At 41.8% G+C, this 72089-nt stretch overlaps 2 protein-coding genes across 6 annotated transcripts; one reads left to right on the top strand and one right to left on the bottom strand.

Moving 5' to 3' along the window:
* Positions 1-231: 231 nt before the first annotated feature.
* Positions 232-21168, top strand: LOC139407657 (BTB (POZ) domain containing 10a). Of its 4 annotated transcripts, none has more exons than XM_071151499.1 (9): positions 232-508; positions 1892-2028; positions 11780-11988; positions 12434-12743; positions 12842-12944; positions 17451-17571; positions 19474-19671; positions 20030-20140; positions 20500-21168. In XM_071151499.1, the coding sequence occupies exons 2-9, from the start codon at positions 1898-1900 to the stop codon at positions 20817-20819; spliced, it is 1503 nt and encodes a 500-aa protein (XP_071007600.1). In that variant the 5' UTR covers positions 232-508; positions 1892-1897; the 3' UTR covers positions 20820-21168. The 4 variants fall into 4 exon arrangements, with proteins under 4 accessions (XP_071007600.1, XP_071007609.1, XP_071007617.1 ...); XM_071151508.1 differs by having other exon boundaries at positions 291-462; XM_071151516.1 differs by lacking the exon at positions 1892-2028 and having other exon boundaries at positions 292-462.
* On the bottom strand, positions 21138-50813 carry LOC139407642 (basic helix-loop-helix ARNT like 1a). 2 transcript variants are annotated; one of them, XM_071151490.1, is made up of 18 exons: positions 50690-50813; positions 31781-31833; positions 31517-31664; positions 31228-31248; positions 30757-30795; positions 30312-30469; positions 30139-30218; positions 29954-30046; positions 29727-29844; positions 29333-29482; positions 24508-24754; positions 24136-24242; positions 23869-24019; positions 23592-23680; positions 23050-23158; positions 22678-22765; positions 22406-22499; positions 21138-22276 (listed from the first exon to the last, which is right to left on the bottom strand). In XM_071151490.1, exons 2-18 carry the CDS (start codon positions 31791-31793, stop codon positions 22122-22124), a joined length of 1860 nt encoding a protein of 619 aa, XP_071007591.1. In that variant the 5' UTR covers positions 31794-31833; positions 50690-50813; the 3' UTR covers positions 21138-22121. The 2 variants fall into 2 exon arrangements, with proteins under 2 accessions (XP_071007591.1, XP_071007584.1); XM_071151483.1 differs by lacking the exon at positions 50690-50813 and having other exon boundaries at positions 21144-22276; positions 31781-31952.
* Between the last annotated feature and the right edge of the window lie 21276 nt (positions 50814-72089).

Consider the following 72089-nt stretch of genomic DNA (forward strand, 5'->3'; position numbering starts at 1 on the left):
GTGATTGGTTGCTGATGTTAGCGCAATAACTGGTAGCGCCTCAGGGTTGTTCACAGGGGTCAATGTACACGGCAGCTGCATATTCACTCATCATAATTAGTAGCCTATATGAACATAAACATTGATATATAACCGTTATATACACATATAACAATGAATATAAATATTTAATTTCCTAACTGTTTGGGGGCCTGATGGGGTTTTTAGACTGCAGATTGCGCAGCGCGCAGCAATTCCGACCCTCGTGAACAAGCCGAGGTTATATAGTCTCGCGATCTATCACCTTAGTTGCTCAACAGTCAAAACAAGGGATTACACTTAGGCCTGTTTTAGTGGCTGTCCGGGGAACATGGCTGTCACTATTACTGTAATCAGTCGGTCACCAATCTAGCAAAAATATTTATTAGGAATTTGTTTACTTTCGCTTTCGGATAAAACTCAGACAACAATGAATCCCAAGAGGTAAGGAGCGCCATGCTATAGTTAGCGGGCTACTTCAGGCAGCGAGGTAACGAGATGTAACTAACGTGGGCGTAATTTTATCCTGCCAACTAACGTTAACGCTAGCTACAAGTTTACTGGTTAAAACTGTTTGATATCGAGCCAGCAGTTTGTTTGTCTAAACTGTCTTCATTGCTTACTAGCATGAGTCATAACCTAGCGGTCAAACATGGAAATTGTTCCAATAGTTTTTTTTCCATTCATTTGGGGATTTTAGAACCACTTCAAACAAGGTATGTTTGTTTTTCATGTAACGTTAGCTATAGTAGGCTTTCCTTGGCGTGACGTTTTGATAACCGTATAACACTCTCTCAGACAAGGTGACTTATATTCAGCTTTATTTTCTCTCAGATTCGGAAATTCTAATTAGCATCAAAGTAGACATACAAGACTATAGCCCTTGATCATGACTCGTAGTTCCATACACATGAGTCATTGGTTGAAGGCGTCTTGTAGGGGGGTTGGTTCGTTAAGCGCCACGACGCCCGGTCTGTACATTAACACGCAGCGCTTTCGGTGCTGTTTTGGAAGCATAAAGACCTCGGTGAGAAAAATATATATTTGTTTAAGTTTAAATTGATACGTACTTTTTTTTATAGGGTTAGTGTTCCCAAACGGCCATATTTCTATGTTACATCGCTTGTTTACGGAAATCAGTCAGAAGGACCGAGGGTGTACTAACGTGACCTGTGTTAATTAGCTGTCTTCTTACACCTATGTATAAACAGAAAACAGACGCCACAAACTTGTTGTCACTGAAAAATACTGCCGGCTGTAAATGTGTTAAAACATCGTACAGTAAGTGTATTTTGCATTTGTGAAATTATTTTGATGTGTTATGAAAGAGTGATCAATGTTTCCAGGACCGTACCGCGAGTCAATCTATTCACGTTTAGATGGAGTATTTATTTGGCTGTTCTTGCTTCCAGAACCAATTCGCCATTTAAATAGAACATGTAACTTGGACGAAGGAGTAACATTATTTTCCTTTAGTCGAATATTGGGCTAGCAAGACTACAAATCCCTGCAAGCTCCTGCACTTAATAGCTGACACATCTAAGAGGTTCAGTCTAGCTAGCTAGCTAGCCAGCCATGTCACATCAATGTTTTCAGTTAACCATTTGGTAAATAACTTAGCAACCTCTACTCAAGTTATTCTACGTCTAGCTAGCTAGCTAACAAACAATGTGCCCATCTAGCTAGCTTGGTGGTGGTACTACCACAAGCGTGTTATTTTTAGTCAAGTCTAACTTGGCTAGATAGAGAGTAAGTTTGTTACGTTTGCCAATAAAGGTTTTGGATGTCATCTAGCGTTCCATTATAAATGATGTTTAAATTTCTTCAACTAATGTGAAGAGAACAACAAACGTTTATGTTTTCTTATTAACAGGACGTCATGAGTGCTGATGGTGGCATATTCCCTATTGACACCTCTAACTACTTACCTGTGATGGCTGAATGTCCACATTTAGATGACAACTCAAGCGACACCGAGAACTGGGAAAGTAATCTTCACAGACACTCAAGGTAATAAACAGCTCTCATTAGGGAAGAGTACTGTATTGCTACTTACAAAAATAATTGTAGAACAAGGACATCACTTTAGAAAGACTTCTGAATGTGCTTGATTGTTATTGACTGTTCAGCATTCAAGACAACTGTCCAGTACTATTTTATATACAGTGCCTTCAGAAAGTATTCACACCCCTTGACTTTTTCCACATTTCGTTGTTACAGCCTGAATTTAAAATTGATTACACTTTTACAAATGTATTAAAAATGAAAAACTGAAATGTCTTGAGTCAATAAGTATTCAACCTTTTTGTTATAAGCCTAAATAAGTTCAGGATTAAATATGTGAGTACTGAGTCACATAAGTTGCAAGGACTCACTCTGTGTGCAATAATAGTGTTTCAATTTAATTTATTTTTTATTTACAATGTTGGCAGGACGAAAACAAATTCTTGTTTAAATGACGGCTTACCAGGGAACAGTGGGTCAACTGCCTTGTTCAGGGGCAGAACGACAGATTTTACATTGTCAGCTCAGGGATTCAATACAGCAACCTTTGGCCCAACGCTCTGACCACTGCCTCCCCCGCCACCCCAGTTTAACATAATTTGTGGATGAAAACCTAATTGCTGTACCACACATTCAATTTTCTGTAAGGTCCCTCAGTTGAGCAGTGCATTTCAAACAGATTCAACCACAAAGACCAGGGAGGTTCTCCAATGCCTCAGTAAAAATACCCAATGCCTGGGTAAAAATATTTTAAAAAAGCAGACATTGAATATCCCTTTGCACATGGTGATGTTATTAATTCCACTTTGAATGGTGCATCAATAAACCCAGTCACTACAAAGATACAGGCATCCTTCCTAACTGTTTCCGGAGAGGAAGGAAACCACTCAGGCCAATAGTGACTTTGAAACAGACTTTAACGGCTGTGATAGGGGAGAACTGAGGATGGCTCAGTTACTCCACAATACTAACTTAACTGACAGAGTGAAAAGGAAGCCTGTACAGAATACAAATATTCCAAAACATGCATCCTGTTTGCAACAATGCACTAAAGTAATACTGCAAAGAATGTGACGAAGCAATTCACTTTTTGTCCTGAATACATAGTGATTGGGGCAAATACAACACATTACTGAGTACCACTCTCTATATTTAAGTATAGTGGTGACTGCATCAGGTTATGAGTACGCTTGTAATTAAGGGCTGTGGAGTTTTTCAGGATAAAAAATAAACCCACTGGAGCTAAGCACAGGCGACTCTTGCTTGACGCCCAAAACACATTGAAACGGCTGTGCATACGTTATTGCAGTCCTACTAAGACTAATATTGCGTTCTAGAGAGGACTGGCATGAAGCATTGTATTTGCTTATCAACTTAGCCTATAAAAGGCTTATTTTGTTTGAATGTAGATGTGTAGGAACTAGAATATTTCTGCCGTGCGCCGCTTTGACAGATCCCATGTGGCGCACTCTATGCTGAAAAGTCTATTATTTTCTGTGTTATATAGCCCTATTGGATGAAACTATTATTACTAGAGATGTTGGTTAAGTAATTATCCAAGCATGTGCATTATTCCAGATGCCGATTCGCACAGTTTCCAAACTGCCCCCTGGTCATTTTAAATTTTTATGCTGGAAACCTGGATGTTTTTATTCGATGTGCTGGTATTTGGCTGCCAAATGTATAGGTGTTCCCATAATATTTTAAAATTGAGGAAGTGTCATTATTTCAGTCATCAATGGAAGATGTCCTTCCTAACAAAAATGCCCCCCCCCCTTCTGATTTGTGGTGCTGAACACTAGCTGCGCTTGATGCTTTTATGGCCCAGAAAGTAAACTTGCCATTTACAAAACATTTTTAGCGGGGATGCCCTGCTTTAAGATCTATTGCCTAGGACATCAACAGCAAGCTGTGGTTTTATTTTAAATAATCTAGGTACAATGGGACTATTTTTTTTGTTGCACATTTAGGCCTAATTAAACTGACTAATTTGGTAATAATCAACTTCAATTCACTGGCACTATGTAAAATAGCTTAGCCATACTCAGTGATAGCCTAATATATACTTTTAGTGAACTTACTAGGCATTGCAAGACAAGATATTGTGATATAGATGACCAAGATATAGCCTATGTGCACGGTTCCGACTACATGCCGGCACCTCCTTTTACTAGCTTGCCTGCTCTTTCTTTTCTCAAAGAAAGGTGTGTTCAGTCTTTGGCCTTTTGCGTGTAGAATAGCTCAGCCTCCTCATTGATAGCCTCTACTTTTAGTGAATTCACGAGCCATTGCAAGTCCCGAGATGCAGCACTGCTTACAGTTCCTATGCCTGGCTGTACCCCCTCCTACCTCCCTTCCTCACTAGCTTGCTCTTTCTTCTAAATGCCTACAGCTTTTGATTTACCGATGCACGGTTCCGACTGTCTGCCTGGTGGCTACAACTACAGTTGAAGTCGGAAGTTTACGTACACCTAGGTTGGAGCCATTAACTCGTCTTTCAACTACTCCACAAATTTCTTGTCCTAACCGACTTGCCAAAACAATAGTTTGTTAACATCTACTTTGTGCATGACACAAGTAATTCTTCCAACAATTGTTTACAGACAGATTATTTCACTCATAATTCACTGTATCACAATTCCAGTGGGTCAGAGGTTTACAAACACTAAATTGACTGCCTTTAAATGGCTTGGGAAATTCCAGAAAAAGTTGTCATGGCTTTAGAAGCTTCTGATAGGCTAATTGACATCATTTGAGTCAATTGAAGGTGTACCTGTGGATGTATTTCAAGACCTACCTTCAAACTCCGTGCCTCTTTGCTTGACATCATGGAAAAATCAGCCAAGACCTGAAGGTACCACGTTCATCTGTACAAACAGTAGTACGCAAGTATGAACACAATGGGATCACGCAGCCGTCATACCGCTCAGGAAGGAGACGCGTTCTGTTTCCTAGAGTTGAACGTACTTTGGTGCAAAAAGTGAAAATCAATCCCAGAACAACAGCAAAGGACCTTGTGAAGATGCTGGAGGAAACCGGTACAAACGTATCTATATCCACAGTAAAACGAGTCCTAAATTGACATAATCTGAAAGGTCGCTCAGCAAGGAAGAAGCCACTGCCCCAAAACCGCCATTAAAAAAAGCCAGACTACAGTTTGCAACTGCACATGGGGACAAATATAATTTTTGGAGAAACGTCCTTTGGTCTGATGATAGGAAAATGGAACTGTTTGGCCATAATGACCATCGTTATATTTGGAGGAAAATGGGGGAGACTTGCAATCCGAAGAACACCATCCCAACCGTGAAGCACGGGGGTGGCAGCATGTGTGGAGGTGCTTTGCTGCAGGAGGGACTGGTGCGCTTTACAAAATAGATGGCATCATGAGGGTGAAAAATTATGTGGATATATTAAAGCAACATCTCAAGACATCATTCAGGAAGTTAAAGCTTGGTTGCAAATGGGTCTTCCAAATGGACAATGACCCCAAGTATACTTCCAAAGTTGTTGCAAAATGGCTTAAGGACAACAAAGTCAAGGTATTGGAGTGGCCATCACAAAGCCCTGACCTCAATCCCATAGAAAAGTTTTGGGCAGAACTGGAAAAGCGTGTGTGAGCAAGGAGGCCCTCGAACCTGACTCAGGTACACCAGCTCTGTCAGGAGGAATGGGCCAAAATTCACCCAACTTATTGTGGGAATCTTGTGGAAGGCTACCCAAAACATTTTTACCCAATTTAAACAATGTAAAAGCAATGCTACCAAATACTAATTGAGTGTATGTAAACTTCTGACCCACTTGGAATGTGATGAAAGAAATTTAAAGCTGAAATAAATCTCTATTCTGACATTTCACATTCTTAAAATAGTGGTGATTCTAACTGACGTAAGACAGGGAATTTTACTAGGATTAAATGTCAGGAATTGTAAAACTGAGTTTAAATGTATTTGGCTAAGGTGTATGTAAACTTCCGACTTCATCTATATTCCTGGCTGTGCCACCCCCTTCCTCCCTGCCTCGCTAGCTTTCTCTTTCTTTGCTGTGAAATATGTAAGAATTTGTTTTTGGAATTAGCCTATGTCAACTACTCTACTCCTCCTTTGCAAAAATACGTAATCTAAGGATTTGAGTCGATTGTTTCAGGTGATAATAAAACATGTTTTGATTGGTTAGTTGTTTCTCCAACTTTCTAGCAAGTCAAGCTAGCTTGTACTGCAGCTAGCTAGCTAAATGCTAGGCTAGGTTGAAGATACCATTGTAGCTAGCAACCGCCACCTAAAATTATGATAAAGAGAACTTCATTACCATCATACTTGAAACGGAAGGCCACACTCATATAATTGGCTTAGCAGCCGATGTGTATTATTTAACACTACTATTAAAATAGTTCTCACTTATAGGAATGGGTAATTGTTTACAAGTTGCTAGCTATCCCATAAAGCCATTACTGAAAACCAAATATATTTAATCCAGTTTGAAATAAGTCAAATGTGTTTTGTTTCAGGAATTTACTTGCAATCTGGAAATATTACAATTATCTATGAATGTGTTAATTTCTGGATTGTTAGAGCCCATGTTTCTCAAGTATATGCGTATCGAATCGTCTTGAAAGGGAAAGATGCACAGTAGGGGATTTTAAAATGCGTCATTCTGTTACCAAGTCGGTAACAGAATGAATGCAACTGAATTGGCTAAAATGGGAATTAATAGTAGTCACAAAGCACAGCTCAAGGTGTCCTATCATAGCTGACACCCCATTCTTTCTTCATCTTTGAATGTTAATTTGGAGTAGCTATTTAAGAGTTTTTGGAAAACGTGGTCACAAACTGAGGAAGATTTTACCGTCATTCTGTTACCAAAATGTACATCTACACTGTTCTTTGAGTAAATGGGTAGTTGACGTGCCACAGCTTTTTCACTCCAATGTGTCAAACACTCTTTTTAATTTGTGAAAACTTTTATTGTATGGTTAAGAAGATACTGCTCTGTTTGGATCATCTGTAGACTCATACAATGAATAAACATTTTATACATAATTTTTATGCTAACACTAACTAAGCGTTAGTGTTAGAGATTAGTGTTAAAGTTACATTTAGGAGTTAGGTTTAAGGGTTAGCTAAAAAAAAAAGGTTCATGTTAGGGGAAGGGTTAGCAGAAATGCATAGTAGCTAAAAAGTAGTAAGTATTCGAACTCGCAGCTAGAAGTTTGCGTTATACGCCCACCTGACCAACCACCCTACTTTCATTTTTTCCTTAAGTAACCACCTGTCTTACGTAACCATACCAAACGTAACATATCATACTAATTTGGGTATCCTGGATTTTCTTTTACTATGTTGTGTCTAGTCTAGTAGACCAGGATCACAACAGACAACGTGTCAAATGAGGGCTTTTTAGGGTGTGGCTATTCTGGTCCATCAGATAGCCTATGTCTTTTTGACACGCTCAGATGCATATTGTGGACTGTTAATCATGTCATATACTTCCTTAAAGTGGTCGTTCAGGCTTTTGGCAAGGAAGCCCTTTGTCTACCTCCCCAGAGTCAGATTAACTTGTGGATACTATTTTTGTCTATGCGTCCAGTATGAAGGAAGTTAGTGGTTTTCCATAGAAGATGACAAGTGGAGATTACATTTTGAAAGCCATTCATTTTCAATGGAGGGAAGCAAAGTGGTCGGGGGACCATTGGGTGACGTGAAGAAGCTAAACTTATACCACAATTCTATTGACCAATCGAAACTCACTATATTTTCTATCCCCTACTGGATTGGCCGTTACCTCTCACTATTTAGCCTGCTTGCTAGCACCCACATGGGGGCGACGCTAGCATGGCTATCCGAATTATCATGTTCAAAGGAAACCCACAGTTGGAGGTAGTTTTGCGAGCCAATACTAATTAACGTTAGCCACCTAGATAGAATTCGTAACATGTTTTTTGCAAATTCTAAACATATCATACAAATTGTGATTTGTAACATCATATGAAATGGGTGATGGATATCCACAAATTAATACATACCATATGAAATGTGACGCATACTATACTGGGGCATAGGTCCACCCACTGGGGAGCCAGGCCCAGCCAATCAATGTTTTCCCCCACAAAAGGTATTTATTACAGACAGAAATACTCAGTTTCATCAGCTGTCCGGGGGGCTGGTCTCTGACAATCGCACAGGTGAAGAAGCCAGATGTGGCGGTCCGGGGCTGGCGTGGTTACACGTGGTCTGCAGTTGAGGCCGGTTGGATGTACTGACAAATTCTCTAAAAGATGTTGGAGGCAGCTTCTGGTAGAGAAATTAACATTGAATTATCTGGCAACAGCTCTGGTGGACATTGCTGCAGTCTGCTGCAATTCCCTCAACTTGAGACATCTATGGCATTATGTGACAAAACTACACATTTTTAGGGTCCTTTTTTTCACCAGGACAAGGTGCACCTGTGTAATGATCATGCTGTTTAATTAGTCTTAATATGCCACATCTGTCAGTTGGGTGGATTATTTTGGCAAAGGAGAAATGGTCACTAACAGGGATGTAAACACATTTGTAGAATACATTTGTGAGAAGTTTAGTGCATATGGAACATTTCTGGGATTTTTAAAATTTCCACTCATGAAATATGGGACCAACACTTGTGTTTTTTTAAATATTTTTGTTCAGAATAAATTGAGTTTCCTGTATTTACGCACCAAATCATACAAAATTCTCTGAGACCAGGTTGCTGTAGTTGTAATCCTACCTCTGGATGGACTTCTCACTCCTGTGATTCTCAACCAAAGCCCTTATCTGGGGAATCAATCATTTATATGAATCTCTAGCTCAAATTAAAATTGTATTAATATCAACAAACAACACATTTTTAGCACATATTGGCATTGTAATCTACAGCCAAGTAAAACCGAAGTCAATAGGTGCTGTCATGTTCATCATTCGCAAATCAGCTATTTTATTTAATCAGCCAAGCAAATCTGCTGAAGACAATCGTGTCGAGTCGGAAAAGGCTATATAAGGACACGCCTGACGCCCAACCCGATATTTCATTTTAGAATTAATCACAATGAGGTTAAGGTAAGGGTCCGTTTTAGGTTTTTGCTAGTGGGTTTAAGCGTCAACTGTGTCCTTATAGTCTTCCCCTGTCGAGTCAGGCGATATCAGGACAGTAGACTGGGAGGTCGCACTACGTCAGAAGGGCTGCTCTGTGAGTCTGATTCAGTGTCGTGGAAAAAAGCGCACAGCCATTCATTTCTACGGGTCTCCCTGTCTGAACTGAATGACTGGTCCTCGCTCTTTTTCTTATTTTTTGTTCCAATTGGGGCGATCGAGGCTTTCGAAAGATAATTTTACAGCTAGCAAGTCGAACAGTCTACGAAATAATGCTGAAGTTCGAAAGTAATGCCCAAGGATGCTAAACCGGCTGGCAAGGCTGCATTGTTCGGAGGAGCCCAAGTCCTTTGTGCTTTCATTCCTCAGCTCATCCCGTGCTGCTTTGTCTTTAATTTGCCGTGCGATACAAACGGGTAGGTAGGTATGCGAAGCATCCTATCCATTGCATTTATTATAGCATATGTTGATTACCTATGGTTTTGTAAATATTTATTTAAACGGTCGGCTTTTTGTGGCTTTCCCACGCATTCTTATGAATGGCAAGAGGAAAATAACCAAGACTACGGGTCTTGTTAAAATGAAGTGTGTCCTTTCATTGGGTTTGCAGATCAGAACGCATAATAGGGTTTACCTTTTGTGGAGGGTTAAACTCCCGACACTAGCGTGCATTCTCTCTGTTTTAATATCATAGGGAAAGTGTCAGAAGTGCTCTAAATTATTGATGGGACCCTTTTCTTTAAGGAACGGGACTCAATGCTGCAGACGCTTATTTATAACACCTATGCTTTGCCTCCATTCTCACAGTCATAGTAATAGTCTTAAAATGACTAAACTTAACATTAAACATCGCAATTTGCATTTGATCATTTCGTGGAAATCAATGCCTTTTCCAAGAGGTTATGTGAGGTAATAGCGGCAGCCATTGAGTTGATATGTGGATGGATATAGCTTTGCATTTCTGGCTGCATGAAAGATGAGATGAGCTCTATCGCTTTCGCTGACCCTTTGTTTGTTAATCCTGCCAGATTTGCCTTATTCATGCACTGGGGGAAGATTTGTTATATACATTTAAAATAAAAATCTGGTCACAACTTTTCCCGTTTTCTACTTTATATTCAGAAATGCAGTTATGCTAAAGGAACCAAAATATTGTAGAATAGAAAGAGGGATTGATACTGCTGTTTCCACACCTGAATTTCTGCTGAGTGCAATGGGGGCATCACTCCATAACTAGTGCTGATTCTACATTCAAGCTCTTAATCACATTCCCCAACCTGATGAGAATCATTACTCTATTGAAGGGTTTCTCTTTTTGAGATTTCATATGAGCCTGTAGAGCAATTGTTTGCTCCATGTCAAGAACTGTCTTTCGATAAAACATATTGAAAAAGGCTCTTATGAAGTCCACAAGTCATGTGAGGACACACATTTAGTCCTACATTTAGTCCTGTCATTGTTTTTATTTACATGGCTGAAGGTCTCATAGCAGTACAGAATTCAATGCAGGTGCAGTAACGAGGACAAGCTGCACAAAGATCAGAGGACCCACATACTGTAGGGCAGGCCTGGCGGTCCCTGGCCTGCATACAATATGATTAGATCTTCCTGTTTCTGGACCAGTCATTAGCATCCATTCAGTTGCTGTCGAAATGTAGACAATTATTTGTTTCAATAAGCGTAAACACTATGAACAAGATATTTCATATTACAATCTGCCCAATCTTTAAACATCCTTTACATTTATATTTATTTATTTACGACATGTCTGCTGAAATGAAGTTGTCCACATGTAGTGAAATGACTTACATTTTTCCTACTCAGTCAGTGAGCCATCTCTCTCACTCTCTGGGACTTCATCAGTGGAGGTGGCGCCTCAGTTAGACATTGTTAACGGTTGACTGGGTTGAATATTTCTATCGGGAGCTAGGTGGATGGATGGATGTCGTCCATTTGAGGGGCTATAAAGGCAGCTTCTCTAGAGCTCTCCCGTCTTTGAGTTCCTCATTTGTGCTGCTCTCTCCAGTCCATTCACTTTAGCCTCATCATATTTGATCATCACTTCCCTCGGGAGGGACGCGCTCTTTATTAGGGAGACCTGCTGCATGGCACGTTGGTCAGACTAGACAGACCAGACAGTGTGAGAGAGCTTTCAGAGGTGAAGTGGCTGCCGCAGATAACATAACAGCTCTCGTGGATGCATTCTGCTTCTCTGCCTGTCTCAATGGGATGACTAGTTTCTCCAGTTTCCCTACAGATGGGCTCTTTTGCGATGGATAATAGTGCTATTATCCTGTGGAAGTATTTAAAAAAAAAAAAAAAAATGATTTCAAGGTGTGTTTGTAACTTCATGCTCCAGTGTAATTTCATATTTTACCAATGCCACTACAAGAGGAGTAATAGTCCTATTTATGTGTTCTTTCACTCCCTAATGGGTTTCTCAACGTATAGGGCTGCAAGCAGTAGTGTTGTATTGGCCATCTTTCTACAGCAGTCGGCGCTGCTATTTTTTTCTCTCAGAGGGTTCATATGAGTTTACTGCAGGCTTTTACCCACTTCTCTGCAGAGAAGCATACAAAATACTCCCTTTCCCCCTCTGTGCTCGTGTGTGTCTGACTGTGGGTGTGTGTGGTGTGGTGTGCTCCTCTCAGTGCCCAGCCCCGCGTCCCAGTCCCTCAACTAGAGGCCGACCTGGTCAACATGAACCTGCATGGCGCCAGTGGAGGCCTCGAACGCTGCAGGGACAGTGATCGCCGGAGGTCTAGCGACCGCTCCCGCGACTCCTCCCACGAGAGGGGCGAGGGTCAGCTGACCCCTTGCATCAGGAACGTCACCTCGCCCACTCGACAGCACAACAGCGGTGAGTACTCCATTACTGCTTTGAGACCACACAGGGTGCTTGATGCAACTCTGGCATAACAAGGCTTTCTCATGCCTCCGGTACAGCTGTGAGATTGAGTCCCTTTCTAACTACATAAAAGCAGTGACTGAATCAGAGCTCTCAGAAATGTGGTTTCATCGTGTTGAAATCGCCTTAAAGCCTCACCCGGAGGCGGAGCCAGGTAGTCATACTACTCCCACTCAGTCTGTACCTACTCAGGGAATTAAGCCAATAACTAAACTGAATGTTTAAATTGCTACAGTAAGAGTTGAATAGTACAGTCTTGAAAGGAAAGCATTTTGACTCTTGCGAAAGCTTTCAATTACTTGACCAGCATTAACAATGTCCCTTTTCATCCAGTGTGATGACACAGCAGTGTTGGTACCTTTTTAATTACGGTACTCTGCCTGTCTGTGTCTCCCAGATCGTGAGCGGTGCGAGGGTGGTTCTTCCTCCAGGTCGTCGAGTCCTCGGCCCCCCAGGGCCTTAATCTCCGTGGGGCCCAGCTGCATCGCAGCGAGCAGGAGCAGCCTTTTCAGTACTGAGACCCACTGTAAGAGTCTGGGCCATGGACACGTGCACGGTCCCTGTGACCACCTCTACGTCTATGAGAACGCAAAGGAGGGGACGCGCACATTACGGACCGCCGAGAGGGTCACTCTGATAGTGGACAACACCCGCTTCCTGGTGGACCCAGCCATCTTCACCGCCCAGCCTAACACCATGCTGGGAAGGTATAAAGCATACTATTGTATCACCACAAATTAAAGTGACATCTAAAAGGGATATTTAAACAAATTAATTTCAATCCAAATGTTTTCTTCTCTCATAGAATGTTTGGATCCGGGAGAGAATACAATTTCACTAGGCCCAATGACAAAGGAGAGTTTGAGGTGGCAGATGGAATCAGCTCAACGGTTTTTAGAGCCATCCTGGTAAGACACTCACTGGCTTTATAATAAGATCTCATTCACGTTTGATAATGTCATTGTTTTTCACCTAATGTACCCAGAGACCGGTTGGTATTGACGAAGTGAAGGATTACGCTGTTGCGTCATTAATCTTCATGACTGGAATGGGGAAGGCATCCTCTCAGATTTTATATCCATCCCCTATTTATTTTATTAGGAAGAAGAATAGGCATTCAGGTCAGAACACCATCTTTCTAAAACAAAGACCTTGATTATTGGACCAAATTAAAGGGATACTTTGGGATTTTGACGATGATGCCCTTTATCTACTTCCCCATAGTCAGTTGAACTCGTGGATACCATATTTATGTCTGTGTCCAGTATGAAGGATGTTAAGAGGTACACTACATGACCAAACGTATGTGGACACCTGCTTTTTGAACATTTCAAAATCATGGGTATTACTATGGGGTTGGTCCCTCCTTTGCTGCTATAATAGCCTCCACTCTTCTGGGAAGGCTTTCCATTAGATGTTGGAACATTGCTGCGGGGACTTGCTTCCAATCAGCCACAAGAGTATTAGTGATGTTGAGTGATTAGGCCTGGTTTGCAGTCACTATTCCAATTAATCCCAAAGGTGTTCGATGGGGTTGAGGTCAGGGCTCTGTGCAGGCTAGTCAAGTTCTTCCACACTGATCTCGACAAGCCATTTCTCTATGGACCTCGCTTTGTGCACGGGACATTGTCATGCTGAAACAGGAAAGGGCCTTCCTCAAACCGTTGCCACAAAGTTGGAAGCACAGAATCGTCTAGAATGTACTTGTATGCTATAGCGTTAAGATTTCCCTTCACTGCAACTAAGGGGCCTAGCCCGAACCATACAAAATAGTCCCAGATTATTATTCTTTCTCCACCGAACTTTACAGTTGGCACTATGCATTGGGGCAGGTAGTGTTCTCCTGCCATCTGCCAAACCCAGATTTGGGGTAAGTCAATGCAGCTGGTGGCTACACCAGATTCTAAGTACTGCAGTGCATCTCCTCATGGACTGCACCAGATTTGCCAGTTCTTGCTGTGAGATGTTACCCCACTCTTCCACCAAGGCACCTGCAAGTTCCTGGACATTTCTGGTGGATGGAATGTCAGTGTTGTCAATGTCAGTGCCCTAGCCCTCACCCTCCGATCCAACAGATCCCAGACGTGCTCACTGGGATTGAGATCCGGTCTCCTCACTGGCCATGGCAGAACACTGACATTCCTGTCTTGCAGGAAATCACAAACAGAACGAGCAGTGGCTGGTGGCATTGTCATGCTGGAGGGTCATGTCCGGATGAGCCTGCAGGAAGGGAAGAGTGGTTGTCTTCCCTGTAATGCACAGCGTTGAGATTGCCTGCAATGACAACGGGCTCAGTCCGATGATGCTGTGACACACCGCCCCAGACCATAACGGACCCTCCACCTCAATCGATCCCGCTCCAGAGTACAGGCCTCGGTGTAACGCTCATTCCTTCTATGATAAACGCGAATCCGACCGTCAACCCTGGTGAGACAAAACCACGACTCGTCTGTGAAGAGCACTTTTTAATATATATATATATATCTAAAAATCTAATCTATATCTAAAAATCAAAAAAAAAAATCAGAATGGCACAAATTCCCCGATATCAGGGTACTCATGTCAACATGTTTGCTTTCAGAGCATATTTATATATATATATATATACTGCTCAAAAAAATAAAGGGAACACTAAAATAACATCCTAGATCTGAATGAATGAAATATTCTTATTAAATACTTTTTTCTTTACATAGTTGAATGTGCTGACAACAAAATCACACAAAAATGATCAATGGAAATCAAATATATCAACCCATGGAGGTCTGGATTTGGAGTCACACTCAAAATTAAAGTGGAAAACAACACTACAGGCTGATCCAACTTTGATGTAATGTCCTTAAAATAAGTCAAAATGAGGCTCAGTAGTGTGTGGCCTCCACATGCCTGTATGACCTCCCTACAACGCCTGGGCATGCTCCTGATGAGGTGGCGGATGGTCTCCTGAGGGATCTCCTCCCAGACCTGGACTAAAGCATCCGCCAACTCCTGGACAGTCTGTGGTGCAACGTGGCGTTGGTGGATGGAGCGAGACATGATCTCCCAGATGTGCTCAATTGGATTCGGGTCTGGGGAACGGGCGGGCCAGTCCATAGCATCAATGCCTTCCTCTTGCAGGAACTGCTGACACACTCCAGCCACATGAGGTCTAGCATTGTCTTGCATTAGGAGGACCCCAGGGCCAACCGCACCAGCATATGGTCTCACAAGGGGTCTGAGGATCTCATCTCGGTACCTAATGGCAGTCAGGCTACCTCTGGCGAGCACATGGAGGGCTGTGCGGCCCCCCCAAAGAAATGCCACCCCACACCATGACTGACCCACCGCCAAACCGGTCCTGCTGGAGGATGTTGCAGGCAGCACAACATACCTCCAAGGCGCCTCCAGACTGTTACGTCGGTCACATGTGCTCAGTGTGAACCTGCTTTCATCTGTGAAGAGCACAGGGCGCTAGTGGCGAATTTGCCAATCTTGGTGTTCTCTGGCAAATGCCAAACGTCCTGCACGGTGTTGGGCTGTAAGCACAACCCACACCTGTGGACGTCGGGCCCTCATACCACCCTCATGGAGTCTGTTTCTGACTGTTTGAGCAGACACATGCACATTTGTGGCCTGCTGGAGGTCATTTTGCAGGGCTCTGGCAGTGCTCCTCCTTGCACAAAGGCGGAGGTAGCGGTCCTGCTGCTGGGTTGTTGCCCTCCACGTCTTCTGATGTACTGGCCTGTCTCCTGGTAGCGCCTCCATGCTCTGGACACTACGCTGACAGACACAGCAAACCTTCTTGCCACAGCTCGCATTGATGTGCCATCCTGGATGAGCTGCACTACCTGAGCCACTTGTGTGGGTTGTAGACTCCGTCTCATGCTACCACTAGAGTGAAAGCACCGCCAGCATTCAAAAGTGACCAAAACATCAGCCAGGAAGCATAGGAACTGAGAAGTGGTCTGTGGTCACCACCTGCAGAACCACTCCTTTATTGGGGGTGTCTTGCTAATTGCCTATAATTTCCACCTGTTGTCTATTCCATTTGCACAACAACATGTGGAAATTATTGTCAATCAGTGTTGCTTCCTAAATTGACAGTTTGATTTCACAGAAGTGTGATTGACTTGGAATTACATTGTTTAAGTGTTCCCTTTATTTTTCTGAGCAGTGTATATATGTATGTAGTTTCGTGAGCCAATACTAACTAGTGTTAGCGCAATGACTGGAAGTCATGCTAGCAGATACAATAGACTTTCAGTCATTGCGCTAATGCTAGATAACTATTCCGCTGGTGATAGTTATCAATTTCCTTCAAACTGCACGCAGAGACATACACATTTTATCCATGAGTTCATCTGACTCTGGGGAAGTAGATAAAGGGCCTCATTGCCAAAATCCTGAAGTATCTCTTTAATGTATTTATTAAATTGTTGTGGAGGTATGGCCACAGATTTTGGAGTGGCCATATGTATAGGGGTCAATACATTGTTTTCTGTTAGCACATTATTGTGGCATCATTTTCTTATTATTCAAACACTTGTATTGCGTTTGTATGCAATTACTGTCAAGTGATACGTTGACAAGTAAGCTCGTTTACAAACATCTCCGCGGTTATCCATCCGACATTGTGCATTTTTGGGGAAGTGTGGAAATGCTGGGCAGATAATCTGTGCAGTGTTACGTAAAGCAGATTTTCAGGGATCAGAGCTACTAATACTGTACAACATGCTAGTGCTTTCATTTTTGTGTTCGTTTGCCCCGGTATTCCACTTAAGTCTCCAGAGACACAGGGCAGGAGAACAACCAGGTAATTGCATCTGTTTTTTGCGTGTATCATAAGGTTTCTGGGCTTTATTACAGTATCAGGGGCAGCTCTCTGTGTGCCTCCGCGGTAGTACTGTGTTCTAGTGTGCCAGAGTAGCAATTTCACATCTGTATGCTTCTTTGTATGGGGGAGAGAAATACTAATGTAGATAGATAGTCAGGACTCGGGTTTGCTGCAAGCACTTCTGTGTTTGATTTCAATGCTTACCTTGGATTTTCAGTATTGAATGTCTCCTAGTACAGATCCGTTCTGTGATTGTGAAGAGCTCTTCTAGCAAAGGCGACCCGACCATAATAGCAGGGAAAGAAAAAAAACATGGCTGGCAGCATTAGCATTTAGGGCACAGAGCAAGCTAACAGCCGTTTACGACGCTGTCTTGTGAATAGCTGCGCGTCGCTGCTGCTGCCTCGATACCTTATATTTTCATAATTATACTTGAACTCTGTCAATATTTCACTGGCTGTAAATAGCTCTGTGGGGGTGGGGAGGGAGAGTGACGTCGCTGACATTTGCTGTTGTCGGAAGGCTCTGTTCTGTGTGTGCGCAGACCAGCCTCAGTAATGGCTGCCTGTTTTGTTTTTCCTGTGTGACTTTTAAATGGCAGGATTACTACAAATCTGGGATAATCTGCTGTCCTGATGGGATCCCCATTCCTGAGCTGAGAGAAGCATGTGACTACCTCTGCATCTCCTTTGACTACAGCACCATCAAGTGTAGAGACCTCAGTGAGTGTGTATATATTGTATGATGCCCTCTTTCCCCCTCATTGTTGTAAATTGATAATGGGTTATTACATTTTAGGCAGAATAGTCCTGTGTAATATTTCATGCCATATCATTCTGTATTAGCTGCAATATTTAGCCTGTGTTCAGTGTCGTGAGGTTGTTATGATGCACAGCTCTGAAACCAGGTCAATATTAGCCTACAGATTTGATGCAACTCAGATGATCGCAGGTTTCCACAATGTGGGTCACTGACTGCTGTAGCCATTGATTGACATTGTTTGACATGTGGATGAGTGCCTAGTTTTGTTGACTTGCTGCGAGTGAGCCAGTGTGTGTGTGAACATGTACAGTGCAATCGGAACGTATTCAGAGCACTTCCCTTTTAAAAAAAATGTTTTACCTTACAGCCGCATTCCAAAATGGATTAATAGAATTTATCAATCTACACACAATACCGCATAATGACAAAAGTAAAACGGTTATTCGATTTTTTGTAAATTTATTACAAATATTTTTAATTGATTTACATAAGTATTCAGACCCTTTGCTATGAGAATCAAAATTGAGCTCAGGTGCATCCAGTTTCATTGATCATCCTTGCTGTTTCTACAACTTGATTGGAGTCCACCTGTAGTAAATTCAATTGATTGGACATAATTTGGAATGGCACACAACTGTCTATATTAAGGTCCCACAGTTGACAGTGCATGTCAGAGCAAAAACCAAGCCATGAGGTCGAAGGAATTGTCCGTAGAGCTCCGAGACAGGATTGATCTGGGAAAGGGTACCAAAACATTTATGCCGCATTGAAAGTACTCAAGGACACAGTGCCCTCCATTCATAAATGGAAGAAGTTTGGAACCACCAAGACTCTCCCTACCACTGGCCGCCCAGCCAAACTAGCAATCCGGGGAGAAGGGCATTGCTCAGGGAGGTGACCAAGAACCCAATGGTCACTTTGACAGAGCTCCTGTGTGGAGATGGGAGAACCTTCCAGAAGGACAACCATGTCTGCAGTATTCCACTGATCAGGCCTTTCTGGTAGAGTGGCCAGAAGGAAGCCACTCATCAGTAAAAGGCACATGATAGCCCGCTTGGAGTTTGCAAAGGCACCTAAAGGACTCAGACCATGAGAAACAAGATTCTCTGGTCTGACAAAAGCAAGGTTGAACTCTTTGGCCTCTTGTGCCAAATGTCACATCTGGAGGAAACCTGGCACCATCTCTACAGTGAAGCGTGGTGGCAGCATCATGCTGTGGGGATGTTTTTCAGTAGCAGGGACTGAGTGACTAGTCAAGATTGAGGGAAAAGATGAACAGAGCAAAGTAGATCCTTGACAAAAACCTGCTCCAGAGCACTCGGGACCTCAGATTGGGGCGAAGGTTCACCTTCCAACAGGACAACGATCCTAAGCACACAGCCAAGCAACGCAGGAGTGGCTTCGGGACAACATCTCTGGAGAGACCTGAAAGTAGCTGTGCAGCGACGCTCCCCATCCAACCTGACAGAGCTTGATAGGCTCTGCAGAGAAGAATGGGAGAAACTCCCCAAATACAGGAGTGCCAAGTTTGTAGTCATACCCAAGAAGACTCAAGGTAGTAATCACTGCCAAAGGTGCTGCAACAAAGTACTGAGTAAAGGGTCTGAATACTTCAATTTTTTAGCAAATGTATTAAATAAACGGTTTGCTTTTTTCAGTATGGGGTTGTGTGTGTAGATGGATGAGGGACATATTTGAAATAAAGCTTTTACGTAACAATGTGGAAAAGGTAAAGGGGTCTGAATACTTTCTGAGCACACTTTACATTTCAGCGCGAGAACTAGAGTGCGATCACATCACACGTCCTGTGATGCACTTTTCATGACCTTGTCCCACTGACACCACCCACTCCTTTCTTCTAGGTGCACTCATGCACGAGCTGTCCAACGATGGGGCGAGGCGTCAGTTTGAGTTCTACTTGGAGGAGATGGTGGTGCCGCTGATGGTCGCCAGCGCCCAGAACGGGGAGAGGGAGTGTCACGTGGTGGTCCTGACTGACGACGACGTGGTGGACTGGGACGAGGAGTACCCTCCGCAGATGGGAGAGGAGTATTCACAGAGTGAGTTAGGTCATTCGCCTCACTGGCTCTGTTGATATAGTATATGTGGAATACTGTACAAGCAAGCCATTTCAAATCATCCATAAGTAGTTTATATCCTTGTGTAAAGAATTGCCCTTGGCTGTTATGATGTGTATCCCTAATGTTAAAGGCCCAGTGCGTCAGTTCTGGACAAGTTACTTACTGTAGTGGTTTTTCCTTAAAATTGTAAAAAAGAATTTCATCAGCTGTTGTATGATACAAACCCTGGAAATTAAGAATGAGTGCACTAGGCCTTTAAATCCAACACCTAATAGTTATGTATTACTGAATGCCTGTGCAGTTTCTTGTAATATGTATGACTTATTTTTATTTACAGTTATATACAGCACAAAACTGTACAGATTCTTCAAGTACATAGAGAATCGAGACGTTGCCAAATCAGTATTAAAAGACAGAGGACTTAAGAAAATCAGACTTGGAATTGAAGGTATGCTGGATCATCACTAAATTTCCTTCCACAAAATGTTAATCAAGAAGTTTGCTTTCATGTCTTTACAATTTGATAACACTAAGTTCTTAAACCTGCATAGTAATCCTGTAATTAGCAGAATCACTCATTACTATTATGCAATCCTTATCTTATTGCTACATTACAGCATGTGTCAATGTTACTAGAAGAGTAGTAACTTATTATACAGGTATAAGAGCAACTCAATATCACCTAAAGGGTTACCTCAATTTGGTAAAAAAAAAATTGACTACAGTTGATGTATAAATATAATACATGTATTTTGACGAAGTGTTTGAACAGAAAACATACGTCACTGTCTCTTTTTACCCTCCCAGGTTACCCCACCTACAAGGAGAAGGTGAAGAAGCGTCCCGGCGGCCGGCCAGAGGTCATCTACAACTATGTGCAGCGGCCCTTCATCCGCATGTCTTGGGAGAAGGAGGAGGGCAAGAGCCGCCATGTTGACTTCCAGTGTGTGAAGAGCAAGTCCATCACAAACCTAGCAGCAGCCGCTGCAGACATTCCCCAGGACCAGCTGGTCAACATGCACCCTGGCCCTCAGGTGGACGAACTGGACATCCAGCCTCAGCCAAGCTACCACTACGAGCCAGACCCAGACGCCCCCTCAGAGCACTGTAGTGACGAGCGAGTTTGACAGCAGAAACCAAATTGCCTTTGCAACTCTTGTGCAGCCTTAAGGCAAAAAAACAACTGGTATACATTGTCAACAGCCTGGGAAGGAGTAGCAAAGCACACAGTAAACAATTGCCTCCTCGTACTGTTAACTGACCAAAGGAGATTTTTTTTAAAAATCACAAACTTGTCTGTGGGTGTGGTGGTGCTGCTGTGTACAGTTACAGTAGTTCCTAAAGGGTTTGGTTTTATCCACTTCTGCTTGCTCTGCCTGTTGGTGCGAGTGAGACTGTTACTACAGTAGTCTACCACCAGAGCACCTGGGGAGCCTCACTGATGCTTTGGCCTCAATAAAGATTTTTATTTAATAATGACCACTTGATTTGAGTGTTTGCTTGTGCTGGAAAGGACCTAAGCTTACATGTTGTTCATTAGCTACTACTCAGTCAATGGTGCATAAAGAGCCAATATGGTATCTGTTTCAGTTGGAGAGCAAGCCTAACATATTAGCAGCTGATGGCTGACAAGGTGCAAAGTGAGGCAACCGCTTACTGTGTCTGAAGGGACCAGTACTGCATGAGCATTAAGCTGAACAAACTTCTCCAAAAAGGCTCAGTGGAATTCCATAATTTAGCAATGAGGCCCGGGTATATGGCCAATATACCACAGCTATGGGCAACTCCGATTTCCTGGATACGAACCTCCGGTCTCTTAACTGGTTATACCTGTTGTATATTACCTCCAATCCTTGTGCTGATGTCAGCTTAGTTGGGTGTCTCCTGTTCTCTAGCTGACATTTTCTGCCACTGGATGGCAACATGAAAAATATCCCAGCACTGCACCAATAGGGTCAATGGAGCAAATGTGACGAATTGCTTCCATTATATGCAATAACATTTTAAATGGATACTACGGATACTACTTATTAATTAACACGCATCTGTTAAGATAACTTCCAATTTAAAAAATATTTTACTGCTGATACCATGTATTTGTCAATGGGGATATCCAACCATTGTAGTGTAAAAGTATCAAAACACTAAAGACATGTTTTCAATATAGAAATCCCTGGTAGGATAATGCAGGAAAATATACAATGAAAATGCTAACTGAATCATCCTGTGGGGAATGTCAATGGAAGAGTGCCAATCAGCAGGCAAGGGAGGGCCTGTATGCAGACACAGGGGTCCTGTCCCGCTCTTGGCTCCAATGAGTCCTACAGTAGCTGTAGTTCGCTAGCATGGTTCCTGTTATGACTGCATGGTCAATTCAGGGTTCTCTGGGCCTTGGGCCAAGGATTCCAACAGCCCTGCTGGGGCTGTCCTCACAAGGGCCAGGGTAAGTCACTGAAGTCTACAGGGCCACCGAGGCCTGCATCAGCCTCCAGGAGACTCATGATCACAGCCATGGCTGCCTCGTCATTACTGGGGCTGCTGGAGCCTGGTTCGTCCATGTCAATGCTGAGGTGCGAGTTGTCACCTGGAGGGGTGTTGAAGGAAAATGCTGTAGTCAGTCACACTGGTTTTTGATACGGTTTTGGTTGAAATTGGCAGGATACCGTGTTTGAAATTCTTAGAACATGTTGCCTTTGTGTGCACAGCTACTTACTCATAATAGACTGGTTGGAGTATGGGTATCCAATGGTGTCGGGTCCTCCTGGTAGCGTCCCTGCCGACGGAAGGTCTGGCGTTCCATTTTGAATCTGCCAGAACAAATAGGTCAGTGGTGGTCTACATAGATCAGCTTTCAACCACAGGCCTAAGTAAGCAACAGACAATACTGGATTCAAGCACAAGAGCCAACCAATTACAAATAAAAAAAATCCATCTGTCATCTTTCAACCATCCCAATGTTCTTTATCGTGTGGCTCCCTCACTCACTCTCTTGCCCCCTGGAGAGCAGTCTGGAGGAGGGGTGCTGATGTTCAGGGGGCTGGAGCCACAGCTGGAGGGGGTCGAGCCTCGGGTCCTGGCAGAGAGAAGAACAGACAGCGCCATGAGAGACTGAACAATTCAGCTGATTCAGCTCCAGGTAATTCATCATAGCACAACTGAGACTCATTTGCAAAGCCTGTCACTTTTTTGATAAAGGGTGCATAAATATCAGAGCAGGGAATTCACCCACGAAGGGATGTGTACAGAAAAGTAAATCGCCAAACAAGCCAGGCTTCATGGTCTGGGTGTTATTCTTTTGGTTCTACAGCTATTAACAACCTGTCATCCATTTTCTGCCTCACTCTCTCCATCTCTCACCTCTGACTCTCCATCACCTCCTCTGCGATCATGCGACCGATCTTACCGGCACCTGCACGTGTTCCCCCGGGGATGCCTGGCACCGTCTGAAGGGCCCGTCTCCCTCCACCTGCAATCATACATATCAATCACACTGACTGCTCCTAGACTGACAGATCATTGCATTTTCACATTTGATCCAACTCTCCTATAATCTTGTTACGAGATCTCAGGTATTTCGTACAAATAGATACAGTACATTTAATCAAAAAGTTATTCATTATATTTGGGGCGGCAGGTTAGCCTAGTGGTCTAGTAACTGAAAGGTTACAAGTTCGAATCCCCCAGCTGACAAGGTACAAATCTGTCATTCTGCCCATTATTGAAAATAAGAAATTGTTCTTAACTGACTTGCCTAGTTAAATAAAGGTAAAATAAATAAAATGCATCTTTGCGTCCAGAGAGAATCAGCTGACAAATCTCAGATCTTGTTCCAAAGCCCTAAAGGAAGCCTCTCTGATATGTAGAAAAGCATGCCTTCTTTCACATCACTCAAATGTCACCTTCTGATGTCAGCACACCGTCTATAGATGCAGTGGGAGACACGGCAGACTGAGGATAGCTGGAGTCTGCACCATCCAGCATACTGCACCTAAAGATGGAGTCACACAGCAACATCAGGACCAGTTTCAAGTACAAAAACAGCACAACCACCGAATAAGTACTGCCAGTTAGCTCTAAAACGATCAATGGAGCCCCATTGATACATGAACAGTTAAGAGTATTTTTTCCAATGTAATCTTCGTCATAAATAGGGCGGTAGAGAGAAGGGTGACTTACGAGACCACTGTGTTTGTGGAGACGATGTACTCCACCTCTTTGGTCCAAGGATTCATGAAACTGAACCAGCGACTTCGCAGAGTGATGAAGGAGCCATCTTTAATCTTGAACTTATAACAGTTTGTGTTGATCTTTTCTCTCATCTGAAGCACTGTTAAAAACACAAGATGCCCAGGATGTAAGATCACAGAACAAAATGTGGTGACTAAATATTGTAAGATATAAATCACAAATTAATGTTGTCACGTCAGACAGTTGATCCAATACCTTGTCTGTGGCATTTTGCCAGGTGGCCAATATCATCCTGATGGAAATACTCGTAGAAAGAGGTGCCAAGAAGCTCCTGGGGTAAGTATGCAAGAATGGCTGTGGCCCTGAATAGAGAGGAAAGAGTTTCTTATCCGTGCTGTTCTTTGTTTTTGAGAAGAACTTTAAAATGGCACCGGAGCGTTTCCTATGAACATTAATCAGTTCACGGACATTTTTATGATAGTTTAAATTACCGCCATGAGTAATAATGGCCTGTGAGGTGTCAAGCTGTGAGCAGGAGATTAATTCATAAAATATACAGAGGCTGAACCTGCCTTGATAAACCAACAATGTCATAGTAAAATGAAGTTATAAGCTCCATCATCGTACCTCTGGTCAACAAAGACAAACTTCCCATCGATGGCGTGGCGGGAGACGTAGTCGGTGGGTTTGACACGGATGTCCTCGTGGGAGGACTGGGGGACGATGTGGGGATGCAGCCGGCCGATGGCCACTAGGCAGCTGAGGTTACAGCCCTCATTGTCGGGCTCGTTGTCATCGTCCAGGCCCATCTGGGTGGGCGGCCAGCTCTTCAGGTAGCCAGTACTGTGGATCGTGCAGAAGCTCTTGCGGTCGGCTGTAGGTAGAAAATTGTAAATATATTTCCTCCCATACAATGGTTCTGTTTACAGGTGGTCCATGACTTTAAGTCTAAATGACTGATTTAATGAGAACCACAAGCTAACCAAACAAGTAAAACCAGCCATCTGAAATCAGTGGTCAATCAAGGGGAGAACGTTTTCCTAGATAAAATATTCAACGAGGGCTTCGCTGGACATTTGCATGCTGTTTTGCATAACCTGCACAGCTTTGCTTACTAAATGGTTTTTAAATCGCAGCACATTTTAAAAGATTGAACAGGGGCTTCGTATACTTTTAATCCAGTAGTTCTGAAAGTACCACTCGAGTACTAAAAAGGTGCAGAAAACTGTGCACAATTCTGTACAACGTCATCACGTCATGTGGTCTTTAGTGTTTTGATGCTTTTACACTACATAATGGTTTTCCTAGTTGGATATCCCCATTGACAACTGTATCAAATAGTATGTAATGAATACATGGTAGGAGTGTATTGTATAAGCAGTAAAATATTTTCAAAATCAAAGTATTTGTTTTGGATAGTATCTATTCTCCAAGACTTTGAGCTTAACAGATGCAGTGTGTTAAATGGTGCTAATACATTTCCGACTCCCAGGGTGCAATGCTTCGCCCAGGGCTACTGGCTGGCTACTGCTAGAAAGCCCAGACAAACGCAAAGTAGTCTAAATATATTGTGGTCATAGCGAAGTTATGAATGCATTTCACATTACTTTTGGGTTGTTATCGTATTATATTGCTAACATGAACGCCATGCTGAATATACGTCCATGTCATTGTCACTAAATAATTCCAATTTAGTTGCTAGAAGATTAACGTAGCTTTAAAAAAAAAAAAAAAAAACATTGGGAACTAAACCGCCCTTGCACTGCACTGCTTTGTAACACATTTTACCTAGTGGTTTCGGTGGGCTGGTCCTAATCATCTGCTCTGTAAGCAAAACATTCCCATAGTTCGCTTCTGGAGCCAGTTTTGTCAACAAGCTGTGGGCGTGAAGGTATGATGTTTTCGTTAGAAAACCATTTTGCTTGCTTCTCAAAAGTGTCTCGCACTCAGTGTTGCCATCTAATTTTCAAGGTAAGTTGCTAGAGGCAGGTTGATTTGTTGCTAAAAGTTGCTAAATGACGTTGTGATGTCATTGCGTCATTACGTAGAATACACAATGAAGTTACTCAAATTGACTGGCCCTCTCAGCGAAAAATATGATTTGACATTTGTTCGGGTACAGACAGTCTTATGTACTTCTGGCTGTACAGTGTTGATTGATGTAAGTTCTGTTCAAGATCAAACATTCGTGACTAACTATATTCATTGGGTTTGGCTCGTCGGGTTTGGCTCGTTAAACCCGTACTACTGCTGCTGCAGTCAGCCAACAATGATTTGCAATTTTCTGAAATTGTTCCTGGCCTGCTACTGCCTGTGCACGAACTGAGCGCCTGCTGCTGACATCACTCACAATGCACTTTTGCAGCCAGGCACGTGTGTGACAGAGAAAATTGTTTTGGGGGTAATTTAGAGGGAAAATGCGTGCATTTTAGCATTTGAGGCACTTTTCAAAAGTTGCTAAAAGTAGGTACATTTGTTGCTAGGTGCTGTTTGAAAAAAAGTTGCTAGGGTAGTCTGAAAAGTTGGTAAATTGGCATCACTGCTCGCGCTGTGTCAGCTGCATGCATAAGTAGCCTGGCTAGCTTACAAACAGTGGTGGAAAAAGTATCCAATTGTTATACTTGAGTAAAGATACCTTAATAGAAAATGACTCAAGTAAACATGAAAGTCACCCAGTATAAATAATTTCAAATTGCTTATATTAATTCATTTTAAATACATTTACGGGAAGCCAGGGGCATGCTCCAACACTTAGACAGAATTTAGAAACTAAACATGTGTTTAGTGATTCCGCCAGAGTGGAGGCAATAGGGATGACCAGGGATGTTCTCTTGATAAGTGTGAATTAGACTAGACTATTTTACTGTCCTGCTAAGCATTCAAAATGTAACAAGTACTTCTGGGTGTGAGGGAAAATGTATGGAGTAAAAAGTATATAATTTTCTTTAGGAATGTTGTGAAGTAAAAATTGTAAAAAATACAAATAGTAAAGTAAAGTACAGATACCCCCCAAAAGTACTTACAGTGCCTTGCGAAAGTATTCGGCCCCCTTGAACTTTGCGACTTTTTGCCACATTTCAGGCTTCAAACATAAAGATATAAAACTGTATTTTTTTGTGAAGAATCAACAACAAGTGGGACACAATCATGAAGTGGAACGACATTTATTGGATATTTCAAACTTTTTTAACAAATCAAAAACTGAAAAATTGGGCGTGCAAAATTATTCAGCCCCTTTACTTTCAGTGCCGCAAACTCTCTCCAGAAGTTCAGTGAGGATCTCTGAATGATCCAATGTTGACCTAAATGACTAATGATGATAAATACAATCCACCTGTGTGTAATCAAGTCTCCGTATAAATGCACCTGCACTGTGATAGTCTTTGAGGTCCGTTAAAAGCGCAGAGAGCATCATGAAGAACAAGGAACACACCAGGCAGGTCCGAGATACTGTTGTGAAGAAGTTTAAAGCCGGATTTGGATACAAAAAGATTTCCCAAGCTTTAAACATCCCAAGGAGCACTGTGCAAGCGATAATATTGAAATGGAAGGAGTATCAGACCACTGCAAATCTACCAAGACCTGGCCGTCCCTCTAAACTTTCAGCTCATACAAGGAGAAGACTGATCAGAGATGCAGCCAAGAGGCCCATGATCACTCTGGATGAACTGCAGAGATCTACAGCTGAGGTGGGAGACTCTGTCCATAGGACAACAATCAGTCGTATATTGCACATCTGGCCTTTATGGAAGAGTGGCAAGAAGAAAGCCATTTCTTAAAGATATCCATAAAAAGTGTCGTTTAAAGTTTGCCACAAGCCACCTGGGAGACACACCAAACATGTGGAAGAAGGTGCTCTGGTCAGATGAAACCAAAATTGAACTTTTTGGCAACAATGCAAAACGTTATGTTTGGCGTAAAAGCAACACAGCTCATCACCCTGAACACACCATACCCACTGTCAAACATGGTGGTGGCAGCATCATGGTTTGGGCCTGCTTTTCTTCAGCAGGGACAGGGAAGATGGTTAAAATTGATGGGAAGATGGATGGAGCCAAATACAGGACCATTCTGGAAGAAAACCTGATGGAGTCTGCAAAAGACCTGAGACTGGGACGGAGATTTGTCTTCCAACAAGACAATGATCCAAAACATAAAGCAAAATCTACAATGGAATGGTTCATAAATAAACATATCCAAGTGTTAGAATGGCCAAGTCAAAGTCCAGACCTGAATCCAATCGAGAATCTGTGGAAAGAACTGAAAACTGCTGTTCAAATGCTCTCCATCCAACCTCACTGAGCTCGAGCTGTTTTGCAAGGAGGAATGGGAAAAAATGTCAGTCTCTCAATGTGCAAAACTGATAGACATACCCCAAGCGACTTACAGCTGTAATCACAGCAAAAGGTGGCGCTACAAAGTATTAACTTAAGGGGGCTGAATAATTTTGCACGCCCAATTTTTTTCAGTTTTTGATTTGTTAAAAAAGTTTGAAATATCCAATAAATGTTGTTCCACTTCATGATTGTGTCCCACTTGTTGTTGATTCTTCACAAAAAAAAATACAGTTTTATATCTTTATGTTTGAAGCCTGAAATGTGGCAAAAGATCGCAAAGTTCAAGGGGGCCGAATACTTTCGCAAGGCACTGTAAGTAGTACTTTAAAGTATTTTTACGCCACTGCTTACAACTGCCTCCTTGAGAAGATTCCAACAAATTACTAGACAGACTCAATCCTCTCAATCCGTATGTAACGTGAGACATTTGACAGAAGTACCAAAAATGATATTACCAAACCGTTTCATGTTCTAGTATCAAAAAAAGTACCAAAGACTTTCGGTACAGGGTGCAACACTATACTAACACAGTACACCAGTGACATCATTTAGGATATACAGGTTGTGAGCATAGCGTTTCTGATCTGGCTGACAATGAATTATCTTCTAATGTATGTCAGGCTACAATGCCATCTTCAGTGCACATAATTTTCTTCTTGGTTTCTAGAGATACACATTGAAAGAGAAATGAAACTACTACCGATGTCTAATAGCTCTAACTATCCCTGCTCCACGTGACAGGAACGAGCGCGCAGATCTTGTGAACTAAATGATGCCAGGTTAGAACGCAATCGTTTTTTGCCTTTCTCGGCTGGGAGAGGACTGCAGATGGTTTAGTTTGCATGTATAAGCCATACATTGACATGTCGAGTCCAAAACGAGGGGTTAAAAAAAAAAAAAGTAACGAGGTAGTTTTCAAACCTCGATAGTGTCAATCGAAGTTCTAAAATAAGCATATTGTTTATTAGCCAAGCCACTTGGTCCATAGAGAAGCATACATCCTGTACTCTAATTGTAATGCTAGTATGATGCTAATGATCTGTGATGCCAGGTTTGTGAGTACTGAAATAAAAGGCATCAGGGAAGGAGGCTGGCCTAGATCTTGAGATGGGTACCTTTATTTTTGGAGCAGGTGGAGGGGATGTCCTTGTCCTCTGTTTTGACGTAGGGCCGGTTACACTTCATTCGGCAGAAGAACGAGCGCCTGGCCCCGGAGCACAGTCGAGATGGCCCAGGGGTGATGTCTGTCTTAACTGGTAGACCGGCTGAGGGAGAACAATTGCATCTGCTAAATATTCCCAATAACTTGTATATAATGTTAAAAGCATTATAATCTTATATGCCATGATGTTTATATACTTAATATCGCAGGTAAACTGCCAGGTAATTGGTATACAGTATTTAATGAGACACAATGCTGTATTGACTTTCACCCCGTGTCAAACTACTTTCCTGACTTGACCTGCCCTTATGAGGACAGGGTTGGACATGACAGGAGGTAGAGTTTACTTTTGGCATCAATGAGCCGCTCCCGAGGTGCTGTATCCGATGACGACAGTTGCTCCTTGACTTTGGCAATGTCTTTAGGATGCAAGTAATCAAACAGACTCTGGCCAATTAGGTCATTCTGAGGAAAGGGAGATTGACTTTGGAAATTAGCATTTGTAAGCTCAGATTTGGTCTGGTATAGTACAACATGAATTACAGTAGGACATTTGACAGGAATGGAGACGTGCCTGGCAATAGTTGAGGATCTTGTAAACTGACTCCGAGACAAAAAGGATCTTCCCACGATCACATCCAACAACAAACAGAAAGCCGTCAGCAGCCTAAAGGAAGACACACAAAACATTGAGGCTTGTGTCGTCAGGCTCACCCAGAGAGCAACTTAGCAAAGAGGAGTTAGAGGGCTTGAACCTACCCTCAATATTAAGTGCTTCAGTTCATCATCGGTCAGGAAAGACGGCTTGTAGTTCGCCTCTGTGTAAGGGTTTGCTGCTCCTGTAGAAAAACACAAAACATTGTCATTGAATTCTCAAGTCACAACTTCTCCTCTTTGATGTCCAGTGACAATTTGCTTGCTGTCTCTCTCACCTCTTAATGTCTTCATATGCTGGACAGCCATGCGTAGGACAGTGAGTTTGTCCAGCTTGTGGGACATAGCGTTGCAGGTAGGGACTAATGCAGCCAGCTCGTCTATGAAGCTGTTCATCTTGTCCCTGCGCCGCTTCTCAATCTGACTGTGTGCCTCCCTATTGGCAGTGTAGCAGTAAGCAACGAGTCAGAACAACTCCTAGTCCTTCTGTTACACAGCGCAATCTATAGACTACATAAAGTGCCTATTCATCGATGGGACACAAGGCTTTCTCTGTGTCTAATAAAATACAAAAATGAGCATTCAATTCACCCTGCAAGAGAGATTAGAATATATTTGATCCTGGAGTTCAACAACTTGCCAGGTCACTAGAAACACCATGCGTAGCTGCCGACAGAGACATTTAAAAGTGAACCATGAGGATTCAAGAATGAGTCTGGGTACCTGGCATTTTTTATCCGGCCCTGGTGATCACCACACTCCCTGGAAGAAGGGGGAAAAGGAGACACGTTTTAGTGAAAACTGTCTTGCACCAATCACACACACGCAACATGGATCCTGTTACAATAACAACCCATTCACCACTGGTCCACATAGGTTATGTAAATGGTTCATACACAGCCCTATACTATCTCAACATCTATGCCTCCCATGTACAATATAGAACCAGTTACATGTAATAAAACAAATCAGCCTCACTGTAGGGTAATTCATGCCGTTTGCTGCAAAAATTCTCTCCTAAGTTTTTCCTTGTCTGTATCCATACTGCTATGGAAGTTAATCGGATGCCATCATTAACCATCCTTCCTAGCAAAATGTTCTGTCTACAAGTCCTGTTTCCAAACCTTTAATATTGAAAGTATTTATCCAAAAAAGCTAACTGCAACCAAAGGTAAAAAATTAAACCATACATACTTGAAAGAAAATCCATCAATTCTGCAAAGAAAATAATGTGTTAATCATTCCGTTGTCAGATGAATGTGGATCAATGACAGACTGCAGGAAAACTACTGAGCAGACATACAAATTAGTCAATATAGCAATTTGCCCTCAAATATTTATTTTTGCAGATTGCTTGCTATAATTCTGAGAAAATGTGCAAAGTAAGTGGGTTGGGTTAATTATTCATTCATAGCTTTAGAATTTAGTGAACTCATCTCCAGCACTGACTGTGCACAGTGGGCCACAGTGTGGTGATGCTTACTGGTAGTCGGAGGTGCTGCCCTTTCTCTTGCGGGTGTAGTCCATGCCTGGGGTGTTGACGGAGCTGCTGATCAGGTCGCTGGAGCTGGGGGACATGAACTCATTCATTGTAGAGGTAATGTCCATTCTTTGGTCTGCCATTAGACAATCTGAAACAGAAATATGAATTAGAGTTACTAACTTGTATTATTTTGAGGAAGGATAATTCAAATGGAATTTAAGAAAAATGCCGGACAAAGCAAGGCACAAAAGGGGTCACGCTCACCACAAATGTTCATTCCAGCTTCTGGAATTTCCTTCCATCCATTTGCAATTGCTCTGGATGAAAAAAAGTGTATACCGTAAATCTTTAATAGCTGAACATTGGCACACATTTCAGCAAATAAATGCCTGTTTCAAATAAAGACGCTGGGTCTAAATGAATTGTTTACGAGGTTACCATCGACACGTCTGATATTCCCACAGTCATATGCATTTAAAAACGTTATTTTATTCTGTCATCATTGCTAGCCATAGTGGCACTAAAAAGAAAACATCAAATGTATGGTGCTGAAGCGCAAAATCTGGGGTGTATATGATAGGCAACCTAGTCTTTGCAAGTTTGATCTGGGATGGATTTGTTATTACACTTTACAAAAATATAAAAACAACTTTTACTGGGGAGTTTTATCATTGCATTGTGCTACAAAGTACACCAGCATCGGTGTACTTTAGGACCATGCGGACGGCTCAGAGCGGTCAGGTAGGCTGTTTGGTGGTTTCAGCCACAGAGAGTGCGAACAGGTGAGGGCTTTGTGTGTTGTGCTTTTTCTCTGAGTTGTAAAAGCAAGCAGAGCAGAAACTGGCTACTCTTTATTTGACTGATGTAGCTGGCAAGGTAAATGCTGTTTGACTTAACAGAAAAAAGCATTTATTCCTAGTGCTGAGCTAGTAGTATAACTGACATGTAACGTTAGCTAGTGTTTCATCCCCTCGACTGAAGTTCTGTCTGAAGTGAATGAGCTAACTAGCTAGCTAGTAGCTACCACAGCCAGTTCAGCTGCAGCTAGCCTCTAGATATCCGTCAGATAGCAGTGCCTAACAGCTGTTGTGTAACCTTTGTTTTGTCCCGTTTTAACAGAAGTAAATTAACTTGGCTCGTTTCTGCCAGTTGATGTACCATTAGAGCTAGCCAAAAGTTGGCTAACGCTAGATGATATTTTTGCCCTAATTAAAGTCAGTATAGCAATGTAACGTTATTGATTTGTCAGTTTCCCTAGCCATTTCTCTACTTTTCACACTGACACGGTATAAAACAGCTCCACAGGCTTCATTGTCATGGTGCAGTCAGTACACAACACTACAGTATGTTCATCATGTCTTAGCAGGATCAGGTGGTGACAGGTGTCCCAGCAGGGTCAGACAGCCAGGGAAGACCAGTCTATGGAGCCCAGGTGAATTTTGCAGTATATTATAACAATCAGTGAGTGGATACAAAGTTCCGTCTTGAGTTGATGGGTAGACTAGAGTCTGAGAATAATGGTAATTTCAGTAAATTAACCATTGATTCTGTTCTTGGATAATATAATGTATGAATCTACACCGAGGTAATTCTTTGTCATGCCTCATCTGAGCAGGATCAAATGGTGACAGGTCAGGCAACCAGGGAAAACCAGTCTGACGGCACTGAGGTGAACTTTCGCATATACAACACTTTATTCTATCGGTGCAACAAACACTGAACAAGCCAGAAGCTTCAGAGAATGAAAAACCTCTAAAGTCAAACTGTATCAATGGCTTTTCCCAATGACACAAAACCAACAGTCTGCCGTACTGTTGGTTGTCACTCTGGTCTTGGCCTAACACACCTGAAACCAAAGAATGTTTCACTAACATCCAAAAGCTGAGTGTGATGCGTTACTCATGATAGTATCTTGTAGAAGTGTTTAGAAATATATTCAGGCCTAAAATATACTTTTTGGTCCACCAGCCACTGTGGCAGGTTGATTTAAAAATCTACCAGCCATTCAGATTTTTTTTACCAGCCAAAACATTCCCCCCCCCCCCCACAAAAACACACAAAAAATAAATAAAATGGATGAGCATGCTTTGTAATTAATGTCTCTTAAAACAAATTTGTTACTATAAGTAACGTGGTATATTGTTTAAGTTCATTTCATTTTTTGTGACCTTAGGCTTTTAGCCAAAATATCAGACGAGACAACATTTTCACCTGCCCCTTTAAGGGCGGGAGGTTACCATGGTAACGTGACTGGAGTCATGTTTGTGCCTGTGAGATTGAGTCTGACTAATAGCCAACCTCTTCTCTTCCCTAGCAGTTGAATCTCAAACATTGAAAAACAATTCTAGCTTGTGAACAAAACAATGCAAATAGCCAATAAACAGAAGGACAAAGTCTCACTTCAGCAGAATTTTGTTTAAAGTCAATTTTATAAACATTTATGCCTGTGCGCAGGACTTCTAAAAATTAATCTTTCACTCAGATCTTCATGTGCGCAAAGCCCCCAGCCAGGGATGCAGCGCGAGGTGGGATAGGCTCCATACGATTCGTAGTTCTTTGACTTTGTCCAATTAATTTAACATCTATGAAACAAAAAAAGGCAGAAACAGCTATAAAATGTGATCATACTTGACTATTTATATTCACACAGGCGAGTGAAATGCTTGCACTGTGGAGCTGTGAAAACCAGCCAACGTGACTAGTGAAAGACATCTTTCCCATCAATGTCAAAATCGACACACATTTGGCAGGTAGTGGGTGTTCATTTTAGGCCCTGAACATATGCTATTCTTATTTACAATAAAAGTTACCCCAAAATGGTCATATTAGATTGTTTAGAAATGCAGGAAATTAGCTTTACATGCCCCAAAAATTCTGAGGAAGGACCCCCAGATCCCCTGCCAGGTTATGACCCCTCCGAACTTCTAAAACCAAAGTTGCACCCCTGAAACGCAAGAACTTCAAAGATTTTGCTGAGTTACAGTTCATAAGGAATTTCAGTCAATTGAAAGAAATTCATTAGGTTCTAATCATGGGATTTCACATGACTGGGAATACAGATATGCATCTGCTGGTCACAGATATCTTTTTTAAAAAAAGAAAGAAAAAAAAAGGTAGGGGCGTGGATCAGAAAACCAGTCAGTATCTGGTGTGACCACCCTTTGCCTCATACAGCGCAACATCTCTTTCGCATATTTTATTTTTTTGTACTTTTTACCCCCTTTTCTCCCCAATCTCGGGATATCAAATTTGAACTTTGTCTTGTCCGTAGGGGAGTTGCAGCGATGGGACTCGGGAGAGGCAAAGGTTGAGAGCAATGCTTCAGAGTTGATCAGGCTGTTGATTGTGGCCTGTGGAATGTTGTCCCATCCCTCTTCAATGGCTGGGCGAAGTTGCTGGTTATTGGCGGGAAATGGAAAACGCTGTCGTACACGTCAAGCATCCGTCAAGTATTTGGACAATGGACCAACTGGGATTTTTAACTTCCAGGAATTGTGTACAGATCCTTGCGACATGGGGCCGTGCATTATCATGCTGAAAACATGAGGTGATGGCGGCGGATGAATGGCACAACAATGGGCCCCAGGATCATGTCACAGTATCAATGTGCACCTCCTGGTTGGTTGGTCTGGTACTCCTTCTCTAAGACACTGAGCTAGGTGCTCTACCTGTACAGAGAAGAGGACTGTCAGATGTGGTCTGACTACGGCAGTAATTCTAACATCCTAGACCTAGGTTACACATCACAGAAACTCACACAATACTATGTTGGAAAATCAAGGACAGTAACAGAAGCAATTTCACAGTAAAAAACAAAAACGCCCTCTTTCAAATTAAAATCACATAGGTATAATATGGATATTTAGGCTATCATTAAATCAGAAGTTTTGCAGAGCATAGGCATTCTGTTAATCTTCCATACTATTCATGGGCCTTTTTGTTAAAAGGCTTCAAGCTTGTGAAAGTTATTCCCTCCTGGCCTAAAAAAGCAAAGCACTTCTTGTTAGTCTCTTTTCTGTGGGAGTGGGACAAAACCCTGGGAAACCCAGTCATGATCAGCACAACGCGAAGCACAAAACGGTCAGTTTTGCCCAGCGTAATTTCCCTCCTTTACTTGATTAAAACATTGTCTCTGAGGACATGATCACAATAAGGCTCCCAGCGCAGCTGAGGACAGTGGTTTACTGTACAGCAGTTTCCATGACTTATAAATTTACAACTAGAGGTCGACCAATTAATCGGAATGGCCGATTAATTAGGGCCGATTTCAAGTTTAAATCAAATCAAATTTTGTCACATACACATGGTTAGCAGATGTTAATGTGAGTGTAGCGAAATGCTTGTGCTTCTAGTTCCGACAATGCAGTAATAACCAACAAGTAATCTAGCTAACAATTCCAAAACTACTACCTTATAGACAGACACAAGTGTAAGGGGATAAAGAATATGTACATAAAGATATATGAATGAGTGATGGTACAGAGCGGCATAGGCAAGATACAGTAGATGGTATTGAGTACAGTATATACATATGAGATGAGTATGTAAACAAAGTGGCATAGTTAAAGTGGCTAGTGATACATGTATTACATAAAGATGCAGTAGATGATATAGAGTACAGTATATACGTATACATATGAGATGAATAATGTAGGGTATGTAAACATATTAGGTAGCATTGTTTAAAGTGGCTAGTGATATATTTTACATCATTTCCCATCAATTCCCATTATTAAAGTGGCTGGAGTTGAGTCAGTGTGTTGGCAGCAGCCACTCAATGTTAATGGTGGCTGTTTAACAGTCTGATGGCCTTGAGATAGAAGCTGTTTTTCAGTCTCTCGGTCCCAGCTTTGATGCACCTGTACTGACCTCGCCTTCTGGATGATAGCGGGGTGAACAGGCAGTGGCTCGGGTGGTTGTTGTCCTTGATGATCTTTATGGCCTTCCTGTGACATCGGGTGGTGTAGGTGTCCTGGAGGGCAGGTAGTTTGCCCCCGGTGATGCGTTGTGCAGACCTCACTACCCTCTGGAGAGCCTTACGGTTGTGGGCGGAGCAGTTGCCGTACCAGGCGGTGATACAGCCCGACAGGATGCTCTCGATTGTGCATCTGTAGAAGTTTGTGAGTGCTTTTGGTGACAAGCCGAATTTCTTCAGCCTCCTGAGGTTGAAGAGGTGCTGCTGCGCCTTCTTCACGATGCTGTCTGTGTGGGTGGACCAATTCAGTTTGTCTGTGATGTGTACGCCGAGGAACTTAAAATTTACTACCCTCTCCACTACTGTTCCATCGATGTGGATAGGGGGGTGTTCCCTCTGCTGTTTCCTGAAGTCCACAATCATCTCCTTAGTTTTGTTGACGTTGAGTGTGAGGTTATTTTCCTGACACCACACTCCGAGGGCCCTCACCTCCTCCCTGTAGGCCGTCTCGTCGTTTATAACCATCGGTAATTTTGGGTGCCAATTTTTAAAGTTTTTATATACCTTTATTTAACTTAAGAACACATTCTTATTTTCAATGACGGCCTAGGAACGGTGGGTTAACTGCCTTGTTCAGGGGCAGAACGACAGATTTTCACCTTGTCAACTCGGGGGACCCAATCTTGCAACATTGCAGTTAACGAGTCCAACGCAATAACGACCTGCCTCTCTCTCGTTGCACTCCACAAGGAGATTGCCTGTTACGCGAATGCATTAAACTTACTTATAAAAAACAATCATAACCACTAGTTAACTACACATGGTTGATGATATTACTAGATATTATCTAGCGTGTCCTGCGTTGCATATAATCTGATTGAGCATACAAGCATCTAAGTATCTGACTGAGCGGTGGTAGGCAGAAGCAGGCGCGTAAACATTCATTCAAACAGCACTTTCGTGCATTTTGCCAGCAGTTCTTCGTTGTGCGTCAAGCATTGCGCTGTTTATAACTTCAAGCCTATCGACTCCCGAGATGAGGCTGGTGTAACCGAAGTGAAATGGCTAGCTAGTTAGCGTGCGCTAATAGCGTTTCAAACATCACTGAGCCTTCTAGTAGTTGTTCCCCTTGCTCTGCATGGGTAACGCTGCTTCGATGGTGGCTGTTGTCGTTGTGTTGCTGGTTCGAGCCCAGGGAGGAGCGAGGAGAGGGACGGAAGCTATACTGTTACACTTGCAATACTAAAGTGCCTATAAGAACATCCAATAGTCAAAGGTTAATGAAATACAAATGGTATAGAGGGAAATAGTCCTATAATAACTACAACCTAAAACTTCTTACCTGGGAATATTGAAGACTCATGTTAAAAGGAACCACCAGCTTTCATATGTTCTCATGTTCTGAGCAAGGAACTGAAACGTTAGCTTTCTTACATAGCACATATTACACTTTTACTTTCTTCTCCAACACTTTATTTTTGCATTATTTAAACGAGGCTAAATTTATTTTATTGATGTATTATATTAAGTTAAAATAAGTGTTCATTCAGTATTGTTGTAATTGTCATTATTACAAATAAAAAGTTTAAATATTTTTATTTATAAAAAAAAAAATAATAATAATAATATTCGGCCGATTAATCGGTATTGGCTTTTTGGTCCTCCAATAATCGGTATCGGCGTTGAAAAATCATAATCGGTCGACCTCTATTTACAACCAATATTCTTGACAGATATCTTGGATCATTTCTACACTTCAATAAACTTGTGAGCATATTCAATATCCAAAAAGGCAGTTTGGAGCATTACTTGAATGTAACATTACCAAATTAAGGACTGGCATTCAGACAACGATCAAGATCTAGGAAATATTGGACTCTGCCCATGTACAAATCACTGGCAAAGGACAGACTTTAGGGAGCCAAAAACCCACCTCCCAAAGTTGTCACAAAGCAGCATTGTTGGGTTGTTACAGTACACTAGCTAGCTAGATAGCCCACATAGAAAAGAATGTGACATAGAAACACTGGCTTGACGTGCACTGTGAAGGAGGAAATATATAATCCCCTGTTCAACTGCGTGTATAACCCATGACTTGTGCGATGGGGCGGCCGGTAGCCTAGAGGTTAAGAGCATTGGGCCAGTAACTGAAAGGTTCAAATCCCCGAGCCGACTAGGTGAAGAATCTGTCCGTGCCCTTGAGGAAGGCACTTAACCCTAATATCTCCAGTAATTTACTTTGGATAAGAGCGTCTGCTCTATATAAATAGTTTGATTTAATATTTACATGCTTTGCAAGAAGAACAATTTCCCTAATAATCCTGTTTACATGGACATCTGAAATCCTGATGGGATACATGCAGAAAAATCACCAATCAAAATAAACGCTCTACCACAGCGACCATGTTATTTTTGGGAAGTCTAATTCTGAGTTTGGGTATATAAAGTTTGTATGTGAACATTTCTATGATGGATACTTTTCCCCCCGAACTCACGCCACTCGTTAGGGAGGCTTGCACTGCTGGCACATGCCAAATCAAATACACTGCTCAAACTCCGATTAAGCTGGTTTACATGTCCCAGGGTTTCCATTAGGAAGATGTGGCGCCCCGAACAATGTGACTGGGAAGATTTGAATTTAACGGCCATTTCAGAAATGAACCCGACCCATATGCATTGGGTGCATAAGCCATTAAGGCGTCCACCTACGGTGCTCAGAATGACAGAAGTCACATTTAGATTGTGGTAATGTTCTTAACAGAACATCAAACTCATGTAATGAAGCAGCCAAAAAAAACAATTTAAATATTTGTCAAAACACAATTCGCAGGAAAACACCATTCTAAACAGAGCACGTGATAATGGTTTCATATGTGACAGAGAGGGGGGGGGGGGGGGGGGGCAACAACTAGGCTGGGTTGCTAATATGATTAGGATTGTGCCTTTGGCTTCTGAACAATAAAATAAAGTTGATATGAAAACCAACAGAACAGGAGAGATTGTCAAATAGACCACAATGGGTGACATTCAACAGTGAGTGTAGCACAAAGAAAACCGTCTCAACTGGATCACTCTGTACAGATGACAGTAGGAGCATCTGCTCTGAGATAACATATATAAAATACTCCGATGACACATCCAATTCTGATTACATGATTCAGTTTACAATGGACGAGTTTGACCTTGGTACAAGGAGAACATTCTGGATCTGAATGCCACCAAGACCAAAGACCTTAGAATAGACTTTAGGAAGCAATCAGCTCCGAAAGAAATCACCATTGGTGACCAGAGCATAGGTGGAGTACAAGTACCTTGGTACAATAGTTGACAATAAGATGAACATTGGAGCCAACAGTAGGCGAGTTATCTAAATGTCAGTCAAGACTGTACTTCCTGCGTAATCTTAGAAGGCTGAATGTCAAATCTGTTTTACAATCCCTTTGAGGTCGACAGATTATGATTTTTCAACGCCGATACCAATTATTGGAGCACCAAAAAAGCAGATACCGATTAATCTGCCAATTTTTGAATGGCAATTACAACAATACTGAATGAACCCTTATTTTAACTTAATATAATACATCAATAAAAATCTATTTAGCCTCAAATAAATAATGAAACATGTTCAATTTGGTTTAAAATAATGCAAAAACAAAGTGTTGGAGAAGAAAGTAAAAGTGCAATATGTGCCATGTAAAAAAAGCTAACGTTTAAATTCCTTGCTCAGAACATATGAAAGCTGGTGGTTCCTTTTAACATGAGACTTCAATATTCCAAGGTAAGAGGTTTAAGGTTGTAGTTATTATAGTATTTATAGGACTATTTCTCTCTACCATTTGTATTTCATAAACCTTTGACTATTGGATGTTCTTATTAGATGTCGACCGATTAATCGGAATGGCCGATTTAATTAGGGCCGATTTCAAGTTATAACAATCGGAAATCTTTTTTTTTGGGCCCCGATTTGCCGATTTTTTTATTTATTTATTTATTTATTATTATTTTTTTGTACACCTTTATTCAATCTTTATTTAACTAGGCAAGTCAGTTAAGAACACATTCTTATGTTCAAAGACGGCCTAGGCCTCCCGGGTGGCGCAGTGGTTAAGGGCGCTGTACTGCAGCGCCAGCTGTGCCATCAGAGACTCTGGGTTCGCGCCCAGGCTCTGTCGTAACCGGCCGCGACCGGGAGGTCCATGGGGCAACGCACAATTGGCCTAGCGTCGTCCAGGCTAGGGAGGGCTTGGTCGGTAGGGATGTCCTTGTCTCATCGCGCACCAGCGACTCCTGTGGCGGGCCGGGCGCAGTGCGCGCTAACCAAGGTTGCCAGGTGCACGTGTAGCCTCCGACACATTGGTGCAGCTGGCTTCCGGGTTGGATGCGCGCTGTGTTCAGAAGCAGTGCGGCTAGGTTGGGTTGTGTATCGGAGGACGCATGACTTTCAACCTTCGTCTCTCCCGAGCCCGTACGGGAGTTGTGGCGATGAGCGATGGCTGGTTAGTTAGCGCGTTAGCATTTCAAACTTCACTCGCTCTGAGCCTTGGGGTGGTTGTTTCCCTTTCTCTGCATTGGTAATGCTGCTTCGATGTGGTGGCTGTTGTCGTTGTGTTGCTGGTTCGAGCCCAGGGAGGAGCGAGGAGAGGGACGGAAGCTATACTGTTACACTGGCAATACTAAAGTGCCTATAAGAACATCCAATAGTCAAAGGTTAATGAAATACAAATGGTATAGAGGGAAATAGTCCTATAATAACTACAACCTAAAACTTCTTACCTGGGAATATTGAAGACTCATGTTAAAAGGAACCACCAGTTTTCATGTGTTCTCATGTTCTGAGCAAGGAACTGAAACGTTAGCTTTCCTACATAGCACATATTGCACTTTTACGTTCTTCTCCAACACTTTGTTTTTGCATTATTTAAACCAAATTGAACATGTTTCATTATCTACTCGAGGCTAAATTGATTTTGATGTTTTATATTAAGTTAAAATAAGTGTTCAGTATTGTTGTAATTGTCATTATTACAAATACATTTTTTAAATATTTAATTTAAATTTAAATATGTAATTAAAAAAATAATTATTATTTAAAAAAAAATAAAAAAATTGGCCTATTAATTGGTGTCTGCTTTTTTGGTCCTCCAATAATCGGTATCGGTATTGAAAAATCAGAATCGGTTGACCTCTGGTTCTTATAGCCACTTTAGTATTGCCAGTGTAACAGTATAGCTTCCGTCCCTCGCCTCGCCCCCTACCTGGGCTCGAATCAGGAACACATCGACAACAGCCAACCTCGAAGCATAACCCATCGCTCCACAAAATCCGCAGCCCTTTCAGAGCAAGGGGAACAACTACTCCAAGTCTCAGAGCGAGTGACGTTTGAAACGCTATTAGCACGCACCCCGCTAACTAGCTAGGCATTTCACATCGGTTACACCAGCCTAATCTCGGGAGTTGATAGGCTTGAAGTCAAACCGCTCAATGCTTGAAGCATTGCGAAGAGCTGCTGGCAAAATGCACAAAAGTGCTGTTTGAATGAATGCTTATGAGCCTGCTGCTGCTTACCATCTCTCAGTCAGACTGCTCTATCAAATTAGACTTACTTATAACATAATAACACACAGAAATACAAGCCTTTGGTCATTAATATGGTCAAATCTGGAAACCAGCATTTCGAAAACAAAACGTTTATTATTTCAGTGAAATACAGAACCGTTCCGTATTTTATCTAACAGGTGGCATCCCTAAGTCTAAATATTGCTGTTGCATTGTACAACCTTCAATGTTATGTCATAATTACATACAATTCTGGCAAATTAGTTCGCAACAAGCCTGGCGGCCCAAACTGTTGCATATAGCCTGACTGTGTGCAATGAACGCAAGAGAAGTGACACAATTTCACCTGGTTAATATTGCCTGCTAACCTGGATTTCTTTTAGCTAAATATGCAGGTTTAAAAAGATATACTTCTGTACATTGATTTTAAGAAAGGCATTGATGTTTATGGTTAGGTACAGTTGTGCAACGATTGTGCTTTTTTCACAAATGCGCTTTTGTTAAATCATCTCCCGTTTGGCGAAGTTGGCCGTCTTTGTTAGGAAGAAAGTCTTCACAAAGTTCACAACGAGCCAGGCGGCCAAAATTGCTGCATATACCCTGACTCTGTCGCAAGAGAAGTGACACAATTTACCTAGTTCAAATAAATTCATGTTAGCAGGCAATATTAACTAAATATGCAGGTTTTCAAATATATACTTGTGTATTGATTTTAAGAAAGGCATTGATGTTTATGGTTAGGTACATGTTGGAACAACGAGTCCTTTTTCGCAAATGCGCACCGCATCGATCATATGCAACGCAGGACACGCTAGATAAACTAGTAATATCATCAACCATGTGTACTTAACTAGTGATGATTGATTGATTGTTTTTTATAAGATAAGTTTAATGCTAGCTAGCAACTTACCTTGGCTTCTTACTGCATTTGCGTAACAGGCAGGCTCCTCGTGGAGTGCAATGAGGCAGGTGGTTAGAGCGTTGGACTAGTTAACTGTAAGGTTGCAAGATTGAATCCCCGAGCTGACAAGGTAAAAATCCGTTCCTAGGCAGTCATTGAAAATAAGAATGTGTTCTTAACTGACTTGCCTAGTTAAATAAAGGTATTTTTTTTATATCGTCCAAATCGGTGTCCTACAATACCGATTGTTATGAAAACTTGAAATCAGCCCTAATTAAATCGGCCATTACGATTACTCGGTCAACCTCTAATCCTTTTACAGATGTTTTATTGAACCTGCCTTAACATTTAGTGTAGTTGCCTGGTTTGGTTCCTTCACATGGGCAAGTCAGAAAACTATAGAGTGGGGAAATTCTACTAAGCTAACATATGGAATTGTTTTAAGATGGTCATACCATAGATCATTTAGCTACTTGATTTTGAATTTTAGGACCCCTTTAGGTATCAAAATAATTGATTTGGCCTTTACTACTACCAAATCAAATTTTATTTGTCACATACACATGGTTAGCAGAAGTTAATGCGAGTGTAGCGAAATGCTTGTCCCATAGGAATGCATTGAATAACATTCATAAAATGGCAAAATACATTACTTATTTTTTGACTAATGTTTTGAAGTGTCCGTCTTAGATCTAGGACATAAGAAAGCTAAGGAAATGGTTTTGTTTTTTTGGACCCCTTAGTTTTGTGCCAACAAAAATACCTCCATATTTCCATAAATTTGTATGGGTTACCATCAGGCGAGTCCCGTGACATTTGTAGGGGTCGTAGACAAAAAACATAACACCATCTTGTTCATGAGTCTCATCTTTCCAGAATGGTCATATTAGTTTAGGCCATACCAGTTTAGGCCATACCATTTGGACGCTACAGACATTTTCGTGATGTCTCATGGTCTGAAAAACACAGCTGTAGCTCGACCACCTTCCACCGCAGAAGCGGAAGGCTGACATAGGCGAATTGAGACGCAGCCCATGCAAAAAAAAACAGCTAGCTTAAAAACTGACAGATTTTGACAGGATGTTTTTATTATGTTACTTAGATTGATGCACGGGTGTGTCAATAGACTTAAGGATGAATAGTTCTGTAGTAGTGTCAGTGCGGTGTCAGTGTACTAGTGTCAGTGCGGCTTTTAAGTGAGCATGTGTGATTTATCTTGTATAGACCATGGTTGTTGAATCTTGGCCCCTGACCACTTCCTGTTGCGCTGCATTTTATTTTATTGTTGTGACCGCCGTCAACAAGTTGTGGCTAACTTGCCTTCCCCTCCCCTTTTTCTGCATCCCAACTGTGTAGTGATTTTCATTCTGACATGTGAAAGGCAATAATACGCCACAAAGCCTCTAGTCTGCAACAAGAAGAAGTTTAGCTAGCTAGCCATCTTTAGCTACTAGGGACAGCTAAGGGTTGAGTGCTGTGTAGGGTTTCGTTGATACAGGACAATGTGTGTGGAATAACATTTTTGTAACATGCACTTGACATGTTGAGTTCTCTGGGGCAGTTAGCTAGCCGGATGTAGTGGGGCCTGGTGTTCTAAAGGGTTTTGTTATTGTTTACATTCTAAAAAAAGGTCTATAGCACAGCTCTTTAATGAAAACACTCTGAAGTTTCTAAAACTGTTTGAATGATGTCTGTGAGTATAAACAGAACTCATATGGCAGGCAAAAACCTGAGAAAAAAATCCAACCAGGAAGTGGGAAATCTGAGGTTTGTAGTTTTTCAAATCTTTGCCTAACCAATATAGTGTCTATGGGGGTCATGTTGCACTTCCTATGGCTTCCACTAGATGTCAACAGTCTTTAGAACCTTGTTTCAGGCTTCTACTGTGAAGGGGGAGAGAATAAGAGCTGTTTGAGTCAGAGGTCTGGCAGAATGCCATGAGCCCAGTCAGGCGCGCGGCCGTGAGAGCTAGCTAGCTGTGTTCCTTTTCATTTCTAAAGACAAAGGAATTGTCTGGTTGAAATATTATTGAAGATTTATGATAACATCCTAAAGATTGATTCTATACATCGTTTGACATGTTTCTACGAACTGTAATATAACTTTGACTTTTCGTCTGAACTAATTGCTTGCGCACTGTGCATTTGGATTACTGGGCTAAACGCGCAAACAAAAAGGAGGTATTTGGACATAAATGATGGACTTTATCGAACAAAACAAACATTTCTTGTGGAACTGGAATTCCTGGGAGTGCATTCCGATGAATATCAAAGGTAAGTGAATATTTATAACGCTATTTCTGAGTTGTGACACCTCTCCTTCTTTGGAAAATGGCTATGTTTTTCTGTGACTTGGCGCTGACCTAACATAATAGCAAGGTGTGCTTTCGCTGTAAAGCTTTTTGAAATCAGACACTGTGGCTGGATTAAAGAGAAGTTTCTTTAAAATGTTTTCTAATACTTGAATGTTTGAGGAATTCTAATTATGAGATTTCTGTTTTGAATTTGGCACCCTGCAATTTCACTGGCTGTTGGTTAAGTGGGACGCTAGCGTCCCACATATCCCAGAGACGTTAAAGGCAATGCTACCAAATACTAATTAAGTGCATGTAAACTTCTGACCCACTGGGAATGTGATGAAAGAAATAAGATTAAATAATTCAGTCTCTACTATTATTCTGACATTTCACATTCTTAAAATAAAAGTGGTGATCCTAACTGAATTTTTACTAGGATTAAATGTCAGGAATTGTGAAGAACAGAGTTTAAATGTATTTGGCTAAGGTGTATGTAAACTTCCGACTTCAACTGTGTATCAGACCTTTTTTTGATGTACTCAAAGATCCATTATTAGCATGTTTTAATTACTCCTATACAAATGGTAGACTTTCAGGTACTCAACAAGGTCTGATTTCATTACTACTAAAACAGGACCCAGGTAGTAAGTATAAAGAGTCAGTCAATTAAAAAAAATCTGGAAGCCTCGAACACTTCAATGTTGTGATACAAAAAAATCCTGGCGACATGCATAGCAGATAGAATAAACAAAAGGTTTCATCAGATATTGTTCATCCTGATCTGACAGGTTTTTTACATGGAAGATATATTGGAGATAATATATGACAATTACTTGAAACTGAACATTATAAAACATCGAAGACATTTTGAAAAGGCGTTTGATAAACTACGACTAGAATTTATATATAAATGCCTGGATTACTTTACATTTTGGTAAATATCTTATATAATGGGTTAAAGTTATGTACAGCAACCCCAGATTTAAAATAGTAAATAATGGTTACTTCTCAGAAAGTATTGAGATTTTAATAGGAGTAAAACAAGACTGTCCACTGTCTCATATCTATTTATTATGACCATTGAATTGTTAGCTATTAAAATTAGATCCAAGAAGAACATCAAGGGGTTAGAAATCGAGGGGATAAAAACGAAAGTATCAATGTATGCCGATGACTTTTTTCTTAAGTCCCCAATCTGGATCCCTGCACAGTCTCATTGAAGATATTGATCACTTTTCTAGCCTCTCTGGATTAAAACCTAATTATGACAAGTGTACCATATTACGTATTGGATTGTAAAAAAAAAAAAGAAAAGGTCTTTACACTACCTTGCAGTTTACCAAACAAATAGGCGGACGGTGAAGAATCATAAAACACGGGACGAGATGTTAAAAACTGTCCATTGTGCCAATAGATGGAATGCACTCGCATGAGATTTGCCGTGATGTTGACAGAGTGGCATGGGAGGTTTATTTCTTAGACTGGGTTAAGATGTCAATTTTGGGACACATCCTCAGTAGTGTGCCTTCGAATCAGTGGGTGTTTCGGCCTTTAATCACTAAACACTCTCATCAAAGGTGGCCAGCTAAAGGGTGATCAAGCCTTAGCTTGTGTCCCATGCCCAATTAAGATGTCCCACGGGACTATGCAAGGCAGGGGCGTCCTCTTCCCTGAGCCAGTCCGACAGCTGACCGCATACCTCATATGCCCTCCTCAAGTTGGAGGGATCTGAATTGGGTTCTCAGGTGGGGGTGGGGGGTCATGAAGTTATAGCCCAGCAAGGGTCCTTCCGTTTAATCCAGATCCACTGGCTGCCTCTTTCAGCTGCTTGAGAAACTGCTCTGACGGTCTGCCGCAGAGCCTGTCCATGGATTCCAAGTTCTTTCAGCAACCTGATGGTGGAAGAAGCCACGAATCCTCTGCATCCCACTTCAACTGGCCAGACTTTTGCATTCCAGCCACGCTGAGTTGCGTCTGCTGCCAACTCTGTGTAACGCAGTTTCTTACGCTCGTAGGCCTCTTCAACAGAGTTTTCCCACGGGACTGTGAGCTCTATGATGTACACAGCCTTTCGTGAAGGGGACCAGAGTACCATGTCTGGCCTAAGGTTGGTAGAAGCAATCTCAGGTGGAAAAATTAGTTGCTGGCCAATATCGACAAGCATCTTCCAGTCCCGGGCCATGGCTAGGTGTCCAGTTTCTGGCTTTGTAGGAGGATACTTGGGCCTTTTCTGTCCCTCCCGGATGAATGTTGTTGTTTTGACAGGATTGCTTGTTTTTGGAGGTAATGAAGTATCAAGAGCTGACCGCATATATAAGTAGACATACTTGGTATTCACAACTAAAGATAAATTAAATTTACCGCAATTCATTTCAATAGAGTTAGCAAAAATAGATAAGATTCTGCAACTATGGAGGTAAATACTTGTTTATTTATGGAAAAATCATGTTGATTAACTCTTTGGTCCTATCACAGTTTGTTTACTTATTAATGGCACTGCATATTCCAGATTACTCTTTTTAATCATAAGTGCTAAAAGTATTTCATTTTATTTGGAATGCTAAGCCAGACAAAATTAAACGTGCCTATTTATATAATGAATATGAGTTTGGGGGACTAAAATGATTTAATATTAAAGGTTTAAACCTCTCAGAAAGCTTCACTCATACATAAATTATACTTAAACCCAAAATGGTTCTCTAGTAGATTATTAAGAAAGGCTCATCCTTTGTTCAAAAATGGCCTTTATACAGATTACAACTTTTCATTTCCGACTAATTGAAAATGAAATTTTGTTTAAAGTATCGCCCTTTCTTAAACAAGCCATACAAAGGTGGTTAATCAGTTTTATCCTCAAGAAAAGATAGAACAAATATTACAACAAATGTTATGGTTAAACTCAAATATACTGATTAATAAAAAATAAAAATAAATTATTTATGGACTATTTATATTTATATTATGAATAGAAATGGAGGAGTTGTCACATATGCAGTTATCAAAAATATGGGAATATCTTTTCAATCTGAATTTACAACCAACTGATTGCAGCACTACCATAAAAATGGAGGCGGCAAGTGGAATTTGTTTGCCTGCCATATATTAAAAGATACAAATTGACTGAGAGAAACTGGCATAAATATACCAGTTTCATTTGAGAACAAAAATGTTGACAGCTGCGCCATATTAGTTGCAAAATAAATGGGAAGAGATTTCGATGTACGCATTCCATGGCATGGTTTATGAACTAGTACAAAAAAATATATACTTGATTCAACACTTAGTTTTTCAATTTAAATTATTATATACAATTCTTGCCACCAACAGAATGCTATATATATGGGGCATACAACAATCTCAGCTCTGTAGATTTTGCTGTGAAGAAACAGAATCAATAGATTATTTATTTATTTATTTATTTAGGAATGGTAAAAAAATATATATTTAAATCACATAATATTAACCTTACAAATAGCAGTGTTGGGCGATTTGGAAAGCCATAGTCAATAAATAATATAATAGTCATAGGAAAGGTTTTCATCTTTAGCTCACAATCTGTGGATACTATACAATTAGAAAGGTTAAAAAACTAATGTAAAACATCACAGTACAATTGAAAAATATATGGCTCATGGAAACCAATATACCTTCTTAGAATTGGTATCTGTCATGTGCAAATGTTTCTGTTTATGTTCACTATATAGCTTTATCTTATCCGACTTGCCAAAATAAAGTTATTAAATTCAATCTGCTGGCCGTGGTTAATCCCTACCAGATACATGTGAACATGATACATAAAATACATCTCCACTGGCTGTGGTTAATCCCTACCACAACCTGTACATGTGAACAACTCCCTTTTCTTTCTCCAAATTCCTTTCTTCATTTCCAAGCTCCCCTTCTTTCCCTCATCTAACTTTATTTTCATCTCTAATGACTGATATTCTCTGGTACTTTTGTATACTTTTTTTTTTAGTTGAATTTTTACCCCTTTTTTCTCCCCAATTTCGTGGTATCCAATTGTTGTAGTAGCTACTATCTTGTCTCATCGCTACAACTCCCGTACGGGCTCGGGAGAGACGAAGGTTGAAAGTCATGCGTCCTCCGATACACAACCCAGCCAGCCGCACTGCTTCTTAACACAGCGCGCATCCAACCCGGAAGCCAGCCGCACCAATGTGTCGGAGGCTACACCGTGCACCTGGCAACCTTGGTTAGCGCGCACTGCGCCCGGCCCGCCACAGGAGTCGCTGGTGCGCGATGAGACAAGGACATCCCTACCGACCAAGCCCTCCCTAACCCAGACGACGCTAGGCCAATTGTGCGTCGCCCCACGGACCTCCCGGTCGCGGCCGGTTACGACAGAGCCTGGGCGCGAACCCAGGGACTCTGATGGCACAGCTGGACTCTACTTTCAGAACTACTGGCACCCGGGAGGCCTCTTTTGTATACTTTTTAGCCAGTAGTTCTGAAAGTCCACTGCCAAAGGTGGTCCCCAAAAATTGGAAAGGGAGCAAGGAAAGGGTATAGGAGCTAGGAAAGGAAAGAACAAGGAAAGGGAAATAAGGATGAGGCAAGGAAAAGGAGGTATGGAAGGAAAAGGAAGCTAGGAAAGGAGGAAGGGCACAAGGAAAATTACCTAGGAAATAAAGGAAAATAACAAGAAACGGGAGCTAGGAAAGTAGGAAAGGAAGCTAGGAAAAGAGGAAACAAATGAGAGAGGAAAGGAATCTAGGAAAGAAAAGCAGTCCACATGGCCAGTAGAGGAAAGGCACATTAACCATGGCCAGTAGAGTAAAGGAAGTTAGCAAAGGAATCTGACATGAGTGAGGAAAGGAAATATGGAAAGGAATCTAGGAAAGAAAAGGAGGAATTCACCAGGGTTGGGGTCAATTACATTTGTTATTTAGCAGACAGTCTAATCCAATGCGATTTACAGTAGTGAGTGCATACATTTTCACACTTTTTTCCCTGTGCTGGTCCGCCATGGGAAACGAACCAACATCCCTTCCGTTGCAAGTGCCATGCTTTACCAACTGAGCCACATGGGTCAGTTCCATTTAAATTCAGTAAGTACACTAGAATTCAAATTCTCTTAAATGTTTTTCATTTAGGAACATTTTGAATTTGGTTAACTTTTTGAGTTGACTGGAATTCACCCAACCATGGCGTTCACATGTATGTGGTCGAGATTAACCACGGCAAATAGAGGAAATTAAGAAGGAAAGGAATCTAGGAAAGAAAAGGAGTTCACGTTTATGTGGTAACAACGGCCAGTAGCTGGCGATAGTATTGGTTTTAGTGACAGGCTAGTTTTAGTCACAGCCTCCTGCTGCGGGGCTGCAGCACGATAACGTTACTATTGTATTGGGCTAGCTAGCTAGGTTGCTAACATTACCTAATGACCCTCTAGAAAAACAAGTCGTTGTTGTGCTAGCTAGCTAACCAACCATTTGTCATCATGATATAATGAACATAAAGCATAAGAAAACATGACGTACTTACATGAGATAAATCAGCTAGGCCATCTCCATTCAATGATAGAATCCTCTGTTTCAAAAACTGGGATATACGGTACTCAGTCTGTGACCTACTTTCTCCCCTCTGTCATGACTGCCGCACTACTAACCTAGTTTTTCTAAACCAATTGTATAGGAGGACTACACCATGTCCTTTTTCTCATCAATCAAAAAACGTTTGAGAACAGGAAAAGATGATGGACGTACTGGTTATCCAATCACAGGGGGCGCATTTGACATTGCAGCCGACTTTAAACATTGGGCGCGTTTGAGCGAATCATTTTTGTTAAGTCGTGACTATCGTTGGTCACTGCTTTTCAGTGTGTTGCATTATGGGGTAAAACAAATAACCGACCTAGAAGTCGCATGCATGAACTTTACAAAAACCATGTGATCAAAGCTCATGAAGTTTTGACTGGAGTCGACTGCAAGTTTCTGCAGTTGCTCTTCATCAACTTCATCCTTCATCCCACTTGCATTGCGGGAGGCTCTATTGTCAACCAATCATTAGGGTGTTTCTGTCTGACTCTAACCGAATGTCACCAAAGACAAATTAAAGCGGAATCAACTTTGTCATGATTCATGAATATAGTGTACAAATGTATGTGCTATTTGAGGCTCTCTCACAAATTGATAGTAAAATATACACACATATATGTCCAGTTTGTGACATGGGAGTTGAATGTTTATTTTGACATTACAAAGAAAAACTTGTACTGCCATGTTGCATTGAGTTTTGCTGTTGGAAAACCACATAAGGGTCTGACTTTTGGTTGTCGGAGATGCTCCTCCCCCGACTTTACTCCTCCACCTTCAGCTGCAGTGGGTTGCTTTCGCCTTACCACTCAAATACGCCCAGTTCCTCTGCCCAGGGTTTGCTGATGCCTGCCAGATCTTACACCTGGATCAGACACCTGTGTCATTGCATCATGCACCATAATAAATTCTGCAGTAAAACTTTTTTCATTATGTAATCAAAAATGTTTGCTGGATATAGAGTACCAGTCAAAAGTTTGGACACACCTACTCATTCGAGGGTTTTTCTTTATTTTTTAAAACTATTTTCTACATTGTAGAATATATATGAAATAACACATATGTAGTAACCCAAAAAGTGTTAAACAAATCTAAATATATTTTAGATTCTTCAAAGTAGCCACCCTTTGCCTTGATGACAGCTTTGCACACTCTTGGCATTCTCTCAACCAGCTTCACCTGGAATGCTTTTTCAACAGTCTTGAAGGAGTTCCCAAATATGCTGAGCACTCGTTGGCTGCTTTTACTTCACTCTGCGGTATTGCTGCCATGCTATGTTGTTGTCTTAGGTCTCTCTTTATGTAGTGTTGTGGTCTCTTTCTTGTCATGATGTGTGTTTGTCCTATCTTTTTATATAATTTTTCATTTTTAATCCCAGCCCCCATCCCCGCCCCCGCAGGTCGTCTTTTGCCTTTTGGTTGGCCGTCATTGTAAGTAAGAATTTGTTTTTCAAATAAATAAAATAAAATGTTATTGGTCGCATACACATGATTAGCAGATGTTATTGCAGGTGCTTCTAGCTCCGACAGTGCAGTAGTATCTAATAAGTAATATCTAATATCTAACAAATTACGCAACAGATACCCAATACACACAAATCTATTGGGTATTGTTAAGACTATATACATATGGACGTTCGATGCCAGAGCTGAACGGACTAAGATACAGTAGAATAGTATACAATACAGTATATACATATGAGTTGAGTAATACAAGATATGTAAACATTATTAAGTAACTGAGATACCGTAGAATAAAATTGAAAACAGTATATACATATCAAATCAAATCACATTTATTTATATAGTCCTTCTTACATCAGCTGATATCTCAAAGTGCTGTACAGAAACCCAGCCTAAAACCCCAAACAGCAAGCAATGCAGGTGTAGAAGTGGATAGGAAAAACTCCCTAGAAAAGGCCAAAACCTAGGAAGAAACCTAAAGAGGAACCAGGCTATGAGGGGTGGCCAGTCCTCTTCTGGCTGTGCCGGATGGAGATTATAACAGAACATGGCCAACATGGTCAACTAATAATAATCACAGTAGTTGTCGAAGGGTGCAACAGGTCAGCACATCAGGAGTAAATGTCAGTTGGCTTTTCATAGCCGATCATTAAGAGTATCTCTACCGCTCCTGCTGTCTCTAGAGAGTTGAAAACAGCAGGTCTGGGACAGGTAGCACGTCCGGTGAACAGGTCAGGGTTCCATAGCCGCAGGCAGAACAGTTGAAACTGGAGCAGCTGCACGGCCAGGTGGACTGGGGACAGCAAGGAGTCATCGTGCCAGGTAGTCCTGAGGCATGGTCCTGGGGCTCATGTCCTCCGAGAGAGAGAAAGAAAGAGAGAATTAGAGAGAGCATACTTAAATTCACACAGGACACCGGATAAGACAGGAGAAGTACTCCAGATATAACAAACTGACCCTAGCCCCCCGACACAAACTACTGCAGCATAAATACTGGAGGCTGAGACAGGAGGGGTCAGGAGACACTGTGGCCCCATCCGATGATACCCCCGGACAGGGCCAAACAGGAAGGATATAACCCCACCCACTTTGCCAAAGCACAACCCCCACACCACTAGAGGGATATCTTCAACCACCAACTTACCATCCTGAGACAAGGCCGAGTATAGCCCACAAAGATCTCCGCCACGGCACAACCCAAGGGGGGGCGCCAACCCAGACAGGAAGATCACGTCAGTGACTCAACCCATTCAAGTGACGCACCCCTCCTAGGGACGGCATGAAAGAGCACCAGTAAGCCAGTGACTCAGCCCCTGTAATAGGGTTAGAGGCAGAGAATCCCAGTGGAGAGGGGAACAGGCCAGGCAGAGACAGCAAGGGCGGTTCATTGCTCCAGAGCCTTTCCGTTCACCTTCACACTCCAGGGCCAGACTACACTCAATCATATGACCCACTGAAGAGATGAGTCTTCAGTAAAGACTTAAAGGTTGAGAGCGAGTCTGCATCTCTCACATGGGTAGGCAGACAATTCTATAAAAATGGAGCTCTATAGGAGAAAGCCCTGCCTCCAGCTGTTTGCTTAGAAATTCTAGGGACAATTAGGAGGCCTGCGTCTTGTGACCGTAGCGTACGTGTAGGTATGTACGGCAGGACCAAATCGGAAAGATAGGTAGGAGCAAGCCCATGTAATGCTTTGTAGGTTAGCAGTAAAACCTTGAAATCAGCCCTTGCCTTAACAGGAAGCCAGTGTAGGGAGGCTAGCACTGGAGTAATATGATCACATTTTTGGGTTCTAGTCAGGATTCTAGCAGCCGTATTTAGCACTAACTGAAGTTTATTTAGTGCTTTATCCGGGTAGCCGGAAAGTAGAGCATTGCAGTAATCTAACCTAGAAGTAACAAAAGCATGGATAAAATGTTCTGCATCATTTTTGGCCAGAAAGTTTCAGATTTTTTGCAATGTTACGTAGATGGAATAAGCTGTCCTTGAAACAGTCTTGATATGTTCGTCAAAAGAGAGATCAGGGTCCAGAGTAACGCAGAGGTCCTTCACAATTTTATTTGAGATGACTGTACAACCATCAAGATTAATTGTCAGATTCAACAGAAGATCTCTTTCTTTCTTGGGACCTAGAACAAGCATCTCTGTTTTGTCCGAGTTTAAAAGTAGAAAGTTTGCAGCCATCCACTTCTTTATGTCTGAAACACAGGCTTCACCATGTTTCATTGAAATGTACAGCTGTGTGTCATTCGCATAGCAGTGAAAGTTAACATTATGTTTTCGAATGACATCCCCAAGATGTAAAATATATAGTGAAAACAATAGTGGTCCCAAAACAGAACCTTGAGGAACACCGAAATGTACAGTTTTATTTGTCAGGACAAACCATTCACAGAGACAAACTGATATTTTTCCGTCAGATAAGATCTAAACCAGGCCAGAACTTGTACGTGTAGACCAATTTGGGTTTTCAATCTCTCCAAAAGAATGTGGTGATCGATGGTATCAAAAGCAGCACTAAGGTCGAGGAGCACGAGGACAGATGCAGAGCCTCGGTCTGACGCCATTAAAAGGTAATTTACCACCTTCACAAGTGCAGTCTCAGTGCTATGATGGGGTCTAAAACCAGACTGAAGCATTTCGTATACATTGTTTGTCTTCAAGAAGGAGTTGCTGTTTAACAGCTTTTTCATTTTTTTTGGAGAGGAATGGAAGATTCAATATAGGCCGATAGTTTTAAAAATATTTTCTGGGTCAAGGTTAGGCTTTTTCAAGAGCGGCTTTATTACTGCCACTCTTAGTGAGTTTGGTACACATCCAGTGGATAGAGAGACGTTTATTATTTTCAACATAGGAGGGCCAAGCACAGGAAGCAGCTCTTTCAGTAGTTTAGTTGGAATAGGGTCCAGTATGCAGCTTGAAGGTTTAGAGGTCAAGATTATTTTCATTATTTGTGTCAAGAGAAAAAGTACTAAAACACTTGAGTGTCTCTCTTGATCCTAGGTCCTGGCAGAGTTGTGCAGACTCAGGACAACTGAGCTTTGGAGGAATACGCAGATTTAAAGAGGAGCCCGTAATTTGCTTTCTAATGATCATGATCTTCTCCTCAAGAAGTTCATTAATTTATTACTGCTGAAGTGAAAGCCATCCTCACTTGGGGAATGCTTCTTTTTAGTTAGCTTTGCGACAGTGTCAAAAATAAATTTAGGATTGTTCTTATTTTCCTCAATTAAGTTGGAAAAATAGGATGATCAATCAGCAGTGAGGGCTCTTCGATACTGCACGGTGTCTTTCCAAGCTAGTCGTGTCACGTTCGTTGAGTGGAGGAGACCAAGGTGCAGGGTGATATGAATACATCTTCTATTTATTAATGAAGACGAACACTAAACAAACTATACAAAATAACAAAACAAACGTGAAGCTATCATACAAAAGTACAGGCAACTAAACATAGACATAGATAATAACCCACGAAATACCCAAAGAAGATGGCTGCCTAAATATGGTTCCCAATCAGAGACAACGATAAATTAGCTGCCTCTAATTGAGAACCAATCTAGGCAACCATAGACATACATAAACACCTAGATGGTAAACAACCCCATAAACATACAAAACCCCTAGACAGTCCAAAAATACATACGTCACCCATGCCACACCCTGACCTAACCAAAATAATAAAGAAAACAAAGAATACTAAGGTCAGGGCGTGACAGTACCCCCCCCTCCCCACCCAAAGATGTGGACTCCCGGCCGCACACCTAAACCTATATGGGAGGGTCTGGGTGGGCATGACTCCGAGGTGGCGGTTCTGGCTCGGGACGTGGACACGCACCTCAGGGTGAGTGCGGGGAGGAGGAACAGGGCGTACTGGGCTCTGGAGACGCACAGGAAGCCTGGTGCGGGGGGCTGCCACCGGAGGGCTTGTACATGGAGGTGGCACCGGATAGACTGGACCGAGAAGGTGCACAGGAGGTCTCGAGCACCGAGCCTGCCCAACTTTACCTGGTTGAATGCTCCCCGTAGCCCGACCAGTGCGGCGAGGTGGAATAGCCCGCACTGGGCTGTGCTGGCAAACCGGGGACCCCATGCGCAAGGCTGGTGCCATGTACACCGGCCCGAGGAGACGCACTGGATACCAGATGCGTAGACCCGGCTTCATGGCACCTGGCTCGATGCCCACTCTAGCCCTGCCGATAGAGGAGCTGGAATGTACCACACAGGGCTATACACAGCACAGGGGACACCTTGCTCACTGCATAACAAGGTGCCTGCCTGGTCTCTCTCTCTCCAGTAAGCACGGGAAGTTGGCGCAGGCCTCCTACCTGGCTTCGCCACACTCCCCGTGTGCTCCCCCCAATAATTTTTGGGGCTGCCTCTCGGGCTTACGTGCTAGCCGTGTACCCATATATCGTCGCCGTTCCTCCTGTGCTCTCTCCACCTGCTTCCATAGCAGGGTCTTGTCCCCTGCCATTACCTCCTCCCATGTCCAGGATGTTTTACCGTCCAGTATTTCGTCCCGAGTCCTCGATTCCACAAAGCGCTGTTCCTCCTTATCACGCTACTTGGTCCTTTTATGGTGGGTTATTCTGTCACGTTCGTTGAATGGAGGAGACCAAGGCGCAGCGTGATATGAATACATCTTCTATTTATTAATGAAGACGAACACTAAACAAACTATACAAAGTAACAAAATGACCGTGACGCTATCATACAAAAGTGCAGACACAGGCAACTAGACATTGGTAATAACCCACAAAATACCCAAAGAGATGGCTGCCTAAATATGGTTCCCAATCAGAGACAACGATAAACAGCTGCCTCTAATTGAGAACCAATCTAGACAACCATAGACATACATACACACCTAGATGGTAAACAACCCCATAAACATACAAAACCCCTAGACAGTACAAAAACACATACATCACCCATGTCACACCCTGACCTAATCAAAATGATAAAGAAAACAAAAAATACTAAGGTCAGGGCGTGACAAGTCGGAAGACGTCCAGTTTGGTGTGGCGCCATTTCCGTTCTAATTTTCTGGAAGCTTGCTTCAGAGCTCGGGTATTTTCTGTATACCAGGGAGCTAGTTTCTTATGACAAATGTTTTTAGTTTTTAGGGGTGCAACTGCATCTAGGCTATTGCGCAAGGTTAAATGGAGTTCCTCAGTTAGTTGGTTAACTGATTTTTGTCCTCTGACGTCCTTGTGTGGGCAGAGGGAGTCCGGAAGGGCATCAAGGAATCTTTGTTGTCTGAGAATTTATCACATGACTTTTGATGTTCCTTGGTTGGGCTCTGAGCAGATTGTTGCGATTGCAAATGTAATAAAATGGTGGTCCGATAGTCCAGGATTATGAGGAAAAACATTAAGATCCACAACATTTATTCCATGGGACAAAACTAGGTCCAGAGTATGAATGTGACAGTGAGTAGGTCCAGAGACATGTTGGACAAACCCCACTGAGTCGATGATGGCTCCGAAAGCCCTTTGGAGTGGGTCTGTGGACTTTTAATATGTGAATATTAAAATCACCAAAAATTTGAATATTATCCACTTTGACTACAAGGTCCGATAGGAATTCAGGGAACTCAGTGAGGAACGCTGTATATGGCCCAGGAGGCCTGTAAACAGTAGCTATAAAAAGTGATTGTTACAACTTCTATGAATGGTGAGTGGAGGAGTCAAGCGCAGAGAGCAGGTAATTCCGTACATTGATCTTTATTCCAACGACAGTGGAGACATGGACATGCAAAACACAAGGGCGCATGAAACAACCCATCCAAAATACACAGGACTTAAACTGTCCGGAAAAATCGCGATCACACTAATACACCAAATAAACAGAGAACAAGCCCGCACAATACCCAGCGGGCCTAGTGCCCTTAAATAGCCTATAAACAAAACTAACTCAACAGGTGTACCCAATTAGACCCAATTAACAGAAATTAAAGGAAAGGGAATCGATGGCAGCTAATAGGCGACGACGACCGCCGCCCGAACAGGAAGAGGCACCATCTTCGGCGGGATTCGTGACAGTGTGTAACGGTTTTCCTGTTGTGAAGGAGAAGCGGACCAAAATGCAGCGTGGTGGTTATTCATGTTCTTTAATTTATAAAGACACTATACATGAAATAACTAACAAAACAATAAATGTGCGAAAACCTAAACAGCCCTATCTGGTGCAAACACAGAGACAGGAACAATCACCCACCAACACACAGTGAAACCCAGGCTACCTATATGGTATATATGGTTCCCAATCAGAGACAATGACTAACACCTGCCTCTGATTGAGAACCATATCAGGCCAGACATAGAAATAGACAAACAAGACATCCAACATAGAATGCCCACTCAGAACACACCCTGACCAACCAAAACATAGAAACATACAAAGCAAACTATGGTCAGGGTGTGACACAGTGATTGAGTAGGCTGGACAGATTTGCTATCATAAATGTTAGCAACACCTCCGCCTTTGCGGGATGCACGGGGGATATGGTCACTAGTGTAACCAGGAGGTGAGGCCTCATTTAACACAGTAAATTCATCAGGCTTCAGCCATGTTTCAGTCAGGCCAATCACATCCAGATTATGATCCGTGATTAGTTCATTGACTATAACTGCCTCTGAAATGAGGGATCTAACATTAAGTAGCCCTATTTTGAGATGTGAGGTATCACGATCTCTTTCAATAATGGCAGGAATGGAGGAGGTATTTATCCTAGTGAGATTGCTAAGGCAAACACTACCATGTTTAGTTTTGCCCAACCTAGGTCGAGGCACAGACACGGTCTCAATGGGGATAGCTGAGCTGACTACACTGACTGTGCTAGTGGCAGACTCAACTAAGCTAGCAGGCTGGCTAACAGCCTGCTGCCTGGCCTGCACCCTATTTCATTGTGGAGCTAGAGTAGTTAGAGCCCTGTCTATGTTGGTAGATAAAATGAGAGCACCCCTCCAGCTAGGATGGAGTCCGTCACTCCTCAGTAGGCCAGGCTTGGTCCTGTTTGTGGGTGAGTCCCAGAAAGAGGGCCAATTATCTACAAATTCTATCTTTTGGGAGGGGCAGAAAACAGTTTTAAACCAGCGATTGAGTTGTGAGACTGCTGTAGAGCTCATCACTCCCCCTTACTGGGAGGGGGCCAGAGACAGTTACTCGATGCCGACACATCTTTCTAGCTGATTTACACGCTGAAGCTATGTTGCGCTTGGTGACCTCTGACTGTTTCATACTAACATCGTTGCTGCCGAAGTGGATAACAATATCTCTATACTCTCTACACTCGCCAGTTTTAGCTTTAGCCAGCACCATCTTCAGATTAGCCTTAACGTCGGTAGCCCTTCCCCCTGGTAAACAGTGTATGATCACTGGATGATTTGTCAGTTTTACATATGAAATGAGTAATGCCATATATGTAAACATTATTAAAGTAACTAGTGTTCCATTCCTTAAAGTGGCCAGTGATTTCTAGTCTATGCCTATAGGCAGCAGCCTCTAATGTGCTAGTGATGGCTGTTTAACAGTCTGATGGCCTTGAGATAGAAGCTGTTTTTCAGTCTCTCGGTCACAGCTTTGATGCACCTGTACTGACCTCGGCTTTTGGATGATAGCGGGGTGAACAGGCAGTGGCTCGAGTGGTTGATGTCCTTGTTGATTTTTTTGGCCTTCCTGTGACATCGGGTGCTGTAGGTGTCTTGGAGGGTGGGTAGTTTGCCCCTGGTAACACGTTGGGCAGACCGCACCACCCTCTGGAGAGCCTTGCATTTGCGAGTGGTGCAGTTGCCGTACCAGGCTGTGAGACAGCCCGACAGGATGCTTTCAATTGTGCATCTGTAAAAGTTTATGAGGGTTTTAGGTGACAAGCTACATTTCTTTAGTCTCCTGAGGTTAAATAGGCTCTGTTGCACCTTCTTCACCACACTGTTTGTGTGGGTGGTCCATTTTAGTGTGTCAGTGATGTGTACGCCGAGGAACTTGAAGCTTTCCACCTTCTCCACTGTGGTCCCGTCGATGTAGATAGGCGGGTGCATCCTCTGCTGTTTCCTGAAATCCACAATCATCTCCTTTGTTTTGTTGATGTTGAGTCAACAAAACTGACTTGCCTAGTTAAATAAAGGTTAAATCAAAAATCTATAAAAATCCCAAACCATCTCAATTGGGTTGAGGTCTGGTGATTTTGGAGGCCAGGTCATCTGATGCAGCACTCCATCACTCTCCTTCTTGGTCAAATAGATTTTACACAGCCTGGAGGTGTGTTTTTGGTTCATTGTCCTGTTGAAAAACAAATGATAGCCCGACTAAGCGCAAACCAGATGGGATGGCGTATCGCTGCAGACTGCTGTGGTAGCCATGCTGGTTAAGTGTTCCTTGAATTCAAATAAATCACAGACAGTGTCACCAGCAAAGCACCCCCACACCATCACACCTCCGCTATGCTTCAAGGTGGGAACCACACATGCGGAGATCATCTGTTCACCTACTCTGCATCTCACAAAGACACGGCGGTTGGAAAAAATCTCTAATGTCCATTGCTCGTGTTTCTTGGCCCTAGCAAGTCCCTTCTTATTATTGGTGTCCTTTAGTAGTGGTTTCTTCACAGCAATTTGACCATGAAGGCCTGATTCACTCAGTCTCCTTTGAACAGTTGATGTTGAGATGTGTCTGTTACTTGAATTCTGTGAAGAACTTTTTGACTGCAATCTGAGGTGCAGTTACAGTAACTCTAATGAACGTATCCTCTGCAGCAGAGGTAACTCTGGGTCTTCCTTTCCTGTGGCGGTCCTCATGAGAGCCAGTTTCATCATAGCGCTTGAAGGTTTTTGCGACTGCACTTGAAGAAACTTTCTAAATTCCGTATTTCCGTATTGACTGACATTCCTGTCTTAAAGTAATGATGGACTGTCATTTCTCTTTGCTTATTTGAGCTGTTCTTGCCATAATATGGACTTTTAGCAAATAGCACAATTGATTCACAACACAATTGATTGGCTCAAATGCATTAAGAAGGAAATAAATTCCACAAAGTAACTTTTAAGAAGACACACCTATTAATTGAAGTGCATTCCAGATGACTACCTCATGAGCTGGTTGAGAGAATGCAAAGAGTGTGCAAAGCTGTCATCAAGGCAAAGGGTGGCTACTTTGAAGAACCTCAAATATAAAATATATTTTCATTTGTTGAATACTTTTTTGGTTACTACATGATTCCATGTGTGTTATTTCATATTTTTGATGTCTTCACTATTTTTCTACAATGTCAAAAATAGTACAAATATAGAAAAACACTGGAATGAGAAGGTGTGTCCAAACTTTTGGAAATTACTTCTGGTCAAGTGGTGTAAAAGTATTTAAGTAAAATACTTCAAAGTACCACTTAAGTAGTTTTTTGGGGTATCTGTACTTGACTTTACTATTTATATTTTTGACTACTTTTACTTTAACTTCACTACATTCCTTAAGAAAATAATTAACTTTTTACTCCATGCATTTTCTTCGACTACATTTTGAATGCTTAGCACGACAGGAAAATAGTACAATTCATGCACTTATCAACAGAACATCCCTGGTCATCCCTACTGTCTCTGGTCTGGCGGACTCACTAAACTCACATGCTTCATTTGTAAATGATGTCTGAGTGTTGGAGTGTGCCCCTGGCTTTCCGTAATTTTAAAAACAAGAGAATGGTGCCATCTGGTTTGCTTAATATAAGGAATTTGAAATAATTTATACTTTTAATTTTGATACTTACTGTAAGTATATTTTAGCAATTACATTTACTTTTGAGCTTAAGTATATTTTAAACTATATACTTTTACTCAAGAAATATTTACTGGGTGACTTTTACTTTTACTTGAGTAATTTGTTATTAAGGTATCTTTACTTTTACTAAAGTATGACAATTGGGTCCTTTTACCACTACTTCTTCTGGTGTACCAAAACGCCATGACCCTGTCGGTCTGAGCGAGGCGTTACAATGGCTGGATAGGTATTTTATGTATCAGCTAACCACATCATACAGAAATCTGTCAATTGATGAAGCAGTCTATGACGTGGCATGCAACCATTGGTTGATGCATGTAATTGAGCAGGGGAACGAGACCAATAGTGGGCTTGTTTGAGTAGTAAAGCACACACTACATTCCCACGCCCACTACGCATCACTACATGTCACACCCACTGCCATTGAGGCTGCTATCTAGTTTGGGGACACCTGTACACAACCCCCCTGAATTCGCTTCACTGGTATGAGAAATGGGCTGGCGCCCCATTAGGTCATACAAGTGGGCACGTTTGAGTGGTAAGGGCGGCTTAAGCAACCGACTGTAGACGAAAGTCGAGGAGTGAAATCAGGGGTGGTACAACCCCCCGACAGTTGAAAGTCGGACACTGTGGTTTTCCAACAGCAAGGCTCAGATCAAAGTGTTGCCGTTATTTATACAAGTTTGTATTTCTCTCGGTCTCCAACCCCCATATTACACACTCACAAACTGAAATCGTATATCGTGTTTAATGGGCGAGAGTCCTGAAGCAATCAAAGACCAAGCCAAGCTCTTCAGAGTCCTTGTAAAGTGCAACCCTAAGATTGGGTATAGCCAAGGTACAGTTAGGTGGCTGACTGTTTGCATTCACATACCGGTATGCACACAAGCACTTCTGAATGATACTGTTTTTAGATCAGGGGCGGAGCCAGAGGGGTGTCTGGGGTGCCACCCCAAAATGTAATTCGCTACTGGCAGTTTCATGCCGATTGACATCTCATTTCACCTCTTATTGACAGAAGCATTTATTTTGACATTCGGTGGCGCATTTTTCAAATCGAGGACGAGAGAATATTAACGTTGGTTGCGAGATACAGAAGAAGAAGAAGAACATACAGAAGAAGAATAGAGAATATTTCCACAGCTCCACAAGCTCTTTTCGTGATTGGTGAAGGCATCATATTTGAAGTACTAATTGAGTGAATGTACATTTCTGACCCACTGGGAATGTGATGAAAGAAATACAAGCTGAAATAAATCATTCTCTCTACTATTATTCTGAGATTTTACATTCTTAAAATTAAGTGGTGATCCTAACTGACCTAAGACAGGGAATTTTTACAAGGATTAAATGTCAGGAACTGTGAAAAACTAAGGTGTATGTAAACTTCTGACTTCAACTGTACATGGCATGCCGTAATCTGAAGGACAGGCTTCCAGCAGTTCTGAGAGTGCTACAGGATCCCACACTTGAAAATAGTGGTGGTAGATCAATCAAGCTCTCTAGACCAAGCAAGGGCTGTGGATCTAGTAGGTGCCTTTACAGACACAGTACAGGACTACGGAAGTGAGGGTTACTTTGGATAACTTTGGAAAGAGGTTGAAGAGATGACAGAGCATTATGAAATAAGTGTACAAACAGTGTGTAAAACAAGCTTAACAGCCTAAAACAAGCTTAAGATTTCACGACTCATTGATGATGAGCACTGTAGAACAGAAAAATAGTGACCAAAGTGATGGTGAGAGCTTCCAAAGAGCTGTCTTTTATCAGGTGCTTGACAGTCTCACAGCTGAGCTGCGGAGACGTTTTTCAAAGAAGAATTGCGAGATAATGCAAGGGGTCCAGTCTCTCAACCCAAAGAGTACAACATTTTTGAATGAGGAGCCTCTGTTTGCCTTTGCTCAGACCTTTTGAGTCAGATTTAGAGGACCTCAAACATGAGATTCATCAAACCAAGCGGCTTCTTGATAGGAGAGAGAAAAGTGGAAGGGACAGACCATCTACTGTCCTTGACTTTGTTGTGTTTCTAGAACCTTATAAAGAGGTCTTCCATGAGCTATTTCGACTTTGTAAGATTTCTGTTGTTACACCAGTCAGCAGTGCTTCTTGCGAGAGAAGCTTCTCAGCTTTAAAACGGATTGAAACCCACCTTAGGACAACAATGGTTGATGACAGGTTAAGTCACCTCGGAATTCTCAGTGCTGTGTCAAGGAGGGCACGTTCCCTCAACAAGGTTGCGTTTGTGAAACATTTTGCCAGTTCTCACCAGAACCGCATAATTATGCAGTTTTAAATCTGCCTAGGACAATTTGGCTCTTAGGCGGTCCCTCTGGTCATGTTTAAACCTGCACTGTGTCCTAGCTAGTACACTGACATTCTAAAATGATAAATCTAAAAGGGTATCATGTCACACAGGTTTCATTTGGTCTTGATTAGGCCAATTCTAAAACTTTTCATTGCTATTAGTTAACATAATATATATGCGCATTAATATGATAATTTAAGTTTGTAATATTGAAGGGCACAAAAATGATTTACATCTTTGAAGTCCATTTCTGCTTGTTACCTGGTATTTGAAATTGCAGTGTGTTTTTTTGTAATTGTACTTTTTTATAAATAAACTATGCAATTTATGTCATTTATCTTATCTCCTTGGTGCATGAGCTTTATTTTCTGAAAATATTTTGGATGTTCAACACTTATAGACCCAGATTATATATTCATGAAAACAGAGTGACCCGTGTGTGTGTGTGTGTGTGTGTGTGTGTGTGTGTGTGTGTGTGTGTGTGTGTGTGTGAGAGAGAAATTGAGCTGCAGTTCTAAGGTAGAGACACTGTTAAAGAATTCTAGTGAAGTAACCCTTTTGGACCACACTATCTGCCACATTGAAGAACTCTGGGTTAGGTGAATTATCACTTCTACCTCCAATCAGCAATCATAGGATTCATTCATGCTCCTTAGATGCCAGGTTAGGGTTACGCACTCATTTTCTGTCATGGTCTAGACTTGGCCACCCCATGTCTAAAACTATAGTTCTGCCACTGGTTTAGATGTTAGTGGGATTGTTTGACGGAAGCACAGACACATTAATGCAATAACTGTAGTTTTGTCAATAAGCAAATCCCGTTGAATTAATTTCCAAGGACAGCATTTATTATCAGTATACTTTCATGAGATGCAAAAACAATTCAATTCTTAGTAAAATGTTAATTTATATACTTTAGCCACATGGTGGAAGCAGAGTCTAAGTAGATACTAAGCCGGTACAGCACCATGTTGCCAAGCAAATCACAAAAACATTTCCAATACCACAGTATGTTTGGATTTTTGTATGATCTGATAATGAATGCTACATTGGTCTATTTCAGCCATATTAGTAGCGCCTCATTGGCTGCTTTTGTCTTGATCAGGAATGTCACACATCACTGCAGTGATGTGATATGAACCTAAGCGAATAGGAGGCCTTGTGGGCTCTGGTCGTTCTTCTAGGGAAGACTAAATATGTCAGAGCTGTTTGACATCTCTTCGAAGAAGTAAGAATGTACTTTCAATGTATATCACATTGTAGCGCTTTCATAAATGACATGAAACTGCATACATACAGCATATGTTGTGTTTTAGAGCGCAGGGATTCTTGAAAGAGGGGGCCCTCAATATTTTTCTCACAAGTATTTATTAACAACATGTGAAATATATATTTTGATAGACCAAAGTATCAGCTATCACACCGTGTAAAGGAACAACTTATTTGTTTACTAAATAACAACTAACTGGATTTCTGTCAACTCTGTCAGACACCATAACATTTTTACAATTATTGTCCAACAAGTGTTTAAAGGCATAGATTATTTTAATTCAAACATTAGAATATTCAAATATGTAATACAAATCTCCAAACTTCTTTATGATTTATAACACTGTTAAATGCTCCAGGATAATTTATTTAGCGTTTTAGCATGTTTTTCTAGATATAGAGCATAAAACAACATTTATAAAGCTAACATGAGCCCTTAGGTCTAGCACGGCAAATGTTTATTGTAATCATTTCAGAACAGTGAATACAATATTTTTTTCTGAATATTGACAAGAAAAATCCATTATTAGGGGATTAGCGATCAGTGAATGAGTTGACAAGCCACTGACGGAGAAGACAACAGATACTCAAAACAGCCTCTAAAAATAAAAGTTAAATACAAACGTTTGTCAAATATGGAAAATAATTGATTTGAAAAGCCCCAATAAAACCAACCATTCTATCAGATCTTTCAGCACTCTGACAGAGTTGAAATTAGACTAAAATCTGACTGAGTTTGTTTTATGGAGTTGACAGAAGTTGCATTTTTCAAATCAATCAAATCAAATTTTTCACCTTACAGTGAAATGCTTACTTACAAGCCCTTAACCAACAATGCAGTTTTAAGAAAAATACAATTCAAATAGAAAAATAAGAAATAATTAAGGAGCAACAATAAAATAACAGTAGCGAGGGGATTCCGGTACAGAATCAATGTGTGAGGTCATTGAGGTAATTTGTAGATGTAGGCAGAGGTAAAGTGACTATGCATGGATAATAAACAGAGAGTAGCAGTAGCGTAAAAATGGGGGGTGGAGTGGGGACAATGCAAATAGTCCGGGTAGCCATTTGATTAACTGTTCAAGAGTCTTTTGGCTTGGGGGTAGAAGCTGTTAAGAAGCCTTTTTGACCTTTTTCTTCTTCATTCAAGTAGTATCCACAGTAGCAATTTAGTTTTGACTAGGTCTCTTACCTTCATTTTCCTACATTTCTTTATGACTCTTAAACCTAATTAAATGTAACATATTTGAACCAAAATTCATATTCTATTTTAATCTATCGGGCAGGTTAAGTTGACAGTTTATGATTGTAACCATGGTGATTCCAATATTGTTTTTTAAAAATCTATCAAAAGTAGAGAACTTTCCAGACCATGAGTGGTCTTGTTGCACTATATGCAATGAGGACATGAATAAGGGGTCCTTATGGTATAGCTGACCCTGCTCATTCCTGATGACGTTATACTCAAAAATATATATAAATGCAACATGTAAATTGTTGGTCCCATGTTTCATGAGCTTAAATAAAAGATCCCCGAAAATCTTAATATGCACAAAAAGCTTATTTATCTCAAATGTTGTGCACAAAAAGGTTTCTTCTTTAACCTTTTTATTTAACTAGGCAAGTCAGTTAAGATCAAATTCTAATTTACAATGACGGCCTACCCCAGCTCTGTGCATACAAATTGTAGCTCTTAGGCACAAATCTCAAATTGAGAAGACTTCAATACAACTGCAATTCAGGGCTATTTGGAGGGCATCTGCTTGATGACTTAACATGCCTCATGTGCTCTTTCTCAACACTATTTCACTTTGCGTCCCTCTCTAAAATCCCATGGCCTTTTCATATAGACCATCATCATCACTACAGCTCTTTGTCCTCAGTGACTGGGTTCACCATAAGATCCACAGATGCTTCCCAGTAACAGTCTGAACTCATGCACGGAAAGCAGTGGAGGCTGCTGAGGGGAGGACGGCTCATAATAAGGGCCGAAATGGAGCGAATGGAATGGAAACCATGTGTTTGATGTTTTTGATACCATTCCACTGATTCCGTTCCAGCCATTGCCACCAGCCCGTCCTCCCCAATTAAGGTGCCACCAACCTCCTGTGACGGAAAGAGGCTTGTCCATTTTCATGTTACACAGCTTTATCATGGAAATTACAGCAGTGAAAGCTCTTTTCTTACAGATGCCTCCTGCTTTATGTCAGGAGGCGGAAGCTGTGCAACCATGATGGCTCTTAAAGCAGCTGTCTCTCAGCAACAGTTTTAGTTAAGTAATGAGATCTTGGTCTGTGAATGAAATATGGAAGGTTCTTCACCAGCTGGGCCTCTGTTATCACACTCAGCTCTCCAAGTCCCACCAACCCCTCTGACTGCAACCTTAGGCCCCCATGAGAGACTAAACCTCCACCCACCCATCCCTCCACTATCATCTACAGTGTATGTAATTTGTGCTGCTTGATTGTCTTGATTGGGATCTCAGTTTTGACTCAGCATGTCTCAGAGAAAAGCTGACCATTCAGTGCTGGCGGCCTGCACACCACAGGGGATTAAATGCACTTGAGTGAATTTTCTAATGCATCATTTGAAGTACAAAGACCAGCGTTTTTCCATTGACTCTTCATAGAGCTCTGCTGAAAAAGTTTGTCATGTAACTGAAAATCTTAAGTTTTCCTTACGGAACTTTTTGATGCCAAAGCCAAATTCTCTTGCTCTCCCCCTCACTTTCTCCTTGTCCTCTCTCTCACTTTATGATGAAGTAGGGGTTTCATCCATCCATTTTGTTATAACTCTGTTCACATCCCTGACCTGCTGGGACTCTGCTGGCTGTATGGGACCTCATCATGTTGCGTGGTACAGGGAGGCACAGCCTCTGTGATTCTGTAAACCCTTTGTCATCATGTACTTTATCGTTGTTGTTTTTCACCCTACCATTTTGTTCACTGTTATATTTTCACCATACTCTTTCCCACTTAATATTGTATGTACATCCACTGGATCAGCCCATGATTGATCCTGTAGGCCCCCAAAGTTCTCAGACTGGAGTATGAAGAGCCACATGGACAAGTAGGTAGTTAGCTTAGTGTTTGAGTTATGATGCTATTGGTCGTGTGTGTGTGTGGAGGGGGGGGGGGAGGGCCGTGCGTGGGAGCATCTGTAGTGTTAAGCACTCAGAGGGTTTCTCTAGGCCCACCACAAATACTAACTCAGACACTAGAGGTTTGAGTTAGATTTTTTTTTAAACACACTCCCAGGGCCTAGAGGTCCCTGCTTATCTCACAATCTAGATGTGTTTTTATTGTACTGCCTGTCATGGACTAAATGGTCCCAGATTGGTTTTGTGGTTTGCCAGCTATATTTTTTTGGTTCATGTTTGTATGTCCAGTACTGGTCTCACCATCTACCAGCTGTAGGAGTCTTGGCTGTTGAGCCTTGACCTTGCTGCCCCTGCTGCTGACGATACCTGTGGATGTGTGAGTGTTACATCATCCTTCCTCATTCAATAACACAGAGAGACTCTGGCCCACACACAGTAGTCTAAAATCATAATAGGAATCTTTTTATATACATTTGTTTTTTTTGGACAGCCATTTGAGTGCATTTGTCGTTTTCAAATAAATAGACTTCTCTCATGAATGCAAATCAGTCAATATAGCGTCAGAAGTTTGACAGATTTTGTTGACGTCTAACGGTTCCCTATGGAAACATGGCAGGGGCACTGGGATTATGTACACAAATGTGGCTGGCCTGTTCATGATATCGAAGAAGTTACCACACTATCTAAACCAAAACCTTTTAATTGTTCTGTTGCCCGCCTCTCTTAGAAGAAATATTTATATCACGACAATAAGTTTACTTTGGCCAAAGAACTGTGGACTATCCTCTTGTTACTGTGGGTTGAACAGTAAATTGAGTCCCATCAGCATGTTAATCATTGGGGTTTAAGAGCTCTTTGATATCCAGGCTTTGTTTTAGTAGGCGGGGGTGTTGTTATAGCAACAGTGCCTTGCCAACACTATGTTGTTGTTCTTGTAGTAGGATTTGGATGGTGTAATGGGATCTATTGGATGTTTATTGATTCTGCTCAACATGGAATAATTGTTGATCTCGACTAGTATCATATTTAACTTCCCTTTCTGTTTGAAGCAGTACTTTGCAAAGCAATATAGAATTGAGGTATTCATTTCAGATTAGGTATGAAATAACTTTTTAGCTTCCTTGAGGATCTTCCCTGCAAATCAAGTCATTCATTTGCATGCGGTTCACATTTGAATGGTTAGCCTTTTGACGGTTGTCAGCGGGCACCAAGCTACATGCCCCATTGAAAGCCCCTTGTTGCTAGCCTGGCATCAATGTGCCAGCCCAGTGAGGTCATGGTTAAGTGGTTTCTCTGTCTCTGAGGCCAGGATCCTCTTACGAAAGGAACCCAGGTAGCAAAAATAGGTTTAATCAACTTTTTTTTAGGTGTTGGATTGGTTGTCTAAACATTCTGAATGCATTCAGATAAACGTTCGGTTTTGGTTAAAGTGTAGGGGACATATAATGTTTTGTAAACATTTGTTATAGGCGTGCGTCATCAACGTTTGGTAAATATTGGTATTAGTGTAATTTACAACGTTGGCTATTAGTTCCTTTTTAAACGTTAATGAACATCCACCAACGTTTAACACACATTGGCAAACGTTGGCAATAGGTGTATTTTACAATGTTGGAATATGTTTCAAATAAATGTATTTTTAAACGTTTATTTAGGAATGTTGAGAGAACATTGTTACAACGTTTGTTTTTGCAACACCAATATTCAACCTTTCCCAACCTAAGTCCAATGTTGGTTTAGGTTCCAGGAACGTTTTGTGCTACCTGGGAAGAGCCAAGCTTTCTGAAACCATAGCTCTCCTGTTCAGTGAGAGAGAGAGTGGGAGGGAAGCACAAAGGCATAGGGTTAGAAAGTTATCCATACAGCAGTCAGCTGGTTAGAGGATTTTTTTATGTTGTATCCTATCACCCAGTTGCCCCACTAAGAATATCATATATTTTTAAGAAAGACCTGATTTAACCCTGGCTTTAACTCAAAATCCACAGCCACGGGCTGGTTCATTCCCCTTGGCCTGTTTAATCTAATACAGAGTGGCCAAGGTGGACAAGTCAAACACCAATAGATCATCTGGTTAATGAAGGACTTTATGTTTCATCCATCTCATCTATTGGTTTCTGCCCTAAAGTGGCTGTCTATCACTTGTCACCAGAGCCAGGGTGATAACAATGCTTTGTTCCTGCCATAGGGGGACTACTATGCCCTCACTCCACCCCCACTCTCACTGCCCACCCCTGTCCCCCCTTCTCTCCATTCAGGCCCATTGACACATCTCTCTGCCTGAAAAGTTGACAGCTCATTTGTTTCACTGACAAGCCCACTTCAATGCGGCCCCTTTTTCACAGTGCTTATGTAAAAGCCAGTATGACATGAAGCACAGGGACAAGTTGTGACCCAGCTCTGAGGGCTTTTTAAGTGAATGTTTTTTTGTTATAACCATGCTATATCAGAGGTTTGACTAACGTCATTGAGTCTTTAGGGCACACTGTCATGCATTGCCTCCAACTGATGTGATGGGTGATCAAAGTTGAATGAGGAGATTGGTGTCCTAATGTGAAGTCTTGTCCGTCCCACCTCCTCGTTTCCCCCTCAGCTCTCAGCATTGTGTCCTCCTCCCAGCCCTGCGGAGTGCCAAAGTACAGAAGTGGGAGATCAAGTGCATGAAAAGCCTGGTGTTGGATGAAACTGACGAGGGACACCACCCAGGTAAAACACAGACATATTGTTGTAGTGTTGCAATTCAATTACTCTACCTGACTCCTGTGTGGCGTGACTCCCTACTGAGTTCTGTGTTCGACCAATGACCGGCCCCGATACTGTAACGGGAGAAGTGGGTGGGAAACTAAAAGTTAAGTGTTAAGGTCTGACACAGGATCCTGAGATAGTCTTCCTCTCTGATGCGCAGTCTCCAGTGTCCAGGCCTTATCTGCTGGCCCATGGTTGTAATGGATTTGGCAGGGTGAATCTGTAAGAAACTTGTTCACCCTGACTAAATGTCAGAGCTATTTTATCTGGACCCCGGGGATGATTCACAAAGCTCACTCTTGAATTTATGTGCTTTGTGTTGCAAAACGGACTATTTTCTCAGTAGCTTTGTCCTTGTTTATCTTTCAACTGGGACTGTGGGCTCTTTCTTTCTCCCTATCCCTCTTTCTCTCTCCCTCTTTTTCGGGTGTAGCAAATTGGTTGATACCACATTGGATCATGGTGCTGCTCACTCTGTGGTTCTGCTTTATTTTTGTTTTCAGTGGTGAAGTGAAGAATTTTTAAGGAAATGTTGACATGACTCAGTCCAGAGGGGTATAATACGAAGCAAGTTTGATCTTCTCAGTGTTTTCTAAAGCTAGCCAGCTTCAGTTAGCTTCCCACTCCAGCTCAGGCTTCATCCATACTAAGACGGTGGATATTGCTCTTCTGCCTGCCACTAACTCTAGCAGGCTTGTAG

Source organism: Oncorhynchus clarkii, chromosome 1 (genome assembly GCF_045791955.1).
Source record: "Oncorhynchus clarkii lewisi isolate Uvic-CL-2024 chromosome 1, UVic_Ocla_1.0, whole genome shotgun sequence".
NCBI classification, from domain to species: domain Eukaryota; kingdom Metazoa; phylum Chordata; class Actinopteri; order Salmoniformes; family Salmonidae; genus Oncorhynchus; species Oncorhynchus clarkii.

Bases quoted from the DNA above. Each gene is read 5' to 3' on its own strand.
- LOC139407657 (XM_071151499.1), top strand. From the start codon at position 1,898: ATGAGTGCTGATGGTGGCATATTCCCTATTGACACCTCTAACTACTTA. The intron at 11,989-12,433 runs GTGAGTACTCCA...TGTGTCTCCCAG, and splicing joins CACTCGACAGCACAACAGCG to ATCGTGAGCGGTGCGAGGGT. The intron at 12,744-12,841 runs GTATAAAGCATA...CTTCTCTCATAG, and splicing joins CCTAACACCATGCTGGGAAG to AATGTTTGGATCCGGGAGAG.
- LOC139407642 (XM_071151483.1), bottom strand. From the start codon at position 31,889: ATGTGTGCCAATGTTCAGCTATTAAAGATTTACGGTATACACTTTTTT. The intron at 30,470-30,756 runs GTACCCAGACTC...CACTGCCAATAG, and splicing joins GGCCGGATAAAAAATGCCAG to GGAGGCACACAGTCAGATTG. The intron at 24,243-24,507 runs GTACGATGATGG...CTCTCTATTCAG, and splicing joins TTTGTCTTTGTTGACCAGAG to GGCCACAGCCATTCTTGCAT.